Source organism: Parasteatoda tepidariorum, chromosome 10 (assembly GCF_043381705.1).
Source record: "Parasteatoda tepidariorum isolate YZ-2023 chromosome 10, CAS_Ptep_4.0, whole genome shotgun sequence".
NCBI lineage: Eukaryota > Metazoa > Arthropoda > Arachnida > Araneae > Theridiidae > Parasteatoda > Parasteatoda tepidariorum.
Genome location: NC_092213.1, coordinates 84,777,752 through 84,849,840, shown reverse-complemented (window position 1 = coordinate 84,849,840; position 72,089 = coordinate 84,777,752). Strand labels below are relative to the sequence as shown.

Sequence of the window (72,089 nt, the reverse complement as noted above, 5' to 3'; positions counted from 1 at the left end):
TATATTTATTACATTTATTTTTATGAAATTTTGATTTTACTAAAGCTAAATTATATAAAAATATCTTAATATAAATACTTTAATACATGTTATAAAAAAAATTATATTTTATTATGTAAATATATAAATATTAATATTGAAAATATTTTTTCTCCAAAAATTTATTATGAAACCTCATTTGGGTAAAATACAATTCGAGTAATAAAGTTTTTAAACCAATAAATATGTAAAGAAATCATTATTTTGGCCGAACAATTTCTTTTATTTGAGGTGTAATTTTTTTTTCCCCTAATTGAGGCTCCTTACGCAGTTTCTATTAAATCAAATGTGTTTTTCTATGAATAATATCCGCCTCACATTTTAAGACATAAGTTATCTTATTCCTTCTTTATTAATTAAATCAGCGTGTTGTTTTTGATGTTAAGAACTAGTTAAAACTGCCAAATGCCTACAGTAATTGTTACACAGTCATGATGCAAGTTAAGTGTTTTGTGGTATATATAGCAAGTTAAATAAGTATATATACTAATTTATGACAGTATGTTAATATATAAATACTTAAATTAAGTCATCAAGGAGGAAATTTGTAGGTTAGATATATCAATATTAACAGCTTATAATTTGACTTAGGCTTACTAATTTACCTTTTTTTTTTCTTTTGTTAAAATGTTACATGTCTTATCTGCTTGAAGAAATCATTGTAAGCCCTAAAAATATTAAAAACATTATTTTAAAAAAATTTGTTTTATTTAAATGGGAATGGCTGAAAAAATCCGCTATTGTGAAACATGATTTCTTGTATGGAACTACAGTTTTTCATTGGGGGGGCAGTCTGAATTTTGGCTCAACAGCCTCAATGTATGGATTGCTAAATTGGTATAATTTTAAAGACATCAACAACATTTTTATTTTTTTATTTATTTTTGGTGTGTCAGTTTTCCATTGCAATCTTAAAGATCCCTTTTTCAATGTTTTTTTTTTTCATGATTCATTTTCACAATGTTAATTTTGTTTTCCAAAAAATATGCTTTACTAAATATTTCTAACAGTGTATTGAGTTGAGATTGTTAGTACTTATGCAAATAAAAACTTTATAATATTTTTGTTGTTTAAGAAAATTGGGATAGATTTTTCTAATTTTGGGGGATGCAGTAGGATCAAAGAGGCTACAGAACAGGAAAATAGATCAAGGAATTTAATTAATCTTGAAATATGGAATTTAATCAATCTTGTAAAATCAATGAATTTAATTAATCTTGAAAATCTGGGAATTTAATNTGAACTTAGGAAAAATATAATTTTCAGCTTTATTTTTTCAATTGGTAATTTTTATTTTCACTAAATGTTAAGTAGCAATGTAATCATTTATGTAATAATAGATTAGTACACGATTGTATGTCAACACATTGTTTATTACCTTAAACTGTCTGGGAATTTAATTAAAATACTCAAAAAAGTCATGAAAGATGAATTAATTTGAGATTCCTGAAAGTCCAATATTTTTTCCAAAAAATTTATTTTGTAATAATTTTTTTTTTTTTTTAATTTTTATTTTCAATTTTAATAGCAAGTAGAAGTGTTGTGTGTTAAATTTTATGCATATGGATAAGGCAAGCTGAAAACTTAATTGAAATTTCTGCCTCTGTTCACTAAAATCAGGAAAATTTGATAATTCAGTCTGGAAAAATCAGGGTATAAAGTGGGGAAATTTTTTACTGAGTGTCTGTAGCAGGGGTCTGTCCAGGACAAATTTATTATCGTTTAGCGGTACCTTCACAAATTCAACTTTAGGAAAAACGGTAGTTTCACAAATGCTTTTAAAAACGCAAATTCTAAGATTCTCCTCCCTTCCTCTTAAAATTTTGTTATTGTATCCCCGTAAGAAAAGGTAGCAGCACGTGCTTCGTCAGATAGTGTGGTGTGGTAAGCCTAACTGGTCCCTTACGCCATATTATATCAAGCTTTTTTTCGCAGAGGTTTTTTTTTTAATTAAATTACGAGGCGCACCCTTTGTAAACTTTACAGAAGTTGAAATTCGAACGTTATTCTAAACATTCGAACATTGTTCTAAATTTATTCTAACAAACCTTTATTTTTTATTAAACATTTTTGCTCTGTGAAACTTGTTTCTATATGGCCCTATGGGAAATGTTCTAATAATGAAAATAACTTTTAGTGCAAGTACTGCTAAATACTAAACAACGATTTTATGGATTTTTAAATTTGGAGACAATTTTAAGGCCAAAATTTTACATTAGCAAAATTATTTTTGAATTTACGGCAAAAAATATTTAAAAATTTACCATAAATAATGTCATGAATGATTTTTATTTGTAGTGACAATTTTTGAATCTTCTTACTTTACCATATTTTTGTGTTGATTTTTTTAGTATAATTTTTAATTTTCACAAATATGTCTAAATTTTCACAAAATACGTACCTCTCATAAAAACCTAGACAGACTGCCACCCTGATGATTACATTTTTAATTGAATATGTCAAAAATATATCCCTTAAAGTGTTAGCTTTTTTGTGATGGTAATGTTTGTTTGTTTCTTTTTTTCAGAAGAATTTGCTGAAAAGTTGAAAGAAGAAAGAGATAGAGACAAAAAGATTGTTTTAGATATTGGTGCTGGTAAAGGAGGAGATCTTTTAAAGTGGAAAAAAGGAGGCATTGATTATTTAGTTTGTGCTGGTAAAAGGTTTTTGTTGCTCTTAGCTTATTTTCTAAAATAAATTTATATTCTATATTAAAGAAGTTTGCAAAATTTCATTTATATCATTGTATTATTTTTTGTAAAATTGTGATATCCTCTTTTAAATATAAGGTTTTGAGGAAACCATTTTGAGGAGTTTTCTGTTTCTTTTGTGTCCTTAACTGATCAAACTTAATGGAAGGAGTTTTGAGTTGATTAAAACTTTCAAAAATATTTCAACACATTGTTTTAATGCATACAAATTAAAAACAGGTTTGTTTTTTTTTCGTTTCTAAGCCCGTGTAACACCTTGGACATTTTTTTCTTCAAAGTGAAAGAAAAGATATAAAAAATTCCCCAGAAGAATTAAGTTTCTTCCAACCTTAGTGACAGAAACTTTTTAAAACAGAAATTTGAATTTTTTTTTTAATTGATTGTATCTGTAATATAAGTTTGATTAATAGTGTAAATTCCCCACTTATTTAATGCATCATTCTTCAATAAATGACAATTTAAAAGCATCAATTCTTATAAAAATTTAATGCATTTCTTAAATTAAAATAATTACAATTTCTTTAAATATTTTAATCAAAAGAATATAGTTTGACCTAATTTTATAATTATATATGTAGAACAGTTAAATCAATCTAACATTTTACAAGTACAATTAAATTAACAAATCCCATACTAATCAAAAATGCAGTTTCAAATAGTTTTTATTGTATAGACCGTTACAAATTTTATAATGAATCACATTTCAATATGAATATTCAAAACTCTTGGATTAGTATACATAGATATTGAAATTCTCTAGAAAACCGAATCAAATAATATGAAAATTTTTTGTTTTTTTAAAAATTTATTTATTATTTTTTAAGAAAAAGTGTAGACCTAAAATATTTTAACTTTCCTGTACTACATTAAATTTTATTTATTAAAATTTAAACTATTTTAAAATATTTAATTTCAAAACAATCCATTTGGTCATTTTTAAATTTTTTTAAGTCATCATGTTTCTTCCATTTCTTATGTTTTTTTGTTTTGTTTTTTTATTCATTGTCATCATCAATAGCTTGGCTGCCCAGGGTGGGCCTTGGCCTTCTCAAGAAGTTTTTTTCAGGCTAACCTTTTTCCTGCTAGTGTTTTCCAGTTTATGAAGACCAAAAGATCTTTTTCTAGGCCATCTATCCATCTGAAATTCGGCCTGCCTCTTTTTCATGTGCCAACTGGTCTGGCATTGAAAACTCTTTTCGTGGTACGGTCTTCGTCCATTCTGATTACATAGCCTGCCCATTTTATTCTTTGTCGTTTATTAAAGTGAATAATGTCAGGTTCGTTATATGAGTGACAAAGCTCTAGATTTGATCTTCTAAGCCAACACCATTTTTTTGAATCCCTCCAAAAATACTTCTCAAGACCTTTCTCATAAAAGTACCAAACTTAGCCTCATTCGTACAAGATATGGTCCAGATTTCACAAACATATGTTAAAATTGATCTTAAAAGAGATTTATATAGTAAAACTTTTGTTTTTCTATGAATTAAATTAGATTTATGTATTTTCAAATTCCATTAAAACATTTGTTGGCTATAGTAATTCTCCTTGTGTATTTCTATTGAAATATTGTTCCAGTTGTTGATTGCAGAACCCAAGTAAGCGAAATTGTCAACAACCTCAAATTTATATTCTTCAATTTCTAAATGGGTGTTATTGAAGCTTGTTTTAGTACAGGGCAAATATTTAGTTTTCCTCTCGTTTATTCTCAGGCCCATCATGAGAGCCGCTTTCTCTAAAGAAATGAAAGCCTGTTTTAGTCTTGTTTTTTTATTAAGTTTCTTAAATTGTCTTGGGAAGAAACTCCAATCCTACTTTTAACTTATGTAAGTTTTTTTTTCTGATATAAAAATGTGTGTAATAGGGAGGTGAATGGTTTGTAAAAAGTATTTTTTTTCTTCCTAAATTATGAATCTGAAGCAGTATTTATTTTTTTATTGAATTGTTTTTATTTATATAAAATTGTTTTGCTGTAGATATTGCTGAAACATCTGTTGAGCAGTGTAAGCAGAGGTACATGGAGATGAAAGATCGTCATAAAAGGCAGCGAGAAAGAGGTTATTGTTTTGATGCTGAATTCATCACAGCTGATTGCACAAAAGTATTATGTACATTCTTGATTCTAAAAATTAAGGGTGTAATGAAAATGGTATATCATGCAATAGCAGGGGTCTGTTTAGAAGAAATTTGGGTCCATTAACGGATCCTTCAGAAAATAATTTATCTTATAATTGGACCCTTCACAAATTTGTTTATCATCATTATTGTTTTGTTAATTGAATAAACCCTTCTCGGGGAGGGGAAAGAAAGACGGTTCAAAACGAACTAAGTTTCCCTAAGTTTAAATTCCAAATGCAGTATTTTAAGAAGATATTTATACTTTTACAAACATTGTGTGCATATTCTTATTGATATTGAATGATAATTTTTTTTGTAAATAAATGATGGATCAATTTATATTTATTCATAAAATTAATTAATAGATTATTATGTAAATAAAAAATTAATTTCTTGCAATTTTATAAATAAAATATTATAAATTTAGGAATTGTTTAAATTTACTTCATGCGTAACATATTAAAAGGGATGCATAATTAAGTTGTGTTAATTAAAATATGTCATTTGAGATGATTAAAAATGTGACTGATTTTGTTTCCATTATTCGTCCGAAATGAATATTCTGTGTTGAGCAGAGTATAGGCTAAATACCAAATATTTGTATGTTGCATCTCTAATGTAGTAGCAACAATTGTTGTGCAGAATCTTGTCTCTATTTACAATCTAAAAACTTCTTGAAAAGGTTTTTAGTAATTTTTGCAATAGCAGGACTCTATTTGTACAAATTCACAAGAGCAGGACCCTGGTTGAAAGAATGTGACTTAACACTTATTTTATAATCACAAATTATGAGTAGTTTTTTCACAATTTTACAGAAACAGGACCTTTCGCAAAATGTCTGGACAGACCCCTGAATAGGGACCCAATATACATAGGGGGCGCTGTTTAAATATTTCTATCTAATTACTTGACTGTTTTTATGAATGGTTGACTAACAAGTTTCCTAAAGGCAGAAGAAATTTGGAAAACTTCCGGTGCATCCCTCCGCTTATGCTATGATTACGAAGCGATGTAGAAGCTTAATATTCTAAGAAAATGTGTTATTGTGATTTGTGTTTAAGTGCATGCATCATTTTAACATTCATTCTGCAATCTATGAATTCTAAGAGGTTGTAAGCTTTGAACAAATTTAATAAAATTAATATCACAACATATATAAAGTGTAAGGTTTGCCATGTTTTGTGTGTTATCCCTCATTTGGCTATATTAGTGTACAATATTGCTTTTTGTTATATTTTGAATAGCATTATAGCAAGCTTTTGGAGTTTTCCAAATTCTTGCTTGTTTTGTTTAAACTTTAAATTGAAAGAACGCATTATAATGTAAACACTACAAATAATAATATTGAATGGCACTTTTTTTCAAGCTTAGTCTTAAAAATCAATTAAAAGTAGTAACCCGGAAGTCTTGCGACTCATTTTAATCCCTAGTGTCATCTGTGCTTAGCTTTACACGGTCAATCATCCATACATTGTATTTTTACTGAAATCTGATAAACAGTAGGACTGGGTGATGTAAAGATTTTGGCATTGCAATGCATTGACACGCTAACATCGCGATATTTTGATGCATTTCGATGTTTTGGTGCGTTAATGTTTTATATTTAGTACTGCGTAAATTCGCAATTAGTAAGATGCATTTTTTTGATAATCATTTCTCAGTATTTAAGGACGTGGATGTCTGCAAAGTATTGGTTAAAAAACATTGAACGGCTGGATTTATTCTTTTAAAAAAATCAACCTTATTTGCACACACACAATATTAAAAGAAAAACCCTTCCATAACTAAGAGATTCAACAGCGCTTTGATTCTCAATCACATTCGGATTCATCGTGTCTGTAAAACTATGAGTCACGATGTTAAGAAAAAGACGGGGCAAGATAATGATCCTCTCCACAGTTATCACTTCACTTTTACGGAGGAAAATGCTCTTTGCGCGAGCTTGTTGACATCAACGTAGTATTGGGAACAATGCTCTACATCTTGCGTGTAGATATCGATGTCGGTGATACATTTGGAATTATCGTACACATCTAAGTAAATCACAATTTCTGATGCTTTGGAAAATTGCCAATCCAAACATCGGATCGGCGATGATTGCATAGTATCGATATTTTCCTATGCATCAATTTATCGTCCAGTCCTAATGAACAGTTTCAAGTAAATAAAAATTTAATAATTTGTCTTCTTAAATATCTACTTCTGGGATTATATTCTACCACTTTTATTGTGTTTAAGTTTGTTGAAATTGTTGTATGTCTTGAAAATGCTTTATTTTATGTATGTGAAGTTTTTTTTAAATTCAATTTGAAACATTATGACATGTTATAGGAGCCCAAAATATTTCTATGACCGGGGGTCCTGCTACACATAACTAATCATAACTAAAAGTTTAGTTTTAAAAGCTGGCAAAATTGCCAGGTATACTTTCTTTTAATGTAGAAAATAATTTTTTTGATTGATATATTTTATTAATTTTACTTACAGCAACGTTTAAAGGACCTCTATCAAAATCCTGATATCCAATTCAATATTGTGAGCATACAGTTTGCATTCCATTATTGCTTTGAGAGTCTTGCTCAGGCACGTACCATGTTACAGAATGTGAGCGAGTGCCTGAAACCAGGTGGATACTTCATAGGCACTCTTCCTGATGCTTATGAAATTATGTAAGTCCCATTATTATTTTATTGACTCTTATTTTTAATACAGTAAAACCTCGCTGCAACAATATTTTTTGAACCAAATATATATTATTGTAGACATATATATTGCTATATCAAGGGCCTACATACTTTGGGGACACAATAAGGATTTTTTTTAAATTTTAACGTTATATATTCATTAACTATTAATGTATATATTAATTTGCAGATAGGTTAATTATGGTTAAATAGTTAAAACAACTGAAATAAAGTAAGATCGCAAATATACCTGATAAACGTTTTTATTGAAAATAATCCGATATTTTTGTTTGTTTATTCATTATCATGACTGTTGAGTCAACCAACAAATATGCATTGAGTTCAAAGTACGAAAATGATTTTCGTTTGTGAATGGGGCTTTACCCACCCTCTATGCAAAAAATTCTCTTTCAGGTGTTAATGTGATGCTTGTGGTCATTTGTGACTCATGATCAGCTTTCAACATAAAGGAAATGATATCAGATAGGAATGTTACATCTGTGACTTCTTAAGAGATAAGGGATGCAATTCTAAGAATGGAAAGTCTTGGGGTGGTCAGCAGTGAGTCTTCTCTTGTCAGAAAAAAAGTGGCAAAACATGAAAAAATAAGATTTTTTACATTATTTTAAAACCAATAATAAATGGAGAACATAAGGTTGGGTGCGCCGTTTAACAACGGTTATACAAAAAAAAATTAATAATAAATAAAAAATTACAGGATTGAAGAAAATTTTTTTCATTGTTGTTGTTTTAATTTTTGTTATAATATTTTATCCTAACAATGATTGCAGGAAAAGGCTAGAAGATGCTGAGGATTGCACTTTTGGAAATGATGTTTATTCCATTTCCTTTCCTTCCAAAGACATTCCAAAATTATTTGGAGCAAAGTATGACTTTCATCTTGAAGGCGTTGTAGACTGCCCTGAGTTTCTAGTTTACTTTCCTGCCTTTCTCAAGTATGTTGACATTGCATGTTAGTTTTATAATCCTTTACAGATCAGGCTAACAAAATAATGAATTATAATCATTTTGATATTTATAATGTGGATATTCATTAAGTTCTCAAAATTATTATTTATTACAAATGGACAATTGCAGCATCTCTTAAATTTTCCAAATTATAGTCATTACTTCTTAAGATTGATTTCCTGATTACGAAAATAAAATTTTTAACTCTGACAAATAAATATTTATTTAATTATTAATATTTTAATTTCAGCGAAAACGCCCTCACTCGAAAACGACCGCTGATTGGTGTGACGTCATTAGAGCCTTACTCCTCACGACCTTCCCGTTGTTATTATATTATGTATTTTCTTTCTTGCGATTTTAACTAGCTCTTCTTTAACTTATTTTTTCCAAATTTTCCCGCGTGTATTTAAATGCGTATTTAGCAGCAAGTATTTTGAAATCTATTGCATATATAGAATCAAAATGGAAGAGGGGTTTCAAAAAGCTCAAACGGACAATTTGCTGCAAGTTACTGAAGAGATGATTATGGATTTTTTTCGAACGAACCAAGATTTCATTTCGCCTGAAATCAAAGGCATAAAGGCTCAAAGGTATAAATTTGTTTATTTATAAACTGTAGCTGTAAATAAGGGCGTCGGCAAGGAGGTGCACTTACACTACCCTGGATTTTCTTTAAGCAATTAAAAATAAATAGAAAAGCAATTTAGTTATAAAATTTTATGTAAAAAATTGATTAATCAAACAAGAATTGCAATCATACAGAATAGTTTTAATCTTTTTTTTTGTGGGGATGGTAGTTTGTTAAAGGGTTGCACCCCCCTATATTTTATTCTACCGGCGCCCCTGGNCAAACAGTTGAACAGTAACCATATAAAACCAGTATTTTGTTAGCAAATTAAAGCACCAATTGTATAATCACTATGATGTGAACAATCTAAATAAGCGTGTTGAGTTTATGTATAATTTTGACCAATTGGGAATTAGTAGATGGAAAAGAAAGGAAATTCATAATCGTTATTTCCTATTGTTAACTGGAACATTTTAAAGCTAATTTACTTATCTTCACTAAAATATAATTTAAATACTTCATCTACCCAATGCTTCAAATAACACTGATTCATGAGACAAATAATTATTGTTTATAATTTAAATTTAATTATTAGAACAAAAGTTAATCATTTTTATCATAAAGAGAAAGGAGAACAGCAAAGATCAGAGTTAGCAAGGTTTAGGACAGAATGGATTAATCCTCTGTTTAAACCAGGATTTAAACTGTCCTGTCCAAAACCCCTTTGTCTTAAACTATCCAAATCCCTTTTGTTCAAATTCTCCAAGACCCTTTCGTTCAAATTATGTCACACAATTTTTAAAAAAGTAATGTGAAAAATAAAAGGTTAATTTTTGAACAAGAAACAAGATGAAGACGAGTTTGTTTTATTAAAAAAGTTTATTATTATTTTTAATATTGCATTATTTATCCTTATGCGAAAACATAATTTATCTGTATAAAAAACATATTTAAAGGTTAAAGTATTCACTTTTGTTATTTAGTGAATTGTGCAGCTTCAAAAGTTATTAATCTTTTCCTATTATATTATTTTCCTTTAATAATTTAAAGTAAAAGTAAGCTAAGGTAAAAGTATCAAATATTTATTAATATAATTATTATTTGTACAATGGTTACGCATATTAAATTTTTACCTTTTAAAAATGTTCAAGGTTTTGGACACTTTTAGGACAGTTTAAGACAGTAAAACCCATGTGTCCTGTCCAAAACCAGTTTAGGGTGTCCAAAACCCCAACCCTGGCAGAGATATTTAAGGTATCCAATATTTCAATAGTTTAAAATTTGCAGTTTTTGAAATATACCAATATATGCAACAGACTGTAACTATATTTATTTGAAAAATTTAATAAGATTAAAAATTATCTTAAAATCTAGTTTTGTGTTTGTCAGTACTTTTTACTTTTGTTTATCGACAAATATAACCATTAAATATATCTCAGATTCTTAAGTTTCATTATTAGAAATATCTGATAAATACTGGAAATATTACATTCTACTTTCGTTTGATGTTTTATTACAATACTTTCATTATTTATTTTAATTTACATATTATGAATTTGAAAGCTGCGAGCTCTAATCTATGAATTGCAACTTTGAATGATGTATGTTTTTGGTTAAACAATTTTTTTCAAAAATATTCAGCTGATTTTTACGAACAAATGAAATTATTTCATTTATGCACATGACTTTGAGAGACGTTAACTTTCTAGTTTTCATAAAAATGCCTGTCTAATGAACTGTTATGAGATGGTCCGTTATAATTGGTCCACTGCATTGTCCTATCCCTCAATTTAATTTGAAAGTATTTATTTTTATTGCTGAAATAACTTTAGGAAAGTTATTCTGTTATTAAAATTAATCATTAACATTACAGGGGTCTGTCTAGGTTTTTATGAGAGGTACCTATTTTGTTAAAATTTAGACATAATTTGTGAAAATTAAATATTATATTAAAAAATCAGCACAAAAATATGGTAAAGTAAGAAGATATTTTCAAAAATTGTCGCTACAAATAAAAATAATTTTTTACTGGTAAATGTTTATATATGTTTCCCCTTATATTCAAAGATAATTTTGCTATTTTAAAATTTTGGGCTTAAAATTGTATCCAAATTTAAAAATCATTGTCCATTGTTACATTTCAAATTGAATTTTAAAAAATCATGCATTTAGCAGTACTTGCACTCAAAGTTATTTTCATTATGAGAACATTTTCCATAGGTTCATATAAAACAAGTTTCACAGAGAAAAAATGTCTCATAAAAAAAATAAAGGTCTGTTAGAATAAATTTAGAATAATATTAGAATGTTTAGAATAATGTTCGAATTTCAACTTACTAGGTACAATTTCAACTGTAAAGTTTACAGAGGGAGCACCTTGTCATTTAATTTTTTAAAAAAACTCTGGGAAAAAAAGCTCGCTATAATATGGTGTAAGCGACCGGTTAGGCTTACCATACCACACTATCTGACGAAGCATGTGCTACCTTTTCTTACGAGGATACGAAAACAAAATTTTAAGAGGCAGGGAGGAGACTCTTAGAACTTGCTTTTTTTAAAAGTATTTTGTGAAACTACCGTTTTTCCTAAAGTTGAATTTGTGAAGGTACCGCTAAACGGTAGTAAATTTGTCCTGGACAGACCCCTGCATTAGTCCATGTTATATATTATTTAATTTATATTTGTAATGTAGCAGCTAGGATATTAAAATGGTAGCTAAGAGAAGAATTTTTTTACTCAGTTTAAAATTTATATTAAATTAATATATTACCAATGTGTGCACATTGAGTTAATATCTAAATATCTATTGAGTTATATTTTAAGGTTAAAAATATTTTTTAACTTGACCTATGAAAAGGTTTTGGAAATACTTTCTACCTTGAAGTTTGAAATTCTGTTACTAAGTTCAATGGAACATACATCAATGAATGAAATGAAACAAAAATCATTTTAAAATGTTATTTAGTTACTAAAGGAATTAAACTTCTTTTTCTCTTTTTAATGGGAACCCTTGAGTTCAAACTGAGAACTTCTATACTTAGTTTAATATATCAGATATGTATTTTCTTTAAAAAAAAATGAAAAGTTTTTTTTTTCTTTGTTGGTGTAAGACCGGTTCCGATATGTGCTTGTGGTTTGAAGCATGAAGTACAAACATGGTATCCGCGCACCTGGAAAGTCATGAAAATTCATAGAAAGTCACGAATTTCAGAATTGAACAAAATTTGTCATGAAATGTCATGATTTTTACTTTTTTTTAAAAAAAAAATCATGGATTTAGGTCGCCAAAAAATCTAATTTTTAAAATGGAATCCCCTCCCCTCAATTTCATGCAGTTCCGAATATCTGAATTCCTAACAAAATCACTACTCACAGTCATATTTTATTAGAATATAAAATGTCTTTATCATGTTCTTTAAAAATTATGGTGTTCTTTCAAAAAATGAAAGAAAAAACATTACTTCTAGAGTGAATTATCTTTCAATTTAAAATTCTAGCTGAAGCAATCCAGTCATTGGCGAATTTTTTTTATTATTATTCCAAAATGGGAACAGAAAAATCAAGAGTATTTCTTTACTCTCCGATACACAAGAAAAGTATCTTTAGAATGTAATTCTGCAGGAAAGCAACAAAAAAATTTGCTTTTGTATTTTTTTCAGCTATTTTATTGCTTAACTCTTTCTTCACTCTGTTTTTCAAATTTAAAATCTGTAAATATGAAGATGCAGAGAGCAATTAATGTTATTATAATGCTTTTTTAAATTTATTGTTTTGTCTTTGTTGGAGAAAATAGTAACTTCTTTAAGTCATGAAAAATTCTTGGAATTAGTCATGGAAAATCATGAAAAGTCATGAATTTAAAAATCTGAAATGTGGAAGATACCCTGATAACAACTTGTACTACCTCGAAACGGATTGCAGCTTCTACTTTAAATAGCTAACAAAGTTTTATTTTCAATTTATTTGTGTTGGAAAAAGTACGCAATAGAGGTTAATATTTGTGTCTTTAGATTGTAAATCTTATTATAATTGGTACTTGCACTTCAAGAAGAAGAAAACCTCCCATACCCACACATGTGACATATGACGCCAGTGCCAGAATCTTTATCAGCAAAATGGCATATTAAAGTTGAGCTAAGTTTTGTGGCAATATGGTCATCATTGCCCGCAGGCATTATTTACTTCCCACACAAATTCATAGATGATTGTGTTCTTCAAAAGATCCGGATTTCCAGATTTTTCTCTAACCGCAATCCGGAAATCCGAAGTCTAGAACTTTTAAGAAATCATCAACCACATAAATGTGAGTAGACATAAAAGTAAACTTATACAAATTATTAATTTAAATTATGCTGCATATAATTTATTTAGAATTTCATGTTTTTAAAATATCAATGATTTAAATTCATGAAGACATTATTTTTTGAAATGCGTCATTAATGATTTTCCTCGAGAAATTTTTCGGATTTTTGAGTTGGGCTCACAATCACCCCTGAACATTGACAAATTGCAGCTCATTGACGAGAATAATTAAGTATAATGTGGTTAAATCAGTAATTTATGGGTGTAAAAATTATCAAAAAAACAAACTTCAATAAAAGATACTGATATGAATTACATTATTGATTCGGTCATATTATAAATAATTATATTCGTTAATAATTCTGTCAGAGCCAAAATTTCATTCGGTAAAATGGAAATTTCTTTCCCTCCCTAAAGCATAAGTTTGCGGCGCCCCTGCAAATTATTTAACTGTACCAATCATCAAGCACTTTAAGAGCTATAATACAAATAATTAAATAGTTTAAAATTTTATTACGAATAGGGAAATTGGGTACTTGCACTTCAAGAAGAAGAAGACCTCCCATACCCACACATGTGACCTATGACGCCAGTGCCAGCTAATTTTTATCAGCAAAATGGCGTATTAAAGTTGAGATTAGTTTTTCTGCATAAGTTAGAATGTTAATTAATGATAAATTAATTAAATACAGAGACATATCATACATCAGATTAATTGAAATATAATTCTTTCTCCTCTACTTCTTTTCCTTAACTTAGATTTATTATTTGTTTGTGTATTTTATTGTAACCATGATATATTTTTGTTTTGTGTACCTGGCAACTTCAGTGCGTAATTAGTTTGTTTATGTTCCGCATGGCTTCGCGTCTGTCTTTGTGTTAAGTCTCTGTGTAAATATATAGTGAAAGAATTGAAATCTTTTAGAAAGAATTTGGAATGTGTCACTTCTTAAGAGAATTGCTTCTTCACAATATTGGCTTACTCGAAATAGAATGGGAAGAACAGTTGCTAACGTAAACAAATGCCACGTTTCAACAATCAATCAGGATCGAGATACCCATTCAGTTGTAAAAAGCATTCCCTAAAATATATTTTTAAAAACTTTGTGTACCAAGTCAGGCAGATTTCTTTTAACAGAGCTTTGAAATTCACCAAAACATGTTCCTCTATAATATAATGAAATATTTTCAAATAATGAATTTATGTAAATAAAATAAATAATAATAATAATGTAAATATAAAAATAACATTGTAAATATAATAATAATATCAATATAATAGTAATAATAATTCAAATATTGAATATATTTGTTTCAGACTGGCAGAGGAAGTTGACCTGGAACTATTGTATTCTACGCCATTTGCTGATTATTTTGATGAAAAACAAAAAATTAAAGAAGGACAATTTCTATTAACAAAGATGCAATCTTTAGAAGTATGTCTTTATTTAAAGTTAAACAAGTATGATGAAAATTAAGGCTATTTGATTTGTATGTACTATAACGTATCAAGCTATATTAAGAAACAGTGCTTTGTTTTATAAAAAAAACATTTATTTCACAACAACAAATACAGTAACGAAATTAAATTACCCTTAACGGGATAGCAATAATCTTGCTATAAAATAAAGAAACACTCGTAACGGATTAGTATAAGCTTCAAATTTAAAAACCAAAAAAAGGCAAATATTTTTTAAAATTAGATTTAAGGTAAAACAATGACTGTTTTGACTATTAAGCATTATCTGATAAACACTTAAAATCTAAAACTATTGCAGCTGTTTTTAAAAGATCAAAATTTGAATTCTAAGAATGAATGTGATGCATGCATTACCCTTTAAAAAAAATTAAAAACTTCTTTTTTACGTGTGAGCATTTAATGTAAAGCCATTGTCACAATTTTCTTAACATGTTGCCACAAATGATGGCTATAATCACCAAATTTTTGGTGATGAGTAGGCAAGTGACGGTTATAGCTATCCTACTGTCTCAAACAAAAACTCTTTTTAATAGATCTGCTAATAACCACCTCTTTTTAAATACTTGTTCCTATTCTTTAATCAGATTCTTTGAAGGAACTGAAAAATTCATCATCATAGTTAGCCAGACAGCCCAATGTGGGCCAATGCCTTCTTCTGAAGATTTCTCCATAACACTTAAAAATCAGTTACCTCAAAAATCCGGGAAAATGATCAACTTTGGAATAAAGGGCATGAAAATAGATACTCTGATACATTTCAATTTATAAAAAAGGGAATATCGTTAGTAGTATACTAGTAAATATACTAATGCATTTATTTTTTAATTATTCAATAATACATTGAAGAAAAGAAGAAGGGAAAGTAGCATTGCAGATAACATATATAATGTTTTGTTTGCTTGGGACGAGAAGAAAATGTCGTGACGACAATTACAGTCGTTGAGAGTTTTCATGGAAAAACTGCGACAAAATGTGATAATGTTCACTTCCTACAGGGTTGCCACTCCACAGGGAAAAACTCGAAAATACAGGGAATTTAAAAATCACCAAAAATATCAGGGAATTGTGAGTTTTTCTTTAGAAACTGAGAAAATGCAAGGAATTTTGTTTCTTATTTTCATCTTTTAAAAAATGGTAACCATTCAAAGTACCAATCTATGGGATATTCAGGGATGATATTTCAGCTATATTAAACTATTTCATTTACTATAGCATTATTTGTTATAAATATGTTCGGCTGTTCCTTTTTTTCTCTAAGTTTTTTCATCAGTTATAACTAGTATAGTTAGTTAGTCTAATACAAGATCACAGTGATTGTTGTGTTTCCTCTTAATATATTGTGTATAATATGTACAGGGAAAACACAGGGGATTTTTTTTATTATCCAGATTTGAGTGGCAGCCCTATCCAAACATACGACTTACGATCAATTTCATATGGCAGACATACACGATCACCAAGTTTGAATTATGTAGCACATGTTAAACAAAGTTATCGTTTTAGCTTCGTTGTTTTAATATTTGCTTAATTTCAAGACTTTTCTGTGTTTGATTTAAAAATAAATGCTTTTTCCTGATTGAATTTTATCATGAATGCTAACCAATAGCTGTGATACCAAAATGCTATTATTTTGAAACCCATTGACTACTAAAGATACCAGTTTTGACCATGCTTGATTCCTCTATTATATATGTATATTATATATGTATTCTATTATATATGTATTCTCTATTATATATGTATTCCTCCAATGCAGCTCATGCATGTCGTAAAAAGCGACTAAAATGGGTACCCAGTGTCTGGGGGTATAACCGGGCACCTTGCCTCTGGGGATTATATCAGGGGTCTGACCCTCCTGGTTGGGGGTTGGGCATAGGGTTGACACTTCTATCCTGTAAAAACTTCTTGTTACGAAATCCTTAGAAGAAAAATCCCAAATGACGTCATCACGAAAGCGGGGGAGGTCGCGGGTGAGATGGGCTGACTCGGTGGAGTCTGATTTTCTTGCAATTAATGAAAAGAATTGGAGATCAAAGATAAATTGGAAGTCATTATGAATAAATCTTCAGAGGACGGCATTGGCCCACATTGAGCTGTCTGGCCAACTATGATGATGATTCCTCTATTATCTAAGATGCTATCTTATAATCTTTTTTATGTCAGTCGAGAGACTCATAATTATAAACACAGCTGAAAATGAATTTCATAAATATTATATTGTAATAAACACATGCTTGATTCCTCTGTTACATTTGTTGCTACCTTTTTATGCATGCAGAAAGATTCATAACTCAAAATCAATTTTATAAATCTTATTTATTAATAATGATTAAAAAAAGGTTAAAGAAACTATGTGCTAGAAATTTTTGTAACAAATGGCAATCGTTAAAACTTGTGCTTTTACATTAGGATTCTCGACAGAATTCAGCAAAAATCTTGTAAACATTTCACTTAGGCTTGGCCAGAGCAATCTCATTGTTTTTTTTAAATGGTTACCTCATTTAAATGGTTATTGTTCACTGTTTCATTTATTACTCTATAAATGATTTTGTATTTCATTTATTACTCTTTTTTTTTCTATTTTTGGAAAAATAAACATTATCAGGGGTCTGTCCAGGGAAACTTAACTACCATTAAGCGGTACTTTCACAAATTCAGCGTTTGAAAAAAACGGTAGTTTTGCAAAATGTTTTTAAAAAAGCAAGTTCTAAGATTCTCTACCTCTTAAAATTTTGTTTTTGTGTCCCCATAAAAACTGTAAATCCCAGAGTTTTTTAAAATGACACAACGAGGTTCTCTCTATATAAACTATACAGAAAGTCAAAATTCGAACATCATTCTAAGCATTCGAACATTATTGTAAATTTATTCTAACAGAGCTTTATTTTTTTAAGAAAAGTTTTTTTACCTATGAAACTTTTTCTGTATGACCTAATCAAAAATGTTCTCATAATGAAAATAACTTTTAGTTCTAGAACTGTTAAATGCAAGAAATTTTGATAAAATTTTAAGCTCGAAATTTTACAACAGCAAAATTATTTTTTAATGTATGGGGAAAAAATATGTAGAAATACACCAGTCATGAATGATTTTTATTTGTAGTGACAATTCTTGAAAATAATTTCTTATTTTACCATATTTTGGTGTTGATTTTTTAACGTAACTTTTATTTTTCACAAATTATGTCTAAATTTTCACAAAATAGATACCTCTAAGAAAAAACCTAGACAAGACTCCTGATTATTGCTTTTCTAATTGATAATTAAATTTTAATATCATTGCATTTGTATCAATGTAACTTTTATTTCTTTGACTACCATCTGTTGTTATTCATTTATTTTTTTAACTCAGGATATTTTATTGTGTAATGCTTCTGAGTAACTGCAACCCGTTTTTTTTTAGACGTATCCACCCTTTCTTAAGAATCAAGTTTTAATGGGATGTGATGATGAGTATTATCATGCAAAAGAAAAACTGAAACTGATTACATCTGATAAAGAATCTGATAAGGATCACGTTGTAAGTATTTCTTATTTACAGTGTGTGTAAAATGTGTTAGATTTATTGAAAGATGTTAAAGCATATTCTTTATTTTTAGGGAACCCTTTCACAGTCAGAGTGGGAGGTTGCAAGTAAGTACAATTTGAATTTAAATATTACACAAATTGCAAATATACACAATACATAATTGCAAATATTTATTATCCCAATTAAACTCGGGCGTAGCAGAATTCATCAATATGTTTTGTTTATCACGTTTTTACTCGGGCGGAAGCAAAACAAAAAATAATGATAATCTGCTGTGATTGGAGGTTTGCCAATTTTTGTTTTAAGAGTTTTGCTGTTTGTGGGACTGCAGACGTGTGTTTTGTACAATTGTGTATACGACGGTTGATGAATATACATAGAAAAAGGAGTTTAAAAAAATGACGTTCGCGAACGAAAGTGAAAGTAATACAGGTGATGTTTCAGATTATGAAAATGTGAACATGTACAAAGACTAATATTCAACTTGTTTCATTTGCCCGAGATAACTCCGGATAGTAAACTGATGGCAAATTAAATAATTTTTTACACATAAAAAATTTGAAATTTCAACTTAGAACTTGTGTATTACGTTTTGTTTTAGTTCTTTGTATTTATTAATGAAATAAAAGAAAATATGTTGATTTTTTTCATTTTTTTTTTCAAAATAATTGGTAAGGAAAGCTGTTAAACAACATAAAGTCTTTGTGTGTAATTTTTATGGACCTTAACATTTGCTGCACGTATGTTGGGTTAAGTTTAATTTTTACTATAATTATCCTTGCAGCCACAATGGCTCGGGATAGAGCGTTCGCCTTCCAATGAGGCGAACCGTTTTCGAATCCCAGTCGATACGAATTCCGCATCCAGCTCGCACCGACCACAGTGCTGACGTGAAATATCCTCAGTGGTAGATGGATCATGGGTTAGAGTCCCCTTGCCGTCGGGCTAACCGTGGGAAGTTCTCGTGGTCTTCTTCTCCATGTAACGCAAATGCGTGTTAGCTCCATCGAAAAGTCCTCCACGAAGACAAATGTCACCCAATACTCGATCCAGGAGTTCCCAGAGTCTTGGATTGGGCTCAAAATTACAAGGCTACAGAGTTGAATATTAGTAGTTGTAAACCCATAAAATTGGGTCGGCTGTTCAACGACGGTTATAAAATATAAAAAATAATGATCTTTGTCTGGAGGTCGCAGAGAAATTCGAATTATGTAGATAATTCTGAAGATAATTCACTTTGTAAATTCCACTACACGGGTATTGTATAATATTGTATAGATTTATCCAGTCAAGATGTACTGCATTACTTTCACTAAAAATTTTGCAGTGTTATTATTGTCATTTTTTTTTAAGTAAATAAAGTGATTCTTAACGAATGCTTTTAAACTTAATATGAATTAATTATAATTTTTATTACAGGTATGTATGTTGTGTTTGCTTTCCGAAAGAAAGAAAAAACTGTATCAGCTTGATGAATAGTTTTTTTGGCTTTGAATTAATTATCTCATCATCTCATTTAAAATATTTTATGATGTATCTCATATAAAATTCTTCATAAAAATATTAAAAAAAGTATCTCCTTTTTATGTCTTGTTTTTTTAATTTATTTAATTCTACATTAAAATAACAAACTTTTTTTTTCCATTTTTTGTCAGGGTTGGCATAGTATTCGGCATGTGTATGATAGTTTTTACTGCATTGAAAAAAAACATTTTTTTTTTTTTGATGTTTACGCATGGTGCGTAGTGTTTTTAAAAAGTGCTTTTTTTCGTTTTTAAAAGCCCTTAAAGGTGCTTTTTTCATAGGGCGTTTTTAAAAAGTACTTAATTTTCCCTTTTCGAAAATTTGACCACGTATTCACCACCAAAATTTCACCACGTATTATGCAAACGCGTGATTTTTACATTATTCTATTCTACGTTATTCACAATCTATTTCACAATCTATTCACAATCTATTCGTTATTCACAATCTATTATATACCTTTGGTTCATATCTTATAAAAACGCCAATCATTTTACATGTTTGATGAAATACTTGCGAGTCCGCATGTGCATTTACTGAACTGGGTTCGGTGAGACTATTGCACTCTGATGTCCAACTCCGCTGCATTTTGCAAGATATTGTCAATTTCAGGCTTCATTTTCCACCCTTAAATTTAAGCCACAATTAAAAACACCAGTCTCAAATATCGGGCCGCAATTTTATATGGGATTTTTTTTATGTTTGAGGGAAGATTAAATATTACTGTCAGATTTTTATCAAAGTTTTTTTAATATCAAAAAGCAAAATAACAAGCATTACAAATAATACTTGTTACGTATCATTTTGAATCTTCTCTTAATCAGAAACTTAGTAACAAGAATTTTTTTTCTTTTAAATTTAATTCTGTGATAAATTAACATTTTTTTTCGACTTATTAGGGATTATAGCAACAACAACAAAATTCTCGAGCATCTGAAATTAAAAAAAAATTTCCGCTCATGCGCTTTTCAATTCAAAGAATTTAAATAAAACATGAGATTCATTCCCTTTTTTATGCGTTTTAAAATTTACAAATGTAAATAATTTCCTCTAAAATTAATGTTTTTTTTTATTAAAAAAAGTCAAATGGGAGAATTTCTTCGAGAAAATTTCTGATTTGACATACTGAATTATATTCACAGAATACAAAAAAAAACGAAATAAAAAAGAGCAACGTACACGATTATTTTTGTGTGTGAATAAATATTTTCTTGGGTGCAAACCTGAGGGAAAAAAAATTTTTGCACTGTTAGTATGTTAAATTTCACAGAAGCGAAGAAATTACATTTTTTTTTAAACGAAAGAAAAGTAATTTAAACCCATATAGATTTTTTACGAAAATTGTCCGCAAAAAATCATCCACTAATATATTTTAGTTTGCGGGTCACAAAAAAAGGCTTCAGGGGTCGGATGCAGGCCACCAGTTGGTAACCACTGCTCTACATGACCATTTTCAATATACATATCTCTTCAGGTGCAGGTCGTTGGGCTACCGAAGCAGGGGTGCCATCCCCTCTGCTGAGGATCCAAATTGTGATGGCATGTCTTCGGATCATCCTTAGGGATGTTTCCCAGACCGTCGCCAATAGCCCATTGTGCAGCTCTAGTGCGACGTAAATGAACTACAACAACAATATACATATCTGCCAACTCTGCTGGATTTTGCCGGTTTCTACTGGCTTAATAAAATTCTCCTGGTTTTTGTACATTTTCTTNGGGGGTGCCATCCCCTCTGCTGAGGATCCAAATTGTGATGGCATGTCTTCGGATCATCCTTAGGGATGTTTCCCAGACCGTCGCCAATAGCCCATTGTGCAGCTCTAGTGCGACGTAAATGAACTACAACAATATACATATCTGCCAACTCTGCTGGATTTTGCCGGTTTCTACTGGTTTCATAAAATTCTCCTGGTTTTTGTACATTTTCTTTGAAAAAAAATAATCCTATTGAAATAGAATTTTTTTACCGATTATTGCTTGCTTGCTAGAATATTTAAATAAATATTGCAAATACATAATGAAGTGAACATCATTTATAAAAATCAGCTCAAAACTTTTTTAATGTTCAATTTATTTTTATTCACAACTCTCTTTTTAAACTAATTAAAAACATCGTTTTACTTCCCTTAATATTGACCCATAATATTCAAATTGCACCATGTATTATATTACCGGATACTAGTGTCCCCCTCCAGAGGAAATAATTATAAGCTTATTAGGGGGTACACAATGTTGTGTTTTATGTTAGGTACTATGTATGTATTATATATAATAGACTTGAAATGAGGAAAAAATTCGCAATCAATATTATGTATTAAAACATGGCCCTATATCTCCTCTTAATTAATATTGACCAATAATATTCAAATTGAACCCCGTATTATATTATCGGGTACTAGTGTACCCCACTAAAGGAAATAATTATAGCCTTATTAATGGTTACACAATGTGGTCCTATGGATGGGTGGTCTAATGTAAACAATAACAATAGTCCTTAAACCGGAAGAAATTTAGAAAATTTCCGGTGTATCCCTCCGCTTATGTTATGACTACGAGGCGATGTGTGAACAAGCCTAATATTCTATGCAGTTTTGTTTTTGTAATTTGGGTTCAAATCTAAACATAATTGTACCATTCATAAGAGCTTTCAGTTGATTCTCAGAGGTAAGGCCAAAAAAAATTTTGGAAAGTTAATATCTCATTGTGAATAATTCTTAAGGTTTGCCATGTTTTGTATTTCATCCCTTATTTGGCTACATTTGAATAAAATGTCGCCAAAAATATCTTTTTAAGTTAGCCTTATTAGAAAATATTCTAATGATTATAACATTAATATGATATTGCTGAAGTTTAAAGGCTGAAAGAAAGAACTCGGTACATGTGAAATACTGCAAAAGATATGATGCAATAATATGATGGCNTGAGTTTAGTTTTCGAAAGTCTTGAAAGAGCAATTTTACCACTAGAGCCACCACCCTTAGCTTTACACGATCACCCATCCATAGGTTACAATGTAAGTATTTATATAATCGTGTGTTGAATAGCGTTAAAATGAGGAAGTTTGAAGTCAATATTCTGTACTACAATATGGTCCTATATCTCCCCTTAATATCCTATAATATTCAAATTGCACTACGTGTTATATTACCGAGTACTAGTGTACCCCACCAGAGGAAGTAATTACAGGCTTATTAAGGGTACACAATGTGGTCCTGGTCCTATAAGTTACTACTATTAACGTATATATACAATTGCGTTAAAATGAGGAAATTTGCAGTCAATACATATTATGTGTTAGTACAACATGGCCCTTTATCTCCCTTATGGTAGGGTACACTTGTAACCGGTAATATAATACGTGGTGCAGTTTGAATATTATGGGTCAATATTAAGGGAAGACATGTGGCCATGTTGTAATACAGAATATTGACTTCGAATTTCCTCATTTTAATGCTATACATTTTAACGCTATGGTCGCATTTTGGGCCCCCTAATAAGCCTAAAATTATTTCCTCTTTTAGGGTACACTAGTAACCAGTAATATAATACGTGTTGCAGTTTGAATATTATGGGTCAATATTAAGGTTAGATATAGGGCTATGTTGTAATACAGAATATTGACTTGGAATTTCCTCGTTTTGACTCTATTCAACATTCTTCCTTGGGGTTGAAGAATTTCAATGTTTCGAGAAAGTGAGAGCTCTTAAAACTATATCGCTAGTCTCCGCCTTTAAGACATCCTTCATCTGATCTAGGCGGGTAGAAAATCTCGTGTCAACAATGGGGTTAATGGGAGGTAAGAAATGTTCAATCTCGAAATTCAAATCTAACTTAGATATAATATCAGTGACTCCCTGCAGAAATCCCTTATGTGTTTTCAAGTTTCTCTCAAGGGACTGGAGAATTATTTATATTATAATTGGAATTTGTTATAATATTGGAATATATTATAATAATTGGAATATATTATAATAATTGGAATATATTATAATAATTGTTATAATTGGAATATATTATATTTGGAATTCAAATTATAATTGAAGCTATAATAAATGAAAGAAGTCGAAATGACTACTTTTCATATGAGCAATTTGAAACTTTATTTATCAAAACAGTAGTCACACAACCATTAAGCATACTATACTTTGGACACCAGAGCTTAGGGGGACCCCACAAGAAGCCAATGAAGAAAAATATATTTCTAGAAATTTTTTTCTGTTATAAGCTCTAACACAAGATCATGGTTTAAACTAAATTGCTATTGGTGTCTATTTATTTCAATCTCATGAGATGTTTTCCTGCTGCTGTCGAGCTGAGTTGTTTCTCTTCTGCTGTGGGTTGAGTTGTTTACCTCCTGCTCTCGAGTTGAGTTGTTTACCTCCTGTTACTGAGTTGTTGTGTTGTAGTTGTAGTTGAAAGTTTTGATAACTTAAAAATGTTCTCAGATTGGAATTTTTTTTTTTGCCAATGGCAGGCACTGAATTTGATTCTTTTGCCTATACAATGCCAGAATTGTTGCTCATTTCACGTTACCCATTGGGCACCTGTGAACCAAAGTCACGGAGGCGAGCAACATTGCCCACGCCACACTGCCACAAACCCATTTACAGGGTGGGCCACATTCACACATCATACACACAACAGAGGACGACACAAAGAAAGAGGGAGAAACATCCATGCCCAGAGCGGGATTCGAACCCGCAGCCTATGGCTTCGCAGTCAGGCACGCTAACCGCTCGGCCACCTAGCCGGCAGATTGGAATATTAATTCTAACCTATATGTTTGGTCATTAGGACTGCAAGATCAGCGATAATATAGTGAAAATGTGCTTGTATATTTGGAATTATTGGAAATTATATTCTGTTATTTATGTTGTTGTTAATTTACGTCGCACTAGAGCTGCACAATGGGCTATTGGCGACGGTCTGGGAAGCATCCCTAAGGATGATCCGAAGACATGCCATCCCAATTTTGATCCTATGCAGAGGGGGTGGCACCCCCGCTTCGGTAGCCCGACGATCTGCTCGCGAAGTCGAGCACTTAACGGTAGAACAGTTTAGCGACGACCAATACCGCACACCCTCGGTCCCTACGCAGACTGATCCAAGTGGTCGGTTTTTGTAATCATTTTTTCTAAGCAGTAGTACGACATCAGTTACTAATTTTCCGCGTACACCAGAAAATTGATTATTTAAAACTTGAACAGATTGAAACAATGCGACTCCATCTGTAATCAGTATGCGTTAATTTTTTCTTAATTTCATATTCAAGGAGACTTGGTTTGATTTTAAAAGTATTCATCTTTTTTAAATTTTAATAATGCAACGAGGCTAGAAAAAGAAGCAAAAACCCCTAGAGATTCTTCGAAGTCTTTACGACTGCCGTAAAATGCAAAATAAAAATAGCAATAAAATAAAACTGATAGTTTTATTTTCTTCCTTCTCTGACTATTTGAAAATTTACAATAAAATTAGTGTTCAATACAAGCATATATTTGTGTTATAAAGCTATCGCTCTATCAGTCTGTTTTAAATACAAAACTCTTTTTCTGTAATTCACTAATTTTCAAAAAAAGAGAAATCAAAATGAAATAACATATAAAGATTCAATTATTAAGTTTACTTATTATTAATTGAGAATTTTAACTGTATATGTTGAATGCCTTTTAAAGGTGTCGAATATTTTGAAACGTCCGGTCGCTGAGTAGTAGTGCTTCGCGCTCCCGTGCCACAGGTCCTGGGTTCGATCCTCGGGCCGGGAAAGGTTGTCGCAGCCTTTCATCAATTTAATGGGTCGATAAATGAGTACCAAGCATGCTTGGGAACTAAACACTGGGGGTTCCGCGTTCGGCTGACCACCTGACCGGAACATATGCTCCTGCACACCAGAGCCCGTGGTCAAGAAAACTGAGATGGGCACAGTAGGCCTTGGCCCTCTATGGGCTGTCGCACCACTGAGTTTAGTTTTCGAATTTTTTTGATTGAGATTGTAATGAATGAATCGAGTGTAATTAATAATAGATTGTAATAAATATTTATTTTGCATTATAATGTAATAAACGCTACGTTTTTCAAGTTAGCGAGAGAAAGAAAGGAACAATTTGATTTTGCCACTTAAACAAAAAGGATGGACGCATCACTTTATAAAGACGGAGAGGGGGGTAGCTGGTGATAGGATTATCCCCAACTTTAATTCCTCTTTCTCTCCATCGCTTGAAAGTTATGTGCCTATATTTTTCGTTTTAGGTGTGACAAAAATATTTTTGTTTTCTTTTCTGTCCACCTGAAAACATAGTTCTTAAAATTTATATTTTGTTTTTTCTTGTTTTAAATGTTACCTGTTAATGTTTGAAAATCGTTAAAATTTTGATTGCCAATAAAACGGAAATAAATTTTGTTTTACAATCTCTAGGAAATGTAACTTGAATTGTCATCAGACACAGAGTTTGGGTTTCAGACACAATTGAAATTTGTAGATTCTACTCATAAAGCGAAGAAATTCGAAGTTTTGCTTCACGAAAAAAATTCTCTTTAGTGATAAAATGACGATAAACTTAACTTTCAGTGATCCGGAAGCAATCGTAACTGGTTTTGTCAATAGAATGCTGGCGAAATTTGGAGCACTTTGGCTACTTAAGTTATTAAAATATCTATTTGTGATACGTCCTATTTGCCGATATAGTGTTAATAAAATGTATTTGTTGTGGTCAGGAAACGACTTGAATTCTCAATAAACACGGAGAGCTCAAGTACAGATTTGAATACTGTAGCTAATCGGAAAGTAATAGATATTTCAATTGCATGCTACCATCGTTATAAATACGAAAATGAGTTAATTCAGTTAATAATAATAAATGCTGTAGGTAATAAGAACAATTCTATAAACTGACAGAGAATTATCACAGGTGTCCCAACACTTTCAGAGATAAAAGAAATATTGTTTGTTAATTTTATTGATTATTAATTCAATTTTGATACAGTATTAAGCTTTCGCAAATTTTTTTATTCTCTCTAGAAATTCGTTAATAGTCGATAATTTTTTTTTACAAGAATATTAATTTGAGATCCACAGTAAAAAAATTTCACTTATTTGTTAGAAAAAATTTAAAAGGCATATTAAACGATATTACGAAACACCTGGAAAGTTTGAATAAAAAATTATGTTATATTTCATGGAATTAAAATGGAGGAAAAAAATAGCTTGTTGGACAGGGAATTTTTAAAAAAATGAAACATCAGAATTACTAAAATAATTTTAATTCGGCTCTAAGATCACAAAATATGTGGTTAGCGTTGAAAACTCTTCAAAGAGTTAATTGAAATTTTTTTTATTCCCATTATAGATCCTCCTATTGCAGTTATATAAATTTACTTTTGTAAACTTACTCTAATTTTATTTAAGAAAAGTATTTTTCCCTTATTTATGTTGATATTTCTAATGACATTTAAGAAGCATCAAAATCTTTTAAGTGCTTAGGGTCTCTAAGGCTCTTAATCCGGCCCTGCACACAGGCATTTATTTCTACATCAGTTCATGTATTATTCTACATAAATAACAGAATATAATTTCCAATAATTCCAAATATACAAGCGCATTTTCACTATATTATCGCTGATCTTACTAATGCAGTCTTAATGACCAAACATATAGGTTAGAATTAATATTCCAATCTGAGAACATTTTTAAGCTATCGAAACTTTTCCTCCGCAAATATTATTTAACAATTTTTTCAAACAATAACTGCTCAATGAATTAACGTTACGTATATAATAAATAATTTTCCAGTAGAGTGGAGTTACAAATGCGATACAAAATTCATTCTTATTGAAAAATAATGCGTGAATGAAACTTAATCTTCCTAGAACGGAATATATAAACATTTATGCAATCTTTTCGAAATTTGTTAAAATTAAATGCAATGAATATGGTGTTGTTGTTGTTCATTTACGTCGCACTAGAGCTGCACAGTGGGCTATTGGCGACGGTCTGGGAAACATCCCTAAGGATGATCCGAAGACATGCCATCACAATTTTGATCCTCTGCGGAGGGGATGGCACCCCCACTTCGGTAGCCCGACGACCTGCACGCGAACAATGAATATGTAAGATTAACATATTGATAATTTTTACTTATCGTTACAGATTAGATATCTATTCCATGCTGTAAAATTTCAGCACGTGAATTAAACAAGCCATAATAAATATATATATGAACGCGGGCGATATGGCGATTTAACAGATTTAAAATGTCGCCACAATGGTTGAAAAAGGTAACCGTTGCCACCGGAAATACAGCATTTTCACTTCCTTTTGCGCATTCCTTATATCTGTGAAAATCGGCAATCAACATCAACATCTGGGATTTCGGCTGTTTTTACGTAAAAATGTGCAATTAATTTAAAGAAATTTCGTTTGCTACTGTTTTGTTTAATGATGCCTCCTCCTATTAAAATTAAAGTGAGATGTATATATTTGTATATATTTATTTTGATAATTTTTTCCTGGTTTTAAAGGAAAATTTGTGCATGGATGATATATTTCTAAATTGGTACCTTTTCTCGCTAAATACTATTTTTTAGAAAAGTACTTTCATAAAAAGAAGCTTCAGTACGCCACACCTGCTCTACTTGAAGTATATTTAATTTTAAGTCGTGAATAATATCAGAAGGTTTGCAAGTGACTAATGAAGGTTTTAAATGAAAAAATAAAATGCAGGAGATTTCTGTATCCTGATCTGCGACGGAATAATCGCCAAGTCTTGGCAACTTCCGGGCAGCGACACGCGAGAAACCAAAGAAAAAAGATCACAGAAAGGGACCAACTCGAAATGTATAGCTCGTAGTCGCCCTAGCTCACTGCTGCATATTTTTTTTTTTTCTTTAATTTGCAATTTTAGAATCTATCTGCCATCTTGGCGATTGTAGTTGGTGTAACAGATGAATATCCCCCCAGGAAATATCTCCCCAACTACAATCGCCAAGGTGCCAAATAGATTTTAAACTTGCATATTTTTTAAAAAAAAAGCATTTTGATGTTACCTTTCGAGTTGGTCCCTTTCTGTAATGTTTCTGTTGCTGAGACTTGGCAATTATTCTGCCACACATCACAATATGAAAGTCTTCCTGGAGTTGACAAGACTTAGTTATTATTCTGTCACATGTCATGATACGGAAATCTTGCCTTTTGCCTTCCGCTGAGGAAACCATTTGACATTCTGAATTTCTTAGATAATCGTCACCAATGGCTCGACAGCCCAGGATGAGCCTTGGCCTTCTTGAGAAGTTTTTCCTGGCTGACCCTTTTGCTAATTCTAAGCACCTTATTAAGAAAAAGATTAAGTATCTCACTTTAAACCAAATCATAAAGAGAAATTCCAGAAAGATCTGGTGGAACAATCTCAAAGATCTCCCTATGCTACCAAGATGCAAAGCAATCATCAAGTTTCAACTGGACAGGACTGCCTCCTTAAACATCTTCATCAAATACATGTTGCACAGGGCCCTTTCTGCACGCTCTGTGACCATCAGGAAGAGATGGATGCAGACCTCCTTCACCGTAGCTCAGCACTCTCTGGGAAAAACATCTCTTTTTGTGACTAGTGCTTCCCATCGCAGAACCGCAACGATATTGTCACAGAACTTTGCGGAGTTTTTTCTTTTGGGATGTAGGTATTGATAGGAAGATAGAAAGCAAAATGAAATGTTTAAGATATGTTAGCAAAAACAGCATTTCATCAGGGGACACACTGTCTGCTAACACACTAGAGCTTTTCTGTACAGGGTGCGCAGCGTTTTTAAAGGTGCTTATTTTTGTTTTTTAAACGCCCTTAAAAGTGTTTTTTTTTAATTGGGTGTTTTTAAAAAGTGCTTAATTTTCCTTTTTTGAGAATGAGATATTTTCTTTGCCCTGTCAATTTTCGTCAGGTTTATGGAAAAGCGTGGTTTTCACATTGTTCTTTTTTAATGTTTTCATAAATAAATTAAATGCATTTTGGCGTACCGTTGTTCTGTACTGTATGAAAGCACTAATCATTTGACATGTTTGATGAAATGCTTTTGTGGGTCCGCATGTGCATGTAATGAGCTGGATTCAGTGAGAATTATTCGTGCTCTATTATGAGCAACTCGGCTGCATTTTGCAAGAGATTCTCAATTTTAGGTTTTATTTTCCATTCTCTGGAATCGAACGAAAAAATCTCTCTATCTTCTTATGGTGGCTTATGTAGTCAAGAAAAACAATTCTTTGTGAAAACTAGTTATTTTATCATGATCCTGTAAAGTCTTTGAAAATTGTTTTGCATTTTGTTAACTGTTATAGTGCTTAAAAATATTTTTTTAGTGCTTAAAAGGCGCTTATTTTTTGTTCAAAGATCTGGCTGCGCACCCTGTCTGTAGTCAGAGGTTTAGCAGACAGTGTGTCCCCTGATGAAGTGCTGTTTTTGCTAAGACAGAGGTGATTGTACTCCGGAAAAAATCCAGATTTTTTGCTAACCGCAATCGGGAAATTTCCGCAAATCCAAGGTCCAGAAGTCTCAAGAAGTTAACAATCAGATGACAAAGTTAACAATCAGAAAACTGCATTAGGCATCATGGACATAGAATCGTTAGAAAATCAACAGAACAATATTTCGTTCAACCGTTAGAAGGGGGGGGGGACTTTACAGTTATTTTAGGTTTAGTCAATTTTCTTGTTATGTATAATGAGGTGAAAAATTTAAATGCCTCCGTAAAGTTCGATTCTTCATTACTGAAGTAGAGAAGAAGGGGGCTCCCAAAGAAGTTTTTGGCCCGATTAGGCTAAATCTGACCCTGATAAATATTATAAAGGCTTTCAGTTACTGTGTTTAAATGTTTTTGTCTTTTCATTTCTACTTAGGATGGTTCTGAATTTGATTCTCCAACACCAAAGACTCCTCTCGTAATTTTGGCTAAACCTCCTGATAAGGTATGTTATGCTTTTTCCCCCCACCTAAAATCATAATAGTAACTGCAATTGCTGTACTTATTTTACTGATATTTAGATATTCTGAATCAACAGTTCCCTAAATATGCTCGGTAGAACCCTTAGGGCTCTATGGAGGAGTCACAATTTCAAAATTGTAAAAGGGTTTTAAAAAAAAGAAATTGTTTTCTTTGAAAAAAGAACATGATGCCTGTAATATTACCTGTACTTAGCTGTTAACTCTACTGGATTTTTCCAGTTTCTCCTGGTCTACTGGTTTAATAAAAGTTCTCCTGGTTTTTGTATATTTTAGAAAATTGTCTGAAATTGAGTAAGTTTGCCCCCCAAAAAAATCCCTATTGAAATAGAATTTTTGCACAGATTATTTCTTGAATAATTAAATAAGTATTACTAATATGTAACAAAGTGATCCTCATTTATAGAAATCAGTTTAAAACTTTTTTTTGTTCTATAATGTTCAGTTTATTTTTATTCCGAACTCCTTTTTTAAATTAATTTAAAAAAATCTTAATTATTTCTTATGAAATACATGCATTTTCGAAATTACGAGTAAACATAATTCACAACATTTCTCACATATTTAATGCCAATCATGACCAAAAAATATGACTTTTTTATTATCATATTTGTATTTATATTATTATCATATTATTTATGAAATTTATACTATTTTGTAGAATCTACTGGATTTTGCCTATCTATGTTAACGGTTATGCCTGTTTATAGTATTTCAGTTATTTTTATCAAATTTTTCAAGCAAAATATTAGTGATAAGAATTGTACTATTTAAAAATTGCACTAGTGTTTTCAATTTCACTTTTCAATTAAAAGTATTTAACCACAAATGTGTTTCTTTGATAACCATTTTCATTGTTCATAAAAAAATTTTATAGTTTTATCCTTTAATTTTCTTTTGTACGAAAATCATAATTCAGCTTAATGAATTATAATTCATTTCAGCCCGTGCATGCATCAAAAGTGAATTCAGAACTAGTCTCATTATTCTGGTATGAAATACTTCATTATGAATAGTAATGAGCCGTGATGGCTCAAGGGATAGAACGTTTGCCTTCCAATAAGGCAAACCGGGTTTGAATCCCAACGATGGCTGGTCAATAGGAATTCCGCATCCGGCTTGCACCGACCACAGTGCTCGTGTTAAATATCCTTAGTGGTTGACGGATCATGGCTTAGAGTCCCCTTGCCATCAGGCTAACTGCGGGAGGTTTATGTGGTTTTCCTCTCCATGTAATGCAAATGCTGGTAAGTTCCATCAAAAAGTCCCACACAAACTTCCAATACTTGATCCAGGAGTTCCTTTGTTTTCTGGATTGGGTTCAATATTACAAGGCTACAGAGTTGAACATTAGTAGTCTTAAACAAAAAAAAATTGGGTTGACTGTTGTACGCCAGGTATAAAATAAAAATCTGATTAGTAATGTTTCTTCTGTTAATATCAAATACAATTGCTAATAAACCAGGGTTGGGGGTTTAGACATCCTAAACTGACTAAAACTGTCCAAAACTGTCTTCAAGTGTCTAAAACTTTGAACATTGGTAAAAGGTAAACATCCTATATATGTAACCGTTGTACGCATAATAATTACATATACAGTAGAGAACCATTTATCCGGTATCCAAATAACCGGGAAACCAGAAAACCGGGGAAAATTTCGCTCGATTTTCCCGCCATTTTAAACTAGAACGAAAAAAGCGGAAATTGGACTCATCCTTGAAGTTGAGTAGAGGAAAATGGAAGGAAGGGGAAAAATTTTTTCCCGTTTACCCAGAGAAACGTCATTTCCTCCGTGACCTTGAAGGCAGGGAGGGGAGGAATGTTTTATTTTTTCCTTTAGGCCGTCAATCAAACTCAAGGGTGTGGCATGCTGATTTCGTTTTCTGCTTGATTTACGAGGGGGGTGGGGAAAATGCATTGCATGCATATCAGTGAACAGAAAAAGAAAAGAGAAAAATATATTTATTTGACATCGACTAATAAAAATAAAATCTTTTTCTTTTGAATAAATTCTCATTCTTTGGAAGAGCGGTATCAATTGCAAGTTTTTCTTGGTGTGGAATCACATCTGCTGTAATTAAAAATCTTGTTTTTATCAACAAAAAAAAAAAAAAAAAAAAGGAGAATTGTTTATTAATTTAAACATAGGATTATTTTATGAAGCAGATTGCAGTTTTGTTTTTCTGATTCCACTACGTTTGATTTTTTTTCTTTTCGCGATAAATTTCGCACTCAATAAATTAATTCTTTTTATTCATAAATTTTATCATTAGGTTTTTTTTTTTTTTTTTTTAATTCCGTTGATCTTGCCTTGTTCCGGGTTTTAATATTTATGCTAGTGCCTTTTTTAACTATCGTTTCGGTTCGATAATTTTCAAGTGTTTTTATTTAGATTAATAAGTTTTCCTTTTATTTTATCGTTTCCCCCCGTATAATTAGGTATGAAATATATTGCGTTATTTAATCATTGGTTTTGTTTATATTATTTAATTTAGGAATTGTAATTATTTTTAAAAAATAAATATGAGAATTTTGTATTTTTTAAACTTGATTTTCTTGTCTAAACTTGCAAATTTTTTTATTCTTTTAAATGTTATATTTCTACCATTTTTTTTTTTTTTTAAAGTTAGGAGTACCTTTCTTTTTTCTCTTACTTTATGCATTACACTTTTTCCTTGTACTTCGGGTTCGATAAAACATCGATTAACGACACTTTTTGGTCGATCCAGAAAACCGGGAAATTCAGATATCCGGGATAGCGATGGTCCCGAGCATCCCGGATAATTGGTTCTCTACTGTATTAATAAGTATTTCATACTTTTTATGCAATTTGCTTCAAATTATTAAAGAAAAATAATATAATAGGAAAAAATTTATAACTTTCGAAGCTCCACAATTCATTTGACAACATAAGTAAATATCTTATCTTTTAAATCTGAATAAATATGCTTTTAATACTGATAAATTATGTTTTTGCATAAGGATAAATAATGCAATATTAAAAGTAATAATAAATTTTTTTTAATAAAACCAAAACTTGTCTTCATTTTGTTACTTGCCCAAAAATTAACATTTTATTTTTCACAATATTTTTTTAAAAATTGTGACGTAATTTGAGTGAATAGGTTTTGGACAGGACAGTTTAAACCGTGGATTTTAATACATTCTGTCCTAACCCTTGCCAACTCTGTAATAAACTTTAATAAATTGTGGTCTTGCTATAAGAAGATCGATAATTTAGTGTTCTGTATTTGGAAAAATTGGGAGCTGCTGTTCTAAGTGATAGAGCATTCCTGTGAGATTTGAGATAAACAGGTCCACGTATGTGTATATATATATATATATATATCAAGGGTCTGTCTAGGTTTTTATGAGAGGTACCTATTTTGTGAAAATTTAACATAATTTGTGAAAACTAAAACTTATGTTAAAAAATGAACACAAAAATATGGTAAAGTTAGAAGGTATTTTCAAGAATTGTCACTACAAATAAAAATCATTTATGCCTGTTAAATTTTAATATATTTTTCACCATATATTAAAAAATGATTTTGCTATTGTGAAATTTTGGGCTTAAAATTGTATCCAAATTTAAAAATCATCATACATTGTTACATTTCAGCTTGAATTTAAAAAAAAAAAACATGCATTTAACAGTACTTGTTATTTTAACAGTATTTTCATTGTGAGAACATTTCCCTCGGGGGGTCATATGGAAAAAAGTTTTACTGAGGAAAAAATAAAGGTCTGTTAGAATAAATTTAGAAAAATGTTCCAATGTTTTGAATAGTGTTTGTATTTCAACTTCCTCTAAAGTTAACAGAGAGAGCGCCTCGTCCTCTAATTTGAAGAAAAATTCTGCGAAAAAGAAGCTCACTAAAATATGAAGTGACCGGTTAGGCTTACCGCACCACTCACCAAGCACCTGCTACCTATTCATATATGTGGAATCAACCCGGTATTTATCATTTCTTACGAGGATACAAAAACAAAATTTTAAGAGGTGGGGAGGTGAATCTTAAAACTAGCTTTTTTAAAAGCATTTTGTGAAACTACCGCTAAACGGTAGTAATATTGCCCTCGACAGAGCCCTGTATGTATATATATAAATAATAACTTTTTTTCTGTCTGTTATAACTTATAAGTATTTTGTAATTTCAAAAGTATTACTCGATATGAGTTTAATCAATTATAAACTGAAGAAATCTTCCTTATTTCTATTAGAATAAAGTAAAAAACATTTCATGTTTTAACAAGCATGTTTTTCCTGAAGTTGAATTTGTAAAGGTACCACTAAACGGTAGTAAAATTGCCCTAGACAGACCCCTGTATGTATGTATATATAATCACTTTTTTCTCTGTCTGTTATAACTTATAAGTATTTTGTCATTTCAAAAGTATTACTCAATATGAAATTAGTCAATTATAAACTGAAGTAATTTTCCTTATTTCTATTAGAATAAAGTAAACCAGAGTAGCAATGTATTGGCTAGTCCAAATATTCAAACTGAACTTTTGAGATCCCCCACAGTTGTTCAGAAAGCATCATCTGTCACTCCTGAAATAGAAGATAGTGCTATAATTGTCCAAGGAGCTGCTTCTACAAGTAAAGATAGCGACTCATTTTCTGATCTTGTGAAAAATGTCGCCCACCGTGTTTTTCATGTTCAACAAAAACCAGTCACTACACAAAGTGAATGTAAGCTTATTAAATAATTTTTATTTAATTAATTTCTTTTTAGAGCCAAGTGCTTTATTCTAAATATTCTATAACTATTGTTAAGAAGAAAAACAACGTAAATAATATTTATTACTTGTTTATGTTTGAAACACTTATTTTACTGTTTTCTAGGTTTTGTGATAAAGTTCGAATTTAATATAATATGTTGTTCATAAATGTTTGTGTGTATATATATATATATCTTTGTGTGTATGTAACATAAAAAGCTTCAATTAATATTTTCATGTTATTCCTTTTCTGTAAATCCATTTCTTAATTTATTATTCAAATTTCTTAATTTATTACTTGTGAATATGAAATAAGCATTAAGTCACATTCTTTCAACCAGGGTCCTGCTTTTGAGAATTTGTACAAATAGAGTCCTGTTATTGCAAAAATTGCTAAAAACCTTTTCAAGAAGTTTTTAGATTGTAAATAGATACAAGATTTATGCCGGCCTGGTGGCCGAGCGGTTAGCGTGCCTGACTGCGAAGCCATAGGCTGCTGGTTCGAATCCTGCTCTGGGCATGGATGTTTCTCTCTCTCTTTATGCTGTCCTCTGTTGTGTATGATGTGTGAATGTGGCCCACCTTATAAACGGGTTTGTGGCAGTGTGACGTGGGCAATGTTGCTCGCCTCCGTGACTTTGGTTCACAGGTGCCCACTGGGTAACGCGAAATGAGCAACAATTCTGGCATAGTATAGGCAAAAGATTCAAATTCAGTGCCTGCCATTAGAAAAAAAGAAAAAAAAAAGAAAGATACAAGATTCTGCTCAACAATTGCTGCTACTAAATTAGAGATGCAACATACAAATATTTGGTATTTAGCCCATACTGCTCAACACAGAATATTCATTTCGGATGAATAATGAAAACAAAATCACTCACATTTTTAATAATTTCAATTGACATATTTTAAATAACACAACTTAGTAATGTATCACTTTTAATGTGTTATGCATTAAGTAAACATAAACAATTCTTAAATTTATAATATTTTATTTAAAAAATTGCCAGAAATGAATTTTTATTTATATATTATTCTATTAATTAATTTTATCAATAAATATAAATTGATCCATTATTTATTTGCAAAAAAAAAGTTATGATTTAATATTAATAAGAATGCGCACATGGTGTTTGTAAAAGTAGAAATATTTTCTTAGAACACTACATTTAGAATTTAAACTTAGGGAAATTTATGCATGCAGATTTTATTAGCTCTTGTTATTACAACAATTCTACTAGTGGGTAGGGAATTCTTTCTTTCCTGCTTTTTATGAAGGAACCTAAAAAAAAAAATACTTCAGAATTCTTTAAGAATTCACGTACACCATAATTAAAACCTTTTCTGAAAAAAGGATTTTGTAGTATTTATTTTTAGTTTGCCATGTCTGAATTTCAATGACTCCATTCTTTTTGTATAAATTTACTACTGTGGGTCAAATTTTAAAGATATTGCTTATGGCAAACATTTTAGCATATTTGTTACTTTTTTATGTACGTTAAATTTAAAACTGTCCATAAACTTCACTCTCTAACTTAAAATGTTTAAAACATTTTCAGCAAACCAAAGTTAATCAGCCACAAATTATTCGTTAAGCATAATTCATTTATGTACTCTTAAAAAAATCAAATAGATACTCTAGCATTTTTGTTTAATATATATATATATATCATGGTGCGTAGCATTTTTAAAAGATGATTAAAGGTGCTTATTTTCGATATTCGTTTATAAAAGTCCTTAAAGGTGCTTTTTTTTTATTAGGTGTTTTTAAAAAGTACTTAATTATCCATTTTTGAAAATGAGATTTTTTTTTCTTTACCATGTCTATTTTCGCCATGTATTATGCAAAAGCATGCTTTTATCATTGTTCTTTTCAACGTTTTGACAATTCATTCAACCACAATTTATTTCAGCGTACCGTCGATCTGTAGCGTAGCGTATGAAAGTGCCTATCATTTTACATGTTTGATGAAATACTTGCGAGTCCACTTGTGCGCATACTGAGCTGGGTTCGGTGAGATTCTTGCACTCTCATGTGCAACTCCGCTGCATTTTGCAAGATATTCTCAATTACAGGCTTCATTTTCCACCGTCTGAAATGGAACCAAAAAATCTCTCTATTTAATATAATGAAGAAAGGAGTTCTTTATCAGAAACTAGTTATTTTATCAGCATCATGTACAGTCTGTTTTGCATTTTGTTAATGTATGTAGTGCTTAAAAATATTCTTTTTGTGCTTAAAAGGTGCTTATTTTTTGTTGAAAGATTTGTCTACACACCCTGTATATATATATTAAACAAAAATGCTGGAGTATCTATTTGATTTTTTATGACTTTTTTTCTAATCTTTTTACAATATATATATTGTAAAAAGATTTGTTATTTTGAAAAATTAACTATACAGAATGTTCAGTAAAAAAGTAGATTTCATTTGTATTCATTGCAAAAAGAAATTCTGATTAATAATTAAGGGTTTGATGTTCTTTTTTTAGCCAATGATCAGAAGCAGGTAACTACACCAGATATGTCATATCCAGTCAAATTAGTTGATGAATCTTTGCAATGGTGTGACAATGCTTTAGAGGTAACTTTTCTTAATTTTTTTGCTAGACTTCATATGCATTTACACTGTACCCCGTGGCAGAATCGTAGCGACATTATCGCAGAACGTTAGATAGTTCTTGCAGAAAAATTTTTCTCTTGGGAAGTAAAAAGTTTTAATTTTCTTTTCTGCTGGAATTTACACGTAAAATTTGAAGCGTGCATTTAAATAATCACTTTTTGAAAAGCTCAATTTATGCCAATGTCGTACATCCATTTTGATTGTGTTTTTGTCAGTTATTGACTTTGATTTTCGTGTGGCATTTTGATTTTCGGATATATTTCAGGTGATATTGGAAATTCCCATTGCGCATTTGATCATTTACTTTTTAAGGCAAGGATTCTATCAATTTTTCTGGCAGTTATTGCTTTTTATTTCCACATGGTTTTTAAAACCCGTTTTTTTTTTTTACATGTTATTATTTTTTACAATAAACAAATCTTGAAACGAAACATTCCTTTCTGTAAACCCTTTCTGAAGGTTGTTGATCTATTTTTTTGATGCTAACTGTTTTAGAATTCAGACATTTAATTATTTTTTTAACGTGATGATGATTTGCAAAATGCGATAAAGGAAACAATTAGTGCGTCTCCCCCCCCCCCNCCCCCTCTACAAAATGCAAAAATATCACCCATAATATTAGAATCAAAAAAATATTGCATATTCAATTGAAAACATTATTTGGTTTTTTTAAACACAGCATTTTTGTTACCTGAAATTAGTAACATAAATTTTTGTTATTATTGAAAGTATTTTGCAGAAAGATTTTAATGCTAGAGAGTTTTATTGCAGAAAGCCCGAAAAATTCTGCCACATTGACTATACACTTAAATTTAATGATTTTTTTTTTTTTAGAATTTAATTACATTTATTGAATAGTATTTTTGATTTTAATTAAATGTTTGAGAAAGTTGTTTGTTAGTTATAAAGTGTTGAAGTATTTAATGTTATGAAGTAAGTTTGCCCAAATTGGATATGCTTATGGTAGGAATTATATTAATATTTTATTTATTTTTTATGCATTTTTGTTTTGTTTTCTGTGTCTTATTTTCACTTTTTGTGTTGCTTTTACTTGATAAAATTAAGTTAAAGGAGAAAAATCTCTCCTTTTTTTTTGGTTCTCATATTATTGTATTTGTAACAATATAACCTAGAACATCTAGACTTCTCAGGGGTTTGAAAGGACGATAGTATTTTAGATCATAGTTCGTAGCATTTTCAAAAAGTGCTTAAAGGTGCTTATTTTTGATTTTCGTTATTTAAAAGCCTTTAAGGGTGCTCTTTTTTTCATTGGGTGTTTTTAAAAAGTGCTTAATTTTCCTTTTTCGAAAAAGAGATTTTTTCTTTACCGTGTTGATTTTTGGTATTATGCAAAAGCGTGCTTTTCACATTGTTCTATTAAACACTTTCCAAATTCATTCAACCACATTCCGTTTTGGCGTAAACTATAGGGCCATAGTGTGTGAAAGCTCCAATCATTATACATGTTTGATGAAATACTTCTGAGTCCGCATGTGCCTCTACTGAGCTGAGTTTGGTGTGATTATCGCAGTCTCATGTGCAAATCTGCTGCATTTTGCAAGATATTCTCAATTTCAGATTTCATTTTCCTCCCTCTAAAATCAAACTGAAAAATCTCTTGATCATTTTGTAATGGCAGCTAATAAAATCAAGAAAAGCGTTCTTTGTCAGAAACTAGTTATTTTATCATGATCATGTAAAGTCTTTGAAAATTATTTTGCATTTTGTTAATGTACATATAAAAATATTTTTTGAGTGCTTAAAAAGTACTTAAAAGGTGCTTATTTTTTGTTGAGCGATTTGACTACGCCCCCTGTGAATACTTCACTTATGGAGCAAAAGAATTATCTAAGTTAAAGGTTAATCAATTTTTAGCATGCTTGATTTTGTTATAAATTTACTTTCTGTGGAAATTTACTTTATAAATTTTGTCAACAGTTATTTCTATGGATTTTCACAGTTTTTGAAATCTAGATATTTTAAAACAACATTTCTGTGACACATGGATTGCACATTTGGGTTATTTCTTTTTAACCGCTTCCCTTACCAATTATTTTGAAAAAGAAAGGCAAAAAGTCAACATATTTTTTTATTCCATTAATATATACAAGGAAATGTGTAGGAAACATTTAATTTACCATCAGTTTACTATCGAGAGTTATTACGGGCAAATGAAAAAAGTTAATTACAGTGCAACCTCGAAAATCCGGACTGCTGGGGGGGTTGGATGGTCCGTATTTCCGAAATTTCCGGATTTTAGATACCTTACTTGAATTGATAGAATTATCGAAGTTTCGAATTCGCCAGGCTGATTTCGCGATTAATCACACGTGTGTAGACCCCGACGTCGATTTTAACATAAATATACTCTTTAAATAATAAATAAAAGACATTAAAAATCAAACTTTCGTCATTTTCCCCCCGCAATCGATCGTTTAGATAACATAATATTAGCAATTAAAACTAAAAATATAGGCTTAAAACGCGAGCTGAATTTCAACTTATAACCGAAACAGATGCTTCTAGACTAGACTGTACCAGCTGATACTAATCCTTTTTTTGTTGGGGGATGAAAGAACTTGTCCCTGCTTCCTAAGCTTCAAGGTTAAGAAGGAACCAGTTTTCTTTCATCACAAGGGGGAAAAACAAGGAGATGGAAGAATTCCTCCTTCTGAGGGGATTCCCCTTCAGGAGGAGGGGATTCCCCTTTATATTCTTTGTTATCCATACAGAGCTGATTAGAATGACTGGAATTTCCTTATCAGCTATGAGCTGTCATTCACACCCCACCTCTACCTCTTCATCTACTGCTTCATTGTTGGAGAAGAGTTGTGGTTTTGCATTAAAATTTTTATTTTAAGCGATTTTTTAAAAAAATTTTCTTTTGAAATTTTTTTCTGAGGAACTGGACGTATGAGTCCGGATTTTAGAGATTTCCGGATTTCAGAAGTCCGGATTTTCGAGGTCGTACTGTATCAGTCTTTGTATGATAGTTCTTAAAACTAGGGACAACACAAAGTGATACTTTTCAAACGTCAAAGAAGGAATATGCCTTTTTTTTTTTACTCTTATGGCTATGTAAATTCAGCAACCATCGTATATACAATCGTACAAGACGCGTGTGCAGTCCAACATCAAAACTCCCAAATCAAACTTCCAATCACAGCAGATTATGTTTTTGCTTCCGACCGAGTAAAAATGGGATAAAACAAAATGTACTGACAAATCCTGCTACGCCCAAGTTTTCTCGGGATGACAAATAGTTGCAATACATACATACCCAAATTGATTTGGGATAATCAGGGATGCGGTTAAAAAGGCACTCCATCTGCTACCATCAGGTTTTATTAATAATTTTTTTTGGCAGTAATTGATACAAATCTTTTGAAATACTAATGTGTTTGATTATACGTTTGTATTATGGCATGCATAATTTTGTAATCGCTTTCTAACATGCTTGATTTGCAAGGATTTCATTGGGTAATTTTCTTTGCTTTTGCTTCAGTTATTGCAACTGATTTCTTCATGGTGTTTACAATTGATTTTTTAACACAATAATATTGCGATCCGCAATTCTTAACATCTTCCTGCTATTTTAAGATTTAATATTTTTTCTTGTCTCAAGTTAAAATAAATTGGGTGGATTTTTGGAGGTTTTCCAATTTTAAAAGATCAGATTTTCAAGGTTGTACTGTAATTTGCTTTGACTAGATTGTTACACTATCAAAAAGCACTTTTTTTGCGAATGTAACCATGTAAGTTTGAAAGAAAGTCATATAATTTATCGCATTTTATTTAAATTGATTTTTTAATCTTTTATTTTCTGAAAACTTTTCATAACTTTTCTTGTTTTCCATTTGATTTTAATTATTTATGTGCATTTAATTGCATTTATTCATATATATTTGATTATATTTGTATAATAATGATTATATTTATATGTATAGTTAACTCTGGATATAATGCACTCTGTTCTTCTAGTGAAAACGGATGTTATAACGTGAGATCGCTATATTGTGAATCCGAAAAATTTGTGCAAATGTTTACTTGTATTTCATAAATGCTGGGTCCATTAATAAGCAACCCGATATTATTAAATAGATAAAAATAAATAACATGAATTGGATGGCCCACGTGATACGAATGAGTGATGACAATGCAATAAAAAAGATGCCGCTTTTTAGTCCTACTGGAACAAGAAAGAGGGGAAGGCCGTAGTCGAGATGGGTTGACTCGGTGGAGGCTGATTTCAGTTTATAAAAAGAATTGGATAGATCGGAAGTCGTTATGGAGAAATCTTCAGAGGAAGGCCTTAGCCCACATTGAGCTGTCTGGCCAACTATGATGATGGGTTTATTTTGGCAAAAACATCTGCATTTTAAATAAAATTATGAAACTGCTTAATGTGCAGTTTTTTATGTGAATAAAGTAAAAGTATTTATTTGTAATAATATTATAAAGGTTAAAAATGCATTTATATTTTTTCAAGTGGCATCTTTTCATATTGGGCATAAACTTTAAACCATAGGTTTCCAATGAAAGCATCCCCCAGGGGAAGGTGAAACTCTTCTAGTGAAACTGAGGGGTGTTATGGATTTTCTGGAAATTTAAAATCTACTCTTTATCTTAATTAAATATGCAATTCTTTAAAAGTCAGAAATTTATGATTAGGAAACTTTGAAGTATGTAAATATTTGTTTTTTAATTCTTTTTATAAAGAATTCTTGAGTTAATTTATTTCTATAATTTCTTTTCTTTGTTTAATATTTCAAAGAGATATTCTATTTTTATTACAGTATTTGCATGATGGAACTGACTTTTATGTGATTGGTGTTATTGGCTTGCAAGGTGTTGGGAAATCAACTATCATGTCAATTATTAGTGGAAATTATTCTGAGAAATCTAAGTGGTAAGATCTCTCTCTTAATCCTAATGGAATATGTTTATGCAAACATTATAATCATAATTAACTGGTGAAAGATTTGGCTTTGCACCCTGATTATGTTTAAAGTTTTAGCTCAATTTGTTTTCGACTTCATTTAATTTCAGTTCTTCATTTGATTTTACTAACATTTTTAATTTTTCTTTGCCTAAGCAACCATTTGCAACCTTGAATGTGTGTACTTTTGAGGTACTTCATGTACTTTTGCAACCTTTATGATATTTTCTTTTCATACTTTTAGACTAGGAAGGAGAAATTCTATATTATGGATGTTTATTATATAGCTTTCTGTCTATTTTGTTATAATAAATTTTTTTTAATTTTAAAATAGTATATAAATAAAAGCATCATGTATAATATTTTTTTATATCTTCTAGGCAGCTTTTTAAGCCACAAACTAATGATTTGAAAGAAATTGGAGAACACTGTACAACCGGCATTGATATATATGTGACTAACCAAAGGGTTATTCTTTTGGATACACAAGTATGCATTTATTAGTTTTTATAAAATAATGTGTGCCAAAGTAACCCTACAGTTTACAATTTTTATCAAGATTTCCATGCATTCTATAATGTTCAAAAATAAATAAATAATAATAATAATTTTCTGATAACTTTTAATCTAAGGATCAAATTTTCAGATTCTTCAAATACATCTTAATGGCTTGAAAGTTTTGCACGTACCAATTAATTAGTGTAGACAATAATTTTATGTTATAAAATATTATATCAATATATTTTGATTTCTGTTATTTTATAGTACATATGCTCGGAATTGTGTAAAGTCAAATAAATTTTTTTTTCTTATGCAAATTTTGCTTTCCAAAATTATTTTGAAAAAGGTATTGCACTAAAGAAAGCCAAAATTTTTTAGGAAATTATGATCTAAAAAGAAATTTTGTTGATAAGGAATATTAGGCTCTGCTAACTTTCAGCACTCCTGCTTATATGTACATGAATATTTCTTTTAAATCTTGACTCTAATATATGAGATTCGTGAGCCTGATTAATGAACTAATTATAATTTACAAAAAATATCACTGTTTGTTTAAATGAGTTAATAATTTTTTCAATCAAACAATTTAAGGGTTTAATTAAATTATTTCAATGAAGACTTGGATGCATTCTATAATGTTAAAAGGAAAAAAAAACTTTTTGACAACTTTTGATCTAAAGGATCAAATTTTCAGATATTTCAAATGCATCTTAATGGTTCAAACGTTATACATATATAAGGTATCTGTACACCTGGAAAGTCATGAATTTCGGTATTGAACAATTTTTGTCATGATTTTAACTATTTTTTAAAAAAAAATCATGGAAAGTCATAGATTTTGGTCACTGAAAAATCTAATTTTTAATATGGAATCCCCCCCCCACCACCAATTTCATGGTGTTTCTTTCAAAAAATGAAAGAAAAAATGTCATTTCTATGGCAAATTATCTTATTAACTTCTGTGATTTCAGAATATTTTTTATATTTTATTTTATCAATTTAAAATTCTAGCTAAAGCATATACCAATTAATTAGTGTAAACAATAATTTTAATCAGTAAAAAAAAAACCATCTGCTTTTACTGAATAAATATACCTTTTCCTAACATTTTGAACCTTAAAGTAAATTTGTGCCTCTTTTTTTAAATATTTTTTTAGATTATGTAATAGGTCATTTAATTTTAGTCATTGAAAACAATAAAAGGCCAGTTGAATAGAAAATAATTACTTTCTTCCGTAAAAAATTTAATCTTGAAGAGGAGACTGTGTGACATGTTGAAGTGACTGTGAGGTCTATTCTGCTCAAAGATTTGAGCATATAAGGCAACACTGCATTAAGACCTGGGAACTGCAATATATACCTGTAAGGTGTCTGCTGAACTTTATTTCAGCCATAAGGCTTTCTTGCTAATCATGATTTAGGGTTTGGGTTCAATAGACCTCTGGTCGATGTGCCCTGCTCTCTAGAGCTGCCCATCCTCTAAATCTAAATAGTGGTATGATTTTTTTTTCTATCAGTTCTATTAGAAAATAATTGAGATTCTGTTATTTCTCATAGGTCATGTACTGTGTATTTAGTACTTTCTAGTTTGAGTTTTATGCTTTCAAAATCTATTTTTATGTGTGTAGCCAGTTATCAGTGCATCTGTCATGGACCACATGATTCAATATGAAAAGAAACCTCCCGGAGGACCAGATTATCATTCTGTGGAAAATGCATTACTTATGCAAGTAAGTTCTCTATTCAATTGTAGCTGTTTCACTTGTTCAAAATTTCATTAGATAAAACATAGCTTCCAACTCTATTGGGTTTTTCCAGTTTCTCCTGGTCTACTGGTTTAGTTAAAATTCTCCTGGTTTTTGTACATTTTTGAAAATTTTCTAAAAATGAATAAGTTTCCTAAAAAGCCCTATTGAAATAGAATTTTTGTACAGATAATTGTTCAGTTTATTTCCATTCGGAACTCTTTTTTTTAAATGAATTAAAAAAAATCTTTTAACTATTTTTGATGAATTAAATGCCTATCAATATTTGAAATTATGAGTAAATATAATACAAAACATTTCAAGTATTGTTTAAGGTCAATCATAACTGGAAAATATTGCAGTTATTATGATGACTATAAAAATCCCTAAAATTCCCTATGTGTAAAATATTTAATACATTTTGCAATAATTATCTTGAAATTTATATTATTTTACTGGATTTTATCCTATCCATGTTGGCAGCTATGAACATACCTGTAGAAGTTTCATTAAAAACATTGTAGTGTCACAACTAACAGAGAGGGTGTGCGAGTAGCTATGTAATTCTATTTCATAACTACTCCACAAATAGGAAAACAAAAATTTCTCATCTGGTGAAAAACAAAGCATCATGGACCTTGAGTTAAACAAGCCCAACATGTGTTACGACATATATTTTTTTTTATAACCGTCATTAAACTGCCAACTGAATTTTCAGTTTACAACTACCAATGTAATTTGAACCCAATCCAGAAGACAAGGAAACTCCTCGATTAAGTATTGGAAGGAAGTAACTTGTAGTTTGAATGTAGAATGTTTGAGTTTTCACAGCAATTACTTCTTACAAAGCAACGGTCAAGGAATTGCGCGTTGGTGAAGGAAAATTGATCGAGTTTCGGAAATCAAAGACCGAAAGCTCCAAAATTTCAAAAGTGGCAATTCGAAGTTTGTCGGTGCCTAAAAACTGCGTTGACTCAGAAAGATTGTTTTCTAAGTATAAAAGTGTATTAAGTGATGAAAGACGAAGGATAAATGAGAATAATCTGACACTGTACAATACTTTGTACCAAAATTCTGTTCATTTAAATAAAAATATTAATATTGCTTGAAATTCAAAAAAATACTTTTATTGTGCATTTTTAAGCTTTTTTTATTATTTGTGCAATTTCTGTCTTTTGCATCATTTATATAATAAATTTTTTTATGTTTAGATTTTGTGTAATTTTCAAAATTTCCCGCAATTTTCCGCAAATTTGGGATCTTTTTTCCCACGACAAACTTACAGCCCTAGTCATGATGTTTTATGAAATCATCAACATTTTTAAAAAATATTTAGCAATCTGCTTAAATACTCAGCTTACTGTAATTTCAAATAATCACAATTTTTAAAATATTAAAATAATAATAGTAAAGGCTGCCTCTTTTATTTTACTTTTGATCCATTAATTGTATCAAAACCAATCATTGTACATTTAATTGTATATTTGCTTTAGGTCAATATTTAAATCGCACAATTTTCTTATTACATATAACTCAAAATGTAATTACACACTTTTAATTTTTTTTTTAATTATAATTAAGTTATTTATTATGATTGGATTTTTCGCTCATTGTTTCGAAAATTTATCTCAATAGAATTCAATCTTATGAAATATTGATTTTTAGCTAAATATATCTGATGGCCGGAGACGATTGTGCTCCGGAAATAATCTGGATTTTTTGAAAACTGCGATCCGGATGTCCAAGGTACAGAAGTTTCAAGAAATTATGGATCACATTTTTGTACAAAAATTCTTATATATTTTATTTAAAAACATTAGAACTGGAATTTAAACTTGGCCTCTCTTTCATTTGTTAAGATTTTGATTAGAGATAAAAGTAAACTTATGCATAATTATTCATTAAAATTCTGCTGCATTTAATTTATTTAGAATTTCATGTTTTGAAAGTATCAATGGTATAAATTTATGAAGGCATACTTTTTTGAAATGTGTCATTAATGAATTTATTCAAAAAATTTTCAGAAATTTTTTAGTTGGATTCACAATCACCCCTGGCTCAATGTTTTATTGATATGCATTTATTTTTTATACCCAAATTTGGTTATCAAAATACTGTACCTAATTTTTGTTAACATTTTAGGCTAATTTTTAAAAATTGGGTTATTTTATCCTGAATTAAATCCTAGCATCTCTGAATATATTTCATTTTTGACAATATATACTCAGGTACATTCATAATCATTTATTTATTTTGTTTTTAGTCTTTACAACAAGTTGCTTTTTTGATGGCTGTTTGCCACACAATTATTTCTGTTCAGGATTGGTTCATCGACTTGAATTATTTGAGGTAAAATGTTTTCTGTGCAAAAGCTATAATTTTAGTCTCATGTGTCTAATGTCAAATTATTTTATGGAACATAAATTTTTTTCATTTATATTTTTATCATAAATCTTTACAAATAGATTTATCTTATACTTTTTATCCCCAAGGCCTAATTACAACGACATTGTCGCAGAAATTTTGCGGAAAGATTTTTCATTTGGAAGGGAAAATTTTTGGTTTTCTTTTCTGCAGAATTTTTTTAAAAAGATTTATTTTTTGGGCATCGGAGAGGAAGGAAATAATCATGACTTTTCCTATTCTCGTTTGAGATTTTTAAAAAAAAAAAGTCGGTAATGATTCAACTAGAATTTCAAATTAATAATATAAAATAATTCAGAAATCGCGAAAGTTTGAAACATAGTTCGCTTTAAAAATTATGTTTTCTCTTTGAAGAACATCATACATAGATTTTACATACTTATTTAAGTATCTCTTTTTTTAAGAGTCTTATTCTCGTGATTCGTGATCTTCATTTTGGGAATTACTGCATGGATTTTGCGATTTTCAATTTATGTACGAATTTTAATTTATTATCGTTTAATTTATTTACGAATTTTAATTTGTGTAATGGTTTACGGAATTCAAAAGAGGGAATAATTAGTGCGTTTTTCTGCCTACAAAATGCAAAAATATCGCCTATAATATTTGTTTATGTTAGCCTGTTTATTGATTTTAGAAAACTTTGACAAATATTTAAGTTCTTGCATTAAAAACTTTGCTTCACTCCGAGACGTATGTTTTTGATAGTTGCACTTGCTCCTAACATTAGAAACAAGGAATGTTTAAGCAGAAAACTAATTAATTTTTTGGCAACAAAATTGTGTTTTGCGCTTTATGTCAACATGTAATAAGTCCATACAGAAATTTTTCTTTTTAGATTGTGTAATGGACTAAACTAAATCTATCATTTATAATGAAAATAAAAATTCCTCTTAATACTTTATTGAACTCATTAATTTTTCTACAACAGAAATGTGTGAAAATTTTTTGAAAGAAATATTTTTTTCTTAAAAAGCAAGTGTATAATTTAGTTTCACACATTGCTCACTATAAGCAATGTGTGAAATCTTTAAGCATTTACCATTTTTGACCATATCATATAGATTTGTTTTATTGTGTACTTTATTTTATGTATAGAATTATTTTGTCTGCGGAGATGTTGAAGCCCACAACTCCCTTAAACATACACGATCTTAGTCTTCCAGACGAACCTGCCGAATATTATCCTCATTTAGGTAAAGTCTTTGAAAACTATTTTGCATTTTGTTAATGTATATAATGCTTAAAAATATTCTTTTAGTGCTTAAAAAGTACTGGTGCTTATTTTTGTTTTGATTTTGATTGTGCACCCTGATCAAATAAGTAAAAAATTAGAGGGAAAAGTGTTCCATCAAAATTGAGCCAAAATACTCACCACATATAATTTAAATATGACTTGAAATATGGGATGTTGCTTACCATTTACCAATAGTTGAAAAACAATCAATGATGGTGGCCTTTAATTCTGCTACATATTGAAATTACCCATTTCAGTTTTCACAGCCCTACTGATGATAGTCCTCCTTTTTGGGGGGATTAAAGTTAAGGTAAAGGATTTGTCATTAACAACAACACCCTATTAACCAAAAACCACCTGTATTAAAAAAAATTTAACATACATTTAAACATTATCTTGCTGTAAAATTTATCTTGAGCCACCAATTCTCTCTACAAATGTCAAAAAATGGGTTTATAGCATTTTTAGGTAATCAGCAGCCTTCATGCGGCCTGCGGAAAAAGTATCGTTAAGCTTACCACCATGGCCGAAGTCTTCCCACACCATGAAAGAGCCTCCACCATGCAGTGCAGAAGATTAGCATTTTCCTTCATCTACTGTTCCATTTTATATATCACTCAAACAATTTACAATATTAAAGAATTTAATTTGAAAGCACAAGGGAGTGGTAAAAAAGAGTTTACATTATCTAGACCGTTTGGCATGGTATGAGAAAAAAAGGAGGATTTCTAATACATCATTTGGAGGCACATGAATGAAGGCTTCTGCTATAGAGGTCATTTTAACCTTCATGCCACCTAGTGGCTACAGATCAGCAAAAAATGCTAGAAACCCATTTATTGTCATTTGTAGAAAGACCCAAGGCCAGATTTTCCAGCCGGATATTGCCTCGATTTACGTCAAAAAATTTTGTAGTGGTATGTGGGGATGGTAATTATTGACAATGCCAACCTTCATCTATCTAAAGGTACCTCAACATAGAATCGAGTTAACATGTCTTATATACTAGTGAAATGGAAATGTATTTTTGTAGTGGTTGACACACTACAGTACTCCCCCACCAGAATTATATCTGTAATGAAACTCAATGAACGGATACCACACGTTGATTCATTGTTGTTTTGTGAGATCCTGAGAGAGCTGTATTAAGATCACCGGACTTTGAGTGCTGATCATGAGAGCTGTATTAAGTTGAAGATCGAGGTCGCCCTTGTGTTTCCTTCAGCAGTCAAGTGTATACATTGTACGCACTGTGTGATCGAGACTGAGTAGCAACGGCGCGAGGTGGATATTATAACAGTCACAAGTAACAAGTCAACTGTTCAATTGAAACCATCCGTTGAAGTAGGCGTGTTCAAATCAGAGTGAGGATTTCTGTCAAGGTATGCGTATTCACATCGAGTCCGAAGGTTACCAATGTGGGGATAGTAGTTATCGACCATGTTAACCATCATCTATGAAAAGGTACCCCAACATAGAATCGAATTAACATGTCTTATATACTTGTGAAATGGAAATGTATTTTTTTGAAGTAGTAGACACACTACATGGTACTTTAGGGTTGGGAACAGGAGGCTTGTCATGAATAACATGTCCTTTCTCTTTATCCCATCAATCCCCAAGAAAATTTGGAAGACTATTCTCAATAGGAATGTTTGCTACAAAATGAGGCAGTTACACTGCTGTCCTCCAGGTATAGGTGCTTGCTACGCAACATCACGTCTTATGTAAATGTGGTGGTTAAAGTTTTATTGTATAAATCTCTTTTAAGATCAATTTTAACTTATGATCGTGACACCTGGATCACGTCTCGTATGGATTACGTTGGGGACCTTTGAGAGAAAGGTCTTGAGAAGAGAAGTACTTTGGGTGGAATTCAAATAAATGGTGTGTGGCTTAGGAGAACAAATTTAGAGCTTCATCATTCATGTAAGGAACCTGACATAATTAACTTCATTAAGCACCAAAGAATGAAGTTTGCAGGCCACGTTAGCAGAATGGGTGACGACCGTATCACAAAAAGAGTTTTCAATGTCTGGCCAGTTGGCACACAAAAAAAGACACGCTGAGTTTGAGATGGATAGATGGCCTAGAAAAAGACTTTATAGCAGGGTTGGCAAGGTTTAGGACAGAATGGATTAATCCACGGTTTAAACCGTCCTGTCCAAAACCCCTTGGTCCAAAACTGTCTTAAACTGTCCAAAACCCTTTTACTCAAATTATGTCACAATTTTATCTGAACAATATTTAAGAGGTAAAATAAACATGGAACTAATAATGTATTGATAATTAAATCTACTACAGAATATTTGTTTTTAAAAGTATAATGTTTTATTGTATAATGTTTTATTAATATTGTTTGACTCTTCAATTTAAACATTAAACAAAGGACAATTAATCAGTAATTCAATTGGTCCTTCAGTTCAATTTCAGTTCGTTCTTCAAGCTCAATTGGTCCTCTCATTCAATAGTACATAACTGAAGTTGAACCTTGCTATACTGGTTAAGCTATTAGGGACTAAGTGCTTGGTTAGTCAAAAACAGATTTATTTATCTATTCAAGAATACTGTTATTTCAGTCATGTTCAATGCTTTTAGCATAGTGGTGATACATCACCAGTGTCAGTAACTGAAACTGATGTTATGCCCTTCAAAACTGTTAATGCATTTTTCAGTTATTTTGTATTTTCAATTTAAACTAATATATTTATATTTAAAAAACATTTCTTTCTAAAATAGATGTCTTTTTTATCATCCTGTGATGCAGAAATTATAAAATTTTTTTAAAAAAATATTGTAAAAAATAAAAGGTTAATTTTTAAACAAATTTAGTATTTTTTTTTAAAAAAATTATTATTTTTTAATATTGCATTATTTATCCTTATGCAAAAATATTATTTATCAGTATTAAAAGCATATTTATATTTAAAGGATTAGGTATTCACTTTTGTTGTTCAATGAATTATGGAGGTTCAAAAATTAAACCTTTTCCTATTATATATTATTTTCTTTTGATAAGTTAAAGTAAATTGTATAAAAAATATCAAATATTTATTGATACATGTAATTATTATGTGTAAAATGGTTACACCGATAGAATTTTTACCTTTTACCAAAGTTCAAGGTTTTGGACACTTTAAGACAGTTTAGGACAGTTTTACCCAGTTTAAGACAGTTTAACCCAGTTTAAGACAGTAAAACCCACGTGTCCTGTCCAAAACCAGTTAAGGACGTCCAAAACCCCAACCCTGCTTTATAGTTTTAAAAACTGGAAACTAGCAGATAAGGTTGGCCTGGAAAAGACTTTAGAAGGCCTAGACCAACCCTGGGCTGTCGAGTCATAGATGATGATGATAAATAGGGTGGGTCTTTTGGTTATTATCAGAAGAGGCTCTATTTTGATGTGACACTTTTTTCTCTCTTTTTATTTATTTGATTTTTTTCCTGTCCAGGTGGAACAGGGAGTGAATTACTCCTTAGAAATATATGTTTCGATGAAGACTTTCTTAATATCCAGCATGGTGCATAGCGTTTTTAAAAAGTGCTTAAAAATACTTATTTTTGATTTTCGTTTTTTAAAAGCCCTTAGAGGTGCTTTTTTCATTGGATGTTTTTAAAAAGTGTTTAATTTTCCCTTTTCAAAAAAGAGATTTTTTTTCGTTACCACGTCGAATTTCGCCACATATTATGCAAAAACGTGCTTTTCGCATTGTTCTGTTAAACGTTTTCGCAATTTATTTCGGCGTACCGTCGATCCATAGCGTATGAAAGTGCCAATCATTTTACTTGTTTGGTGAAATACTTGCGAGTCCGTATGTGCGTCTACTGAGCTGGGTTCGGTGGGATTATTGCTTTCTCATGTGCATCTCTGCTGCATTTTGCAAGATATTCTCCATTTCGGACTTCACTTTCCAACCTCTTATATCGAGTTGAAAAGTCCCTCAATCATTTTATAACGACTAATATAATCAAGAAAAGAGTTCTTTGTCAGAAACTAGTTATTTTATCATCATCTAAAGTCTTTGAAACTTATTTTGCTTTTTGTTAATGTATATAGTGCTTGAAAATATTTTTTGAGTGCTTAAAAAGAACTTAAAAGGTAACTTATTTTTTGTTGAGATATTTGGCTACGCACCCTGTCCATGTTTGATTGACATTGATTTTCTTCGTGTCAAATTTCGGCACAAAATCAAGATGGCTTTATTTAAATGAGGGGCATTGCACATTGATTCAAAGTTTTAGAGAAATAAGTGTTTCAGTCGTTGTTTGAGTTAGATGAGACACAAATATAAATGAAAAAGGAATCCCATAATTCACTTCTTTCATACTAGCTTGTTATTATATATTTTTTGCGTATAAATAAATTATTTTGTACGACTATTTTTTTCTCTCAAAAAAATATAAAATATTTGCAATATTTCAGTACACCGTTACATTCAGCTGTAATGTTTTGTAATAAACCTTTTTTTGTAGTGTTTGTGCAAAATCATAGTCAACGAGAAGATTTTTATCCTGATTCAGTGGCTACAATGCAAGAAACCTTGCACCATGTTTTCAAGAAATCAAAGCTAAAATACTCGGGTAACTATTTAATATTCTATGTGTTTTGTATATAATCATATACAACAGTGATTCGCAACCACTTTTGTGTGCCGCCAAATTTTGGAAATGATATAGTAAAAATTATAACGCTTTTTTTATTACGAGTAATGTTTAAATTACAGAAAAGTATATATATTATATACTTTTTATAACTTTGTGAGCATCTTTGTAAGTGATAGTCCTGTTTCTGACAGTCATAAATGTTAAAGTAAGTAAGAAATTTAATGACTATTAAAATTATTAAATAATTAATTGAAGCAAGTTAATATTAACTTACAAAAGGAAATAAGAGCTAACAATTAATAATTAGCAAAAAAAGAAAGAAAAGTTAACAAGGACTCACAGGAAATAACAATGTAAAAAAAAAATTAACACATAGCTGCCAACTCTACTGGATTTTCCAGTAGACTACTGCATTTTTCCAGTTTCTCTTGTTCTACTGGTTTAATAAAAATTCTCCTGGTTTTTGTACATTTTAGAAAATTTCCTAATAAAATCCCTATTGAAATAGAGTGCTTGCACAGATTATTGCTTGCTTGAATATTAAAATAAGTATTATATATAATAAAGCTAGCCTCATTTATAAAAATTAGTTTAAAACTTTTTTTGTCCTAAAATGTTATGTTTATTTTGTTTTAGAACTCCCTTTTTAAATAAATTTAAAATATTTTAATTATCTTTGATGAATTAAATCCCTATTACTATTCAAAATTATGAGTAAACATAATGCATCACATTTCAAGTTCATTTAATGTCCATCATAACTGGAAAATATTGCAGTTGTTTCTATTTTGATGGTTATAAAATCCCTAAAATTCCCTATCCGTAAAATATTCAGTACATTATGCAACAATTATCATGAAATTTATATTTGTTTTGTAATCTTTTTTCTTATTCATGTTGTCAGCTATGTTAACAATTGATAACTAGCAAAAAATAACAGTTAAAAACTAATTAAACACGAAACAAAATAACTATTAAGCGATGCGAGGGAGAGAAGACAAAGTAAGAACTGCACAAGTCGAAAGAACTAATTGATCCCTTAATAAGCGTACTGTTATTTTTGTAGTATATTTTATTTTACATTCAAAATTATTATCATTAACTATTTCACACTGTGTATGGGTAAGTAAGCAACTTTTAGGCTTCATTTTTTCTTTGTGTGCCGTTAAAAGTGAGCCGCGACGAAAGGAAGGTTGAGAATCACTGATATTCAACAAGGTTAATCTAAAAGGGTTGCCACTCCACAGGGAGAACCGGGAAAACCTGGAAAATACTGGGAATTTAAAATTCACCTGAAATAACAGAGAAAATGAAAGGAATTTTGATACTTTCTTTACAAACTGGGAAAATACAGGGAATTTTGTTTCATATATTTGTCTTTTAAAAAATGGTGATTACTCAAAGCGTAATCTATGGGATATTTAACCATGATATTTCATTTTTCCAGCAATTAAAAGTAATAAGTATAGTTATCCCAATATAGCTCACACGAGAGCACGGTAATTGTTGTTTCCTCTTAATATATTGTATAATATGTACAGAGAAAACACAGGGCATTGTGCAAATGAAACAGAAGTTGCATTATAAATGTTCTGTTCTTTTACCAACTCAAAGAATTTTTTCTATTAGGAAGGTTCTCATGTATAGTGCAAATAAATAAAGACGGAACAGTTAAATGACATTTGATCTAATGATTGGAATTCCGTGCATTAATATGCTATATTAATGGAGTCAAACTTTAAATATGTTACCATTTCATAAATGTCTTTGTGTTAAATAGATGTAAAGATTTTTATTCTAAAATTCACTTATAATATTGCTCTAGATAGCAGTACTTTTTTTGCTCCTTTTTTTTTAACTAAACCATTTGTACAAGATGCTTAGTTATAAATGTTAACTGCAGTTGATTTCCTATGGTTTGTAATTTCCAGAGATGATTGTGCTCCAGAGAAAATCAGGATTTCCGGATTTTTGGCTAACCGCGATTCGGAAGTTTCTGGAAATCCAAGATCCAGAAGTTTTAAGAAATCACCGGTCACATTTATGTATAAAAGCTCTTGTATATTTTATTTAAAAATATTAGAACTAGAATTTATACTTGGCATCTCTTTCATTTCTAAATATTTTTTCTGGTAGAATAATAAATGTGATTAGAGATAAAAGTAAACTTATACATAATTATTCATTTAAATAAGGCTGCATATAATTTATTTAGAATTTCATGTTTTGAAAATATCAAAAATTTGAATTTATAAGGACATTAATTTTTGAAATGCATCATTAATGATTTTGCTCAAGACATTTTCAAGATTTTTGAGTTGGGCTCACTATTACCCCTGAATTTCATAACAAGGTATTCTACCATATTACATACATTTTGTCTAGATAATATAGCTTATATTCTTTTAGCAGGAGCCATTAAGAGTCAAACTAAAATTCCCCTATTAATATTAACAAGAAAAATTACAATTTTTAGATTCATTCAGGGAAACCAAAGTAACCGATTTTGCGGACTGAAAAAATTTTAATGGTTTGATACTGACATAAAATGGTAACTCAATGCGGTAAACTAAAATTTTTACCCACAATTAAAATTAAATTAAGATGCAGAAGAAGAAAAATACTTCAGAATGGAGTTCGGTTAACTGAAGTATTTTGATAAAAGTGGCTTGGATTATAAAAGTTCTACTGTATATTGTTTTCTTTTGGTTTTTGCTTCTTTTTTACCCCTTATTACACAAAATTATTTATACCTTTTGAGAGAAAAAAAATCATCTGTAATAATATTAAAATTCTTAATTTTTTCATGAAGGTTGTGTGAGCTGTGGAACTCATAGTCACGTGCCAAAAGATCATGATAGAGTGAATTTATTTCTCATGTGTGACAAGGAGCCTCCAGAATTTGGTATGTTTTCCTACCTAATTTATGAATGAACAACTTGTGGGTAATAAAGTGAAAAACCATATTTTTTCTGTAGATGCAAATTTTACATCAGACTATTTCTTAGTTACCTTTACAGATCTCTGCAGCATTACAAGTTTTAGGATATTTTTTAAATGACATATATGGATTCTTCAAAATGGCAATAAAAAATACTTATTGTCACTTTAAACTTATGATAATGTCGTTTTAGCAAAAAAAACTGAATAATTGGAAAAAATGCGGCTTATTATACTGTCTATTGGAATGTTAAAAATTGTTTATTAAAAAATTTCTAAGTTATTAGACGGAAATTTTTTTAAAATACAGTAGAGCCTCGATTAACCGAGCTTCGATTAACCGAGGTTTCTGTTAACCGAGGCAATAACGAAGTCTAAATTTTTTTTTCTCCTCTCCAAAATGAGCTTGGAAGAAATTATACACATATTAGTTCGTTGTCCGTGTTACAGGCACTTATTTCCCACAAAAGCACTCAACTTCCATGAAATATTACACCCTGAGAAGACAACATCCATGAATGCTTTGTTAACAGTGGTCATGTGACTTGTAAGTTTAATCATGTAAATTTTAAAAATATAATATTTCCTTGAGATTTGTGTTATTTTTGAAAATGCGTCTTTCGATATTTAACTAAGTATAGTTAAAAGAAATTCCATTTTACTTTTCAAAATTTACTACTAGAGTTGATTTCCTTTTTAAGTCTTTTTAGCTGTGAAACATAAGTTCATATATGTTTATTTTTATTATTTAAAAAACGTTCTATTGTTTTTTACTTTAAAAGTAGTTAAATTCGCTAGCACGGAAGGTTTTTATACATGGTTCCTATTAACCGAGATTTCCGATATCCGAGGTATTAGCGGTCCCAATTAGCTCGGATAATCGAGGTCTTACTGTAATGTGAGATTGAAAGTAAATATTGAAAGGCTAAGTTAAAATGGATGCACAATCTATTTCGGGGTACCGTCGGTCTGTAGCGAAATAAAGCACCAATCATTTTACACGCTTGATGAAATTCTTGCGAGTCCGCATATACGTCTACTGAGCTTGGTTCGCTGAGATTATAGCACTCTCATATGCAGCTCTGCTGCATTTTGCAAGATATTCTCAATTTCAGACTTCATTTTCCACCCTCTGATATCAAGCCGAAAAATCTCTCGAGCATTTTATAATGGCTTCTTTGTCTGAAACTAGTTATTTTATTAGGATCAAGTAAAGTCTTTGAAAATTATTTTGCCTGTTTTTAGTGCTTATAGTGCTTAAAAAAATTTTTACGTGCTTAAAAAGTACTTAAAAGGTGCTTATTTTTTGTTGGGAGATTCGGCTACGCACCCTGTATGTTTGAACAACCCTCTAACCTTAAATGTATTTTTTTTTCAATTATTAACTTGGTTTCATAATTTGAATGTCTTTTATTATAATACTTCCTTCCCTGGTGCTTTAGAGTGATACTGTGAAGAAGAAATTTTGGAATAATCAGAAATTATTTTATTTATTAATCTCCTTCTTAATTAACTTTACAGATGGTGGTAAAGATCAGTTTCCAGAATACAAAGGTCATCCTGGCTACCAGTACCTTGCAGAATCGCTTGGTCAACAAGTTTTATCCATGCCCAGGTCTCTCCTAACAAATTCTCCATTATCAGAAAAGAATTGGTATGTTGATCCATAATATTAGAGTTTTATGCAAAGTTACATTTTGTGTAGACATAGAGGTTGGTTGCTTATCTTGACAATACAGTATACAGGGCTCCCACTGGGCTGGGAAAACTGGAATTGTCAGGGAATTTTATTTTAACTCTGAAAAGCAGGGAGTAGTCAGGGAAAGTTGTAATTTTTTTTACAAAAAAACCTGGAAAGTAACCAGTCTTAGAATTGCCATTAATAGTAATATGTTATTGAGATTCCACTTAAATAATTCTGACATCTGTTACAATTATTTTATAAAATTCCACTTCTTAGTAAAATTTTTCCAAAACTTCCATTTTCATTTGATTATATGTTTTTGCTCACAAATATTTCATATTACAAATAATAAAATATAAAAAAAAGTTTTCTGTTGAGAAATTTAATGGTATAAATAAAAATATGGTATGGATTTTCTTTGAAATATACCTGGAAAAGTCGGCAAATTTTTTTTCTGAAATTGAGTGGGAACCCTGAGTTTATATTACAGAGGGTTTAACAACAGGGTGACACATGTTACTTACTTTTTATTAATAAGAAAATACATACCTACCAAGTGTCCTTATTTTTAACGAAGACTCCTATATTTTACGACTATCTCCTATGTACCCATATATTCTCAGATTTCTCTGTATTTATTGAAGAAATTTAATTATAAAAAATTTTGCCGATAAAATATCTTCTGAAGTCAAAAATACTTCTGTTATTCCTCAACAGATAGTACTGTTGCAAGTACTGCAGTATGTTGAGTGTTAATAGTTAAAGTAAAAATATCCTCAGTGGTAGACGAAACTTTGGTTAGAATCCCCTTGCTGTCAGCCCTGGGCGTTTTTCATGGTTTTCCTCTCCATGTAACACAAATGAAGGTTAGTTCCAGCAGAAAATCCTCCGAATTTCTCTGAATACTTGATATAGAAGTTCCTTTGTCTTCTGGATACTGTTCAAAATTACAAGGCCACAGAGTTGAATATTAGTAGTCGTAAATTTAAAAAATTGTGCCGACTGTTCAACAACGATTATAAAATAAAATTGTTTAAGTAATTATAAATTATGGTTTAAAAAATCTTCTTTAGATTGAGAATTATATACATATTTTTTACCTGGCTAAATGTAAGTGCTTATATTATTTCCAATTTTGAATTTCTCTTTTTTTTACTTACATGATTTTGACTTACATGCTTATCAAATTAAAATCTCCATAATTTTATGTCTCCAATATTGGCAGGTATGAAAATAACTGTTAAAACAATATTTAGTTATAGTTAAAAAAATATTAGAACTCTTGCCTAAAATCAGTCATATAGGACAGAAGAAGCAATAGGTATTACAAATTAAAAAAATGTTTCCATCATTTAACACTGACAGCGTCCTTATGATTGTTTTTTTTTTCATTTATTATTATTTATTACAATGTGGTGACAGAGCTCACTCAAGATAACTAAACATTCCTCAAATGGACCAGCCATTCCTGTAAGATATTCCACTAGAGTTCTGCGGTAGGGCCGGGGGATTCAATAGTTAGGACTTTCTTTTACCCAGTAAGTTTTTAACTTACATTTATATATATTTAATATATTATATTTGGTTATTAATTACATTATATTTGGTTAGTCTATTCACTGCTGCTTATGAACTTTATTTTTTTATACTTTATGACCGTCGTCAAACAGCCAACCCAATTTTGGGTTTACGTCTACTAATGTTTAACGCGTAGCCTTACAATTTTGAACCAATCCAGAAAACAAGTAAACACCTGGATCAGTACCCCCAGAGATATTGATTTGTTATGGGAAGATGGAGGACTTAGCAACACGACAGATTTAACGTGCATCAGCCACCATTTAGTACATGGGGAGTCTTCGACCGGCTGGGATCGAACTCTTGGACATTGACCCAGTGCCCTACCATCCTGGCTATCCCAGCCCTATAAACTTTATTTATAAAATTAGGATTCTGCCTGGGATAAGTTTGATCAATTACGTTTCCATAGCAAAACAATTTTGAAGCGCTGAAATAGACAGGGTGCATAGCGTTTTTAAAAAGTGTTTAAAGGTGCTTATTTTGCTTTTAAAAACTCCTTAAAGATGCTTTTTGTCATTAGATTTTCTTAAAAAGTACTTAACATTCCCATCTCGCTTTTCATTTAGTAAAAGAAGATATTGAAATAAAATTATAAAGATATGAAATAATTGAGGTTTTTAATCCTAGAAATTTTTTCTTTTCTGAGAGACCGTGCTCTAATTGCTTTTTTTTTTTTTTTAAAACTATTTATTGTATTTACTTACTTTTATTATTATTTTATTACCTTTGAAGTTTTCAGTACTCTTAAGTTATTTTATGAAAAAACTCAATAATATTTACAGGTAAATTGTAAAAAAAAAGTATGAAGTTAGAGGCTTTTCATTATTTCAACTTTTAGCAAATATTGCTAAAATCTTATGCTATTCAGGTTTGTTAAAGCTTATGAATGTAGGGACCAAATAGTTATTTACTTTTGACAAAAATGTTTAACTTAATACTCATTGTATTTGCATTTAAAAATTATCATTTCCTTAAAGAAATACTGAGCCAAGTTACAAACTTTAATAGAAATTTATTAAGAGCCATTCACTAATTTACATTTGTAATTTGAATTTAAAGTTTGCTTAATCATTTTTATTAATTAATTTGCTTAGTAATTTTTATCAATTATCCGTGATCAATAATATTAATCTTGTTAATGTTTTGTTGAATATGCTTTTAAAATTAGCTTTTATTTAAATAAAAAAATACGCTTCATAACCTTTTTAAATAATAATTAAATTAATTATAATTTTGAATTTAAATCTTTTACTTATTTAAATAAAGTAATAATTAATTTCAAATATAGAATGAGCCACTCAATATTGAATTTAAAATTGTGTATAAATTATTTTTATGGTGGCAAATGTAATCAAGAAAAGAGTCGGGAAATAATTATTTTATCTTGATAAAGTAGAAGTCTTTGAAAATGTTTTTGCATTTTTTTTATCTATACATATGTATATGAATAACTTTCAACCAGTGGGAAGAAAAAAATTTTATTAGCACTCATATCCTAATTACGGTAATTTTTTTTAAAAAAAAAAATACTTGCTAATATTTTTAAGTGCTTAAAAGATACTTATTTTTTGTTAAAAAATATGGCTATGCACCCTTATAGACTACCATGTTATAACAATTTTGCAATCATAAAAGTTGAGCGTGTTTTTTAATTGCTCTTCCATAAGTTGAATGATTAGTTACAGAATAGTCTACAGATTAAGTTAAGTAACTTAGAATGAAAATGAAAAATCCCTAAGACACCTTGAGTCACTTTGCTCAGGGTTGGGGTTTTGCACACCCAAAACTGGTTTTGGACAGGAGACATGGGTTTTACTGTCTTAAACTGTCTTAATGTTCAAAACCCTAAACATTGGTAAAAAATAAAAATTCTATATGTGTAACAATTGAACGCATAATAATTACTTATATTAATAAATATTTGATACTTTTTATGCAATTTGCTTCGACTTATTAAAGGAAAATAATATAATAGGAAAACTTTTGAAACTCCACAATTTATTGAACAGCAAAAGTGAATACATTAGAATACATTATCCTTTAAATAAATATGCTTTTAAAACTGATAAATTATGTTTTTGCACAAGGATAAATAATGCAATATTATAAATAATAATAAACTTTTTTAATAAAACAAATGCTTGTCTTCATTTTGTTTCTTGTTCAAAAGTTAATCTTTTATTTTTCACAATATTTTTTTTAAATTGTGACATAATTTGAAAAAAAGGGTTTTGGACAAAGGGGTTTTGGGCAGAACTGTTTAAAACCTGGTTTAAACCATGGATTAATCCCTTCTGTCCTAAACCTTGCCGACTGCTTTGCCTGTTTTTACATTATCTAAGATTTATTTTTCCTTTGGTAATTTTTTTTTTGTCATTATTTTTTAGTTTTTATCTTGAATTTTTTTTTTTTTTTTTTTTNAATTTTTTTTTTTTTTTTTTTTTTTTTTTTTTTTTTTTTTTGTGGTGGTTGTCATTTATCTTACTCTTTTTTTTAGGTTTCATTATTCTGCCAGAATCTGGGAAACAGTGAAAAAGTCTACATTATTTTTAGAATATAACAGACTTTTGCCATGATAATTTTCTAAAAATAATATTACTTTTGTGACACTGTGAAATCACTGCAATGGATGCCAGTTTATATATTTATTAAGAACAGAATTTAACATTTTCTCAATCCTTATTTAGAAGTATAAATGTGACAGCATTTATTCTATCTTTATTTACTTTAAAAAATATATATTTAATTCAGATTAAGATTTTTTTTTTCCTTTAACCTCAACGTACTTTTTAATAAAAGTATCACCAAAATTAATTTTATACTTTTTGTATTATTATTTTTTTTTAAATCATTCCTTTTTTAAAGTGAAAATAAATTTCAATGGAAACCTTCATTAACAATGTATTTTCATTTCTTGAAAAAAAATTATCATTATTTCCTGAGGTATTCTGGAAATTTTAATTCTGTACTATGTACAGTACTATAGTGTGTTTGAGTTTCACTTCTATGTTATTATTTTTTTGTATTTGTTTATAAAAATTTAACAATAAGTTAAAAATCTGTGACTATGCATATTTGCTAATAAATTTGTACATAATAAATGTTCATATTTTTCTTTTCTACATTGTTGGAATAAATGCTACTAAAGCTTCATGCTGAGTTAAAAATTGAAAAGTGCAAAATCAACTGTATTCTGCAATGCCCATACATTAAATAAATATTTATTTTAGAGCCATACTGAACCTTTGTTTTCAAATTTTATTAATCTTAAGCAAATCTCTAGAATCTCCTGGTTTTTCTCAAATGCTCCTATTAAATCACTATTTTAACACTAAACATACCAACACTTGATGCATACCTATTTCTACCATACCTGGTCGAATGACCGAACTTTATGTTTTTTGATTGAATGTATGAAATATGGATGTTAGGAAGGAAATAAACAAACCAAAACTTTTATTATAATTAAACAAAATTGTATGGTGCCAATTTTTATGTATTACAAACACAAAGAAAAAGAATTTTTAATTAATTGCTCAACACATTTTTTACATATACAGGGTGTTTCCATTGTACGTTTTCTGCCAACATATTTTTCTAATTATTATTATTTCTATAATTTGTATAATTAGTCTTATAATTAATATTATTTCTTCTAAGAACTTGTGCTGTCTTGATTGTTTCGACATTTTTCTGGGTGAAAATTAACAGTTTGTTAGAAAGGAAGTAAAGCTATCAACATAAAATATAAGCTACTTATCAAAACATTTAGTTTTTGTCACTTTTACTGACACAAAAATGCCATTCTAAAATTTTAGGTACTTTCTTGAAATTTGAATTCACAGTTAATCTGATTGAACTAACTACGCAACAGTCTTTGCAGAAATGTGCAACTGATCCATTGCAATATGTTGAACATGCAATACATCATCATTTTTGATAGGATAATCTTATAAAGCAACGAATTGTTCTCTTGGTCAAATGACCGGTTGTGGCAGAAATAGGTATAACACAAGTATTATTCGAAACAAACAAAATACAAAAAATAATAATAATAATAATAGAATATTGACTGTAAATATTTGTTAGAAAAAGCCATGACGTTAAATGTCCAAAAATGATAAGATGATAAGCGTATTTTTGATGCAAAAGTTCTTAAACGGTCATTTGACATGTTATGGTATGTTAAATGTTAATAATTTATCATTGAACATTAAAAAGCCAATAACAAAGCAAATTTTCACACTTAGTTTTTTTTCTTCTTCTTTTTTTTAAAAATTTCTTGTCAAAATAAAATTAAAAAAACTTTTGACTAACGACAGAATGAAGTGAAGAAATTGTTGCTGAATTCTCTCTATATCTTCGCTCACCCTGGCCACCGGTATAGATGTTGCGGCGTAACTACCACTACAATTATTAAACATCAATTCCCTGGTATATAAGACATACTAATTCGAGTGAATCTTGAGTAAAAGTTTTACTAAAGATGGAAGAATCAACAGAAAAGCCACTTGTTTGACATTGAATAAAAAGAGTTCCACATTTTCCAAGGGGTTAGGTGGGCTATAACAGGGTGTGTAGCGTTTTTAAAAAGTGCTCAAAAGATGCTTATTTTTTATTTAAATTTTTTAAAAGTCCCTTAAGTACTTTTGTAAAAAGTGCTTTATTTTCAATCTTTTAAAAAGAGATATTATCCTAGCGTCATTTTAAATTACAAAAAATGCATGATTTTCACATTTTCCTCTGCAATATTTATCAGAAACTAGTATTTTATCATGATTATGTTTTTGAAAATGTTTTTAAATTTTATGTTTATAAATTAGGAACTTTAAACAATAGAAGAATAAATTTTTGCTGCACAGATCCTAATTATGGTTATTTATTTATTTTTGGAAAGTGATAAAGAATATTTTTTGAGTGCTTAAAAGGTGCTTATTCTACGCACCCTGTATAAGTTTCATGCAATATTCTCAGAGTGAATGCCTGACAAAAACAGGAAGGAGTGCATTTAAAGAAGGACCATGTAAATTTTTTTATTCGTTTTAAGTTACTGTGCTTAATTTTCTTTCTTCTTAATTTTATAAAAACAGGGATTCTTTGCATTTCAGTGCATTTAAAGAAAGACCATGTAAATTCTTTTATTCGTTTTAAGTTACTGTGCTTAAATTTATGAAAACAGGGATTCTTTGCATTTCAGTGCATTTAAAGAAGGACCATGTAAATTCTTTTATTCGTATTAAGTTACTGTGCTTAATTTTCTTTCTTCTTAATTCTATGAAAACAGGAATTCTTTTTAAAGAATAAAACCACTTAGGAATTTAGGTTCGCAATCAAAACATTTTTTCTGTGTTTCTTTAATTTACTTCTTAATCCAAGATAAAATAATAATAATAAATAATGACTTTTTTTAACACTATGTCATTCATTATTTTACAATATATGATCTTTTTTACGGGATTTTGTTTATAAAAAAATAATTTCCTTTTTTGTAATACATTTCAAACATGAATGTATATTAAAAATGCTTATTGCATATTTTAAACTACTATACGTATTATTTTATTTATTTATTTATTTTTTTTGTTGAAATACAAAAGAATAATAAGAATTAATTTTCTAATAAACTGAGCTTGTTCAATGAAGTGTTAGATATGAGTCTTTAGCATGTACTACATGTAAATCAATATACTCTTAATATAATGTGAAATTGTAGTTATAAATCTTAGTATTTAATGTTAAAAAATATGTTTTTTATCTAAATCATGTGGGGTTTTGGGGGGAAATTGGGGTTAATTAGAAAAAAAAAGACTGGAATGTTAATTTCTTATATAATTAGTAAAGATTAAATTATTACCAAGATCTTGATAAAGTTTATGTTACCAATAAGAAACATGCATTCATTTTTACAATATTTCATATATTTTGTTCTTTGACATTTATTTTAAATAGTAACTAAAAAGATTTTCTGAGAGGCTAAAGTAAGACTTTTTTTTCTCTACGAATAATCGCAGATAGCGAGCTAGATAACTTCTTTATTTAACTGATTTATCTAAACGTTTATTATTGTTGTAGTTCCCACTGCACAAAGGGTAATTCTGCTTCTAATGTAATTCTGCAGAAAAAACGAAGGAAAAAAATTATTTGCTTTTGTATTTTTTTTAGCTATTTTATTGCTTCAACTCCTTCTTTACTCTGTGTTTCAAATATAAAATCTATAAATATGACGATGCAGAGCATAACAGTTTTGTTTATACCTATCATTTCAATTAATGTTATGATAATGCTTTTTTTAATTTGTTGTGTTTTTGTCCGAGAAAATAGTAAATTCGTTAATTCATGAAAAATTCTTGGAATTAGCAGGTCGTCGTTACCGGGCATAGGTTACTCTGCAATTTTAATCTTGATGATGTTACCTAACTCACAACATTTATACGATCCTTTGTTATGTACTATAAAATTTTTAAATTCGTACATTTCGACAAAAATAACTGTAGCTTAGAACGTGAAACCATTTGCAGATTTGAAATTAACGACGTGAAAGAAATCTTATGCAACAGAAAAAGTTGTTCCCCACTGTAATCATTTAATATTTTTCCATTGCTATGGCGACCGTCCGTTCTTTTGTTCATGCATTTTAGACAAGGTAATTTTTAATTTATTTTAAACGGTTATTATTTTAGATAGCATACTTCATAAACATTTAATTATAAGTTCACTTCTTAATGAGAACATTTAAAGTATGCAAATAAAATAATCAATAAGTGAATAATTGTTTAAAATTCTGAAGAAATATTAGTAGTTTAATTTGCATTATTGCTAAATAATCTCTTTGATAAAAAATATTTAGCAATTAGTATTGCCTAAAGACCGTCTTTACTTTTTCAGACAGATTGGTAGTTACGCTGTGTATAAACTTATTTTATCATTTCAGTTATTTTGTGTTTTAACAATATTAATAGTTAAATTAACAGTGTTAAATCGCTTCATTAGCGAAAAATGTACAACGATTCTGAGAGTGCGATCAGCATTGCTATTACGCTATGTACATTAAATTTATTTTATCGTTTCAGCTATTTGTTTTTACTGTTTCTTAAATCGGAATTGATTATACAAAAAAAATTAAGAAAAATTATATTCACTCAACGTTATTTAATTAAAATAATTTAATAACTGTTTAAAATTCTAATTCAAAATTTTGATGCACGAAATCTACATTTTAGTTTTGCATGAGATCTTTTTATAAGCTTGTTCTTGAATATTTTTCATATCCAAGTAATCGTTTTTTTTTGTTTTTGTTTTTTAAGTATTGACTTTTAAAGGAAAAATGAGAAATAAGAGGCCACCACGGGGTGAGCGAAGCCAGCAGCCCAATAGTGCCTTCTGCTGATTTAAAATTAAGTAAGGCTTTCAAAAGCAAGTTTGAAGATTATAGTGTATCTATCACTACAAAAATACAATTCCAATTCACTAGTACATGAGACACATTAACTCGATTTTATGTTGGATATCTTTTCATAGATGGAGATTGACGTTGTCCATATGACTCTCCCCACATTGGTAACCTTCGGACGTGATTTGAACATACATACATTTGACAGAGAAACTCCCACTTTGATATGAACACGCCTATCTTGACAGTTACGCCGACTTCGATGGATGATCCACATTGAACAATTGACTTAGACATGTCCACTTCCTCGCGCTGTTGCTACTCAGTCTCGATCACACACAACATATACATTCGACTCCTAAAGGCAACACAGGAGCGACGGTGATCTTAATACAGCTCTCCCGGCTTTTCACAAAACAGCAATAATCAACTAGTGGTATCCATTCATCGAATTCTATCTATGTTTGGGTACCTTTTCATAGATAAAGGTTGACATTGTCGATGCGTCTCTACCCACAAAGATAATGTTGATATGCTTATAAAACAAAATTAGTAAATCTGAATTTTATCCCAATAGGTAGGTAGGTATTTTATTTACATCGCACTAGAGCTGCACAACAGGCTATTGGCGACGGTCTGGGAAACATCACTGAGGATGATCCAAAGGCATGCCATGACTCTGCAGAGGGGATGGGTCCCCCGCTTTGGTAGCCCGACGACCTGCACTCAAAGTCGAGCAATTTACGGTAGAACAGTTTCACGAGAACCGATACGGCTCACCCTCGGTCCCTACTCAGGCTGATCAAAGAGGTCACCCACCCGCTTAATGACCACAGCCAGTGATACTTTTATCGTAGTAGAATAGGAAACTTAATTCTCATTATTGCAATAAATTTTTTTAGATCATTTAACTGAATTATTCTTAACTTTGATGCAACAATCTAAAAAATAATAATTGGGAAATGATCGTATGAATTCGTGAGCGAATTGAGCTAGATCTCCTCCTACCTTTAATAACGAGTGAAGAATTGCGTAAAATAATTTTGTGATCATAAATGAACATTTAATCCTTATTTGGGTTGTACGAACAGGAAAACCAGGAAATTCCGACACGACATAGTTTAACACAAACCGAGTGTACTTTTTAATTTTTTTTTTCTCCATAAAGTTGAAGCCAATTTTGTGATAATTGTAATTTGCATTATAGTTCATGCAAATACGAATTTTTGTCAATCCCATAGTCACAAAACTATTATAGATATTCTAAGACTAGAAGCGTTAGTGTTTTGAATATAAAACATGACAATGACATATAAGTTTAGTATAAAAATAATAGACAAAAAAAAAGACTTTTATCTATAATATATTATATGTAATTCTTAAAAATATTTATTATCTACGTAATAATAAAAATCGAATCGTATTTTATACCATAATAAATATGAAGAAGAAAAAAATATCGTTGCAGAGTTATAAAAATAAAGCTTAAAATGTCACTGTTTACAAAAAGAAATAGGTTAGCTTTCATTTTTTTACCTTTCTTTTTCAAAATAGATTTGATTTCAACATTTAGCGTATCAAAGAACATTTAAGAACAAGAATATTTCGCGTATTTTTTCTTTAATCAAACTCAAAATATATTTTGTACATAACTTATTCATTCTTCTCAACAGAGACATTTCAAAATTAAAAACCATTTGCGATAGAGTTATGTTCTGAAAAGTGTAAAAAAAAAGTCTTGTAAATCAATAAATGATTATTTAGGGAAATAAGTGAGGCTCTATTCCCCTGTAACCTAATATTTCATGTTTGTGAAAACGATGTTTGAATATCATTTATTTCATGTTCAAATAACTTATTTCATTTGTGTAAACGAACTAAAGCATAGTAATCTTATCATTACTTAAGTTCAGATCTAACTTAAAAATAAGTGTAAACCTATGGCAAGAATTTATTTAAGAAAAACAAAATCATGCCGAAAAATGTCTGTTTTATATTATGACCCATTTATATTGTTTGCGTAACATTTTTTGATAGTCAATAAAGAAACCTCACTATTAAAACTTAGAAACTTTAACAGAAAAAAAAACTTTTTAGAACCCATTATTATTATTTGATCGTCAAGAGATTGAATAACACGTAGTTTTGTGGTTACTGAAAAACTACACTTTCTTAATATCTTTTTTTTAGAAGAAAAAAGAAATTATTACTGAATATTCTTCTCAAAATTAATTCATACGCTCTAATATGGTCTTTTAATTGTATTGTTGGTCCAAAATTTGTGACACAGCCGGTACCTGGTAGTACAAATAAAACGATTTTATTATATAAATGTTTTCGAATTTTCATTAATTTTATCAAGCGAAATAAAGTGCAAACGACTTTCCTAATCAAATGAAATATAGAAACTACAAATGGCATTAGTTATCGCGTGCTTTGTCTTCTTTTCTTATCAGGGAATTTGATTTATTTCTACTAATGAAAAACTGATAAATTTTCATGCGATTTCAAATGGAAAAACAAAATTTGCAAGATTTAAATCTTTAAGGTAAATACTCCACCGGCATATTACATAATTTCATTTTCATAAAAGCTGTCTAGATGCCTGGGGACCCTTGCGCACCAATGATCCTTATCCCCCATTTTTCTGAGCCATTTAAAGACATAGAATAAATACAATGACATCTCGATATTCAATCTAACGATTTTATGCATGCATTATTTACATTAATATCTCTCGAATCTTTTCTACTCAATCAAATTTATTTCCACGCTAATTGGCTGAAATTTCGCGGCGAATTGCTTTCTTTTTCTTTTTTTCCATATTCTGTCTATTAACTTTTGAAAGAGACAATAGTGTTGCATATAAACTGGCTGTTCCGATATTTTGCTAGTTCGTTAAATATCTCATTGTCTTGTATAAAATTTTTAAAAAAAATTTTAAAATTATAATTAAAATTACTTCCCAAGTTTATTTAAATTACACTTTTGATAACTATTGAATATTTATTTTTAGCCATTTAGAGCATATTTCAGGTGATATCTTTTTTAATACAAATATTTTTTTAAAATAGATTTTATTTGAAACTGTACAGTATAATAATTCATTAAATTCCAGTTACTTTAGTTTACTAGTTATTTATTAAATTCTAGTTGCTTAAGTTCAAGTTAAAATATTTTCTAAAAAATAACAATGAATACTAAAAATAATATTAAAATAAATTAAATAATAATTCAAAAATAAAGACAATTTCTAAATTTTTTTAATATTTAATTTCAAAATTATAGATTTAAACTAATAATTATGCATTAGTTAAGCATAGCATTACTAAAATAACTAAATATATAGTTAGAAATAATAATTATATTATTAAAATAATTAATCAAATTAGTTTTTAAATATATATTGACACTATTTCTATTATGTTCTTTAATTCCTAATTTTTGTTAATTTTTTAACTGCATGCTGGACCATTTTTTTTTTTAGCTATTTCAAAGGTTTGTTAAATTATCTTTGCATCAGAATTTTATTTTAAAAATGTAAATTTTGAAGCAAATTAAATAATTGTTAAACTTTAACTGTTCCCATCGATTAACATTATCAAAACTGAATTGTTTTGAATATTAGAAATACTTTAAATTGTTTATGAAATAAATAGAACATTACAAGTTTTTGCTATCAAATCATTCTCTTATGCTAGGAGAAAAAAAGTAATAATATAGTTACAGCCAATAACATTTAAAAGCGACACAAAATCATTTGAAAATGAAGTGCAACAAGCCGTTGCTTACTCACAAAATCGAAGGCAACACATCTGCTATTAAGTATTCGATTGAATATATAATCGGTAAAAATGGACATTCCGATGAAGACGCTAAAAAACAATCTGCTGAAATCTGTGGAAGGCGGACAACTGATATTTTTATACCTGCTCATATTGCTGAAACAAAAAGTAAGATTTCACTTTATTCCTGGAAATTTATGACTGTCAATACTACGACGGAACGCCCTGAATAACTTTGGATCTAATGATCGGATTTTCATTAGTAGGAATCAATGTTTTGAAGGCCAAACCTCAAATATTCTAATGAATGAGAGCAGCCGATATTTTAAATTACGGAATCTGACACAAAAGCGTACTTTCTCTGAGCATGTGTTTCTTTTCGACGGATTTGATAGGTAGGTATTTTATTTACGTCGCGCTGGAGCGTTACATAATAACATTAATATCTTATGAAATACGGCAGATTTGAGCTCAGAAATTATCTAATTTATTTCTTTTATTGAAAACAAAATTATCCGTTTGAAAACATCGCCTATCAGAATAACATGTAGTAAGCAGCTGCAAACTTTTTAACCGGAACTAGAGTAGGTTCCAAGCTCGAGATTGTTATTGTTTACTAACTATTGAAAACACCATCCATAAAAACCTTAAATCGAGGCTGACTTAGGGATCTCAAGCGTGAAAAAATCCTTTAATAAAGCCAGTCTCAAGGTGGAAATAATTTTAAATATAGGTCATTATAAGGTTTCTTTTCGCAGAGTCTTGTATGCTCCTTTAATATCCACCTTTGTCATGAAACCTTTTAATGGACAGAGCAATTTGATCTTATCGCTAGTGTGACGTCAGCTAAAACTTAGGAGCTTAGGATGAAAGGTTTGAAACTACAATATTTTTGCTTTATTTGAAGAAAGGTTTTTAGTACAAACATTTTGGCGACAATAAAAAGAAAATTCCGAAACAAGGTTGCCTTAAGGTTAAATGCTTTCTGGTTATGTAGTTTCA

General features: G+C 29.9%; 2 protein-coding genes across 6 annotated transcripts in view; both read left to right on the top strand.

Annotated features, from left to right (window-relative positions):
* Positions 1 to 19,984, top strand: part of LOC107437605 (RNA guanine-7 methyltransferase) — a 23,620-nt gene extending 3,636 nt beyond the window's left edge. For all 4 annotated transcript variants that reach the window (XM_043045073.2, XM_043045074.2, XM_071186173.1 and 1 more), the window contains exons 3-10: positions 2,567 to 2,695; positions 4,727 to 4,851; positions 7,356 to 7,537; positions 8,344 to 8,508; positions 14,713 to 14,830; positions 18,277 to 18,393; positions 18,473 to 18,506; positions 19,822 to 19,984. In XM_043045073.2, the coding sequence (XP_042901007.1) occupies positions 2,567 to 2,695; positions 4,727 to 4,851; positions 7,356 to 7,537; positions 8,344 to 8,508; positions 14,713 to 14,830; positions 18,277 to 18,393; positions 18,473 to 18,506; positions 19,822 to 19,874 (923 nt within the window). In that variant the 3' untranslated portion in view covers positions 19,875 to 19,984. The remainder of the gene's footprint in view (positions 1 to 2,566; positions 2,696 to 4,726; positions 4,852 to 7,355; positions 7,538 to 8,343; positions 8,509 to 14,712; positions 14,831 to 18,276; positions 18,394 to 18,472; positions 18,507 to 19,821) is intronic.
* Positions 19,985 to 28,226: 8,242 nt separating this feature from the next.
* On the top strand, positions 28,227 to 63,147 carry LOC107437604 (nonsense-mediated mRNA decay factor SMG9). 2 transcript variants are annotated; one of them, XM_043045075.2, is made up of 13 exons: positions 28,227 to 28,384; positions 30,803 to 30,871; positions 35,364 to 35,604; positions 38,126 to 38,217; positions 43,053 to 43,165; positions 43,576 to 43,684; positions 45,325 to 45,426; positions 47,705 to 47,790; positions 48,964 to 49,061; positions 53,576 to 53,683; positions 56,520 to 56,612; positions 58,169 to 58,301; positions 62,410 to 63,147. In XM_043045075.2, the coding sequence occupies exons 1-13, from the start codon at positions 28,358 to 28,360 to the stop codon at positions 62,486 to 62,488; spliced, it is 1,350 nt and encodes a 449-aa protein (XP_042901009.1). In that variant the 5' UTR covers positions 28,227 to 28,357; the 3' UTR covers positions 62,489 to 63,147. The 2 variants fall into 2 exon arrangements, with proteins under 2 accessions (XP_042901009.1, XP_071042141.1); XM_071186040.1 differs by lacking the exon at positions 45,325 to 45,426.
* The last annotated feature ends 8,942 nt before the right edge of the window (positions 63,148 to 72,089 follow it).

Bases quoted from the DNA above. Each gene is read 5' to 3' on its own strand.
- LOC107437604 (XM_043045075.2), top strand. From the start codon at position 28,358: ATGATGCCTCCTCCTATTAAAATTAAA. The intron at 28,385-30,802 runs GTGAGATGTATA...ATTTCTACTTAG, and splicing joins CTCCTCCTATTAAAATTAAA to GATGGTTCTGAATTTGATTC. The intron at 43,166-43,575 runs GTAAGATCTCTC...TATATCTTCTAG, and splicing joins TATTCTGAGAAATCTAAGTG to GCAGCTTTTTAAGCCACAAA.